This window comes from Vipera ursinii (assembly GCF_947247035.1).
Source record: "Vipera ursinii genome assembly, chromosome: 1".
Lineage (NCBI taxonomy): Eukaryota > Metazoa > Chordata > Lepidosauria > Squamata > Viperidae > Vipera > Vipera ursinii.
Window position 1 is genome coordinate 252,631,031 of NC_139512.1, and position 72,089 is coordinate 252,703,119.

General features: G+C 39.2%; 1 protein-coding gene across 1 annotated transcript; it reads right to left on the bottom strand.

Annotated features, from left to right (window-relative positions):
* Window positions 1-11,286: 11,286 nt before the first annotated feature.
* On the bottom strand, window positions 11,287-49,239 carry SEC63 (SEC63 homolog, protein translocation regulator). Its single transcript, XM_083348220.1, has 21 exons — window positions 48,978-49,239; window positions 39,296-39,395; window positions 38,155-38,269; window positions 35,599-35,711; window positions 34,933-34,994; window positions 33,669-33,727; window positions 32,607-32,657; window positions 31,034-31,142; window positions 29,088-29,182; window positions 28,264-28,396; window positions 27,069-27,161; window positions 25,118-25,272; window positions 22,695-22,842; window positions 20,667-20,749; window positions 18,959-19,018; window positions 18,156-18,326; window positions 16,847-17,002; window positions 16,146-16,247; window positions 13,664-13,762; window positions 12,546-12,650; window positions 11,287-11,685 (listed from the first exon to the last, which is right to left on the bottom strand). The coding sequence occupies exons 1-21, from the start codon at window positions 49,099-49,101 to the stop codon at window positions 11,545-11,547; spliced, it is 2,274 nt and encodes a 757-aa protein (XP_083204346.1). The 5' UTR covers window positions 49,102-49,239; the 3' UTR covers window positions 11,287-11,544.
* Between the last annotated feature and the right edge of the window lie 22,850 nt (window positions 49,240-72,089).

The window sequence follows — 72,089 nt, forward strand, 5'->3', positions numbered from 1 at the left end:
TCTCCGTGGTCATGTGGCTGGCATGACTAGACGCCAAAGGCGCACAGAACACTGTTACCTTCCCACCGTAGTGGTCCCTATTTTTCTACTTGCATTTTTACGTGCTTTCGAACTGCTAGGTTGGCAGAAGCTGGGACGAGTAACAGGCACTCACTCTGTTATGCAGCACTCGGGATTCGACCCGCCAAACTGCTGACCATCTGATTGACAAGCTCAGTGTCCTAACCCACCAAGCCACCGCGTCCCTTACCAGTCAAGACATATGAAGGGACAAATCATTTCCTATGTTGCACACAGGAAAAGCAAATAGTGTTACAAAAAAAAAATAAACATGGAAGGTAAGCTTTTAGTATCTCAGTTACTAAATTTGCCTGATACTCTGAAGTTGGTAGAACTATAGAAATGGTCAAATATTTATATTTGAACAATCAGTTTATAACTCAGAATCTCAACTACCATTTGCAACCTTTCCAGACAGTTTCTGGCAAGCAAAGTCAATGGGGAAACTACCTAGGAAGCTCACAAATTGCAATCACATGATGTCTCACTTAACAACCACAACAAAAAACATCATAAAATAGGCTGCAGTCATGTGATACCTCACTTAATGACTGCACTGCTTAATGACAAATTTTCCCGTCCCAATTGCGGTTGTAATTCAAAGACTACTTGTACAAACAAAGCAGTTGGGCCAATACCCAAGAATGAATGAGAGTGGTAATTTTTGAAAATCTGTTTAGATGAATACATCATTTAATCGTAAGCCTGTTCATGCGTTCATTGGAAAAGAAACTAATCAAAAGGCACAAATTATTAGAAAGTAGATTAATCTCCCAACAAGATAAATGAAAAGAGGATGTAAGAAAAAGAATACAGAAGACACTTTGAAAAAAACAGGAAAAGGGGTTTTGTTACCAAGTGCACTAAAGTCCGTGGAGTTACTTAAATGGGATTTATTTTTTTTAAAAAAGGATGTTTGATGGAGTTATGAAATGAAAGAGATTGGGGAATCAGAAAAGAATTGTAAATAAGAAAACAAATTGCAACAAAAAATGAGATGAATGAAAGATACTGCCTTAAGGTGCATAGAGAGAAAAGATAGTTACCAAGAGTGTAGTAAAAGAGAGGGATTAAAATAGTACAGTACAGTAGGAGGCACAGAAAATATAAAAGAGTTTTGATAGAAAAATTACTAAACAAATGTCTCTATCGGCATGCAAAGTGTTAAAAATAAGTGTTTAATGACTGGGGTGGGGGAAAAATAAACTACTAGATGGAGTGTTTTGGTATTTTGTACAGTATGGAAATAATAGTGATGTATCAAAGAATGGAGCTGAATGATACAAATTTTGCTATACACAAAAAGTGATATATTAATAAGTAAATACTAAATAAATACTATTGGAATGTTGGAAAATTGTAAGGATGCAACATCTTTAATGGGTAAGTGGAGACTGAATCTGTGCCTAATGATTAGAAGAATGTATATATTGTCTCCTAATACAAGGAGAGATGTAATAAGGGTTAATGCAAAAACACAGAGAGATTATTTGTTAAAGATTCCTCAGAAGGTGTTTGGCAGAATTTTGATTGGAAAAATATGAGAGGTGACAATGGAAAAAATTGAAAACTGTATTGAGGCAGGAAGTGCAGATCAATTTTTTATTCTTCAGCAAGAAACATAAATGTGAGAAACTTTATGGCACATCTGTTGATTTAGAGAAAGTGTACATAAAAGTGAAGAGGCTGGACTATAGAACACCTTTTATAAGACTATGAAATTGATGGTTGATTGCTGAATTTTGTAAGAGCAGCATATGATGGAATAAAATACATCTGGTTTGGGAGACCAAAAACGAACAGTTACTTAATTTGTCTTTTTTATCTCCAACAATATCTACGAAAATACAGTGAAAATCCCCTGGCAAGCTGAACATACTGAATTGGAAAGCAACCTAGCAAAAGAAGAAATCTAGAGTCAGATTTAAGAGACTTGATTCGACTTACCAAATGATTAAACACTTGTTTGAATATGGTTAAAAGAATAGATAATTTTGGATATAAAGCTGCTATAGTAAGAGAGATAAGAGACAATAGTAAGTATTTTTTATAATATATGAAATGTAAAAATATTAGGATAATGTATGTGAATGAAAACGTAGGATATTTAAAGGTAATTAACTTTGAGAGAAGCATGATCAAGAAGAATGATTTGAATACTGAGGGAAAACTAAGCTTAAATAAACAGGACACATCGTGACTTAACAAGATGACTTTTACAAATATAATTATATAATATAATAAGCCGACCAGAAAAGATGTTATATGTGGATGCTATAAGACATATAAGTAGTATAGTATCTTTATAATATATGAAATATGAAAATATTGGAATGGTATAAGTAAATGAAAAGTTTGGATATTTAAAGGTAATCAATTCTGAGAAAATTATGACTGATAAGAATGGTCTGAATATTGAGTGGAATTTAAGTATAAATAAGAATGTATAAGTATGTAATTGTGATTTAATAAGATGACTTTTACAAATACAATTGAAATATAAGTCAATCAAAAAAGATGTTATATATTGATCTCTTTGTTACTTGTACAAATACAAAAAAATGTCTATATCCAACTTTGTATGCATTGAAAATATTAAGAGTTATATCTGTCTAATGCTGATAAAGGAGAATATTATTGGAAGAAGGAAAGATCAAGGAAACAAACTATTAATTAATATATTTATTATGGAATTATAGAAATTATTATTGATTGTTTTTTAAATATATGAACCCAGACAACACGCTGTTTACTAAGCACTAAAGATTGTCATTGTAAAAAAAATCAATAAAATATATTTTTTTAAAAAACTACATCTGGCAAAATGGAATACTAACAAATGGTTCAACATTGAACGGGGAGTAAGGTATTTATGAATAAATTTATATAAAATACTGGTGGTGATGCTAGATATGTGTAGGATTAACTGATTGTTTACTAAATTTGTATGCAGCTAAATCTTTCTAGACTTGTGCAGTCTGCAGCAAAGATATAACATAATAAAGAATCCACAATAAAATTAACTTTCAGTTCCAAATAACAAGATAGGCAATTAAAATTTCATAGGAAAATGTAAAGAAATGTAAATTACAACTATATTATACAATGATGAGTTATCATTCCTTCAGGGGCCCTTGGGAAAAAAGAGAGTCACCACATTTTAACATAATTGCAGTTTTGAGATGATATTCCAAAGCAAATCAACATAAAAAACTTTGAAAAATAACAGAATTGGAAGGGACCTTGGAGGTCTTCTAGTCCAACCTCCTGCTCAAGCAGGAAACCCTATACCTGTCAATGCTGCAAACATTGACATGTTTTTGCACTGACAGTATAAAAGACAGCCTGTTTCTTTAATTGCTTCATTTGGGGGGGGGGGAGGACATCTAACCGGATGTTGTGAGAGGAAAAAGCTGCGTACAGAATGGGAAGTGAAACCTCATATGTAAAACTAATTGGATAATGTGATTTATGACATGTAGATAAGGGCGGGGATTGTGTGTGTGTGTTATGATGGGTTTGGGGGGAGGAGATTTCATATTCTGGCATCCCTCCATGAGTGCTGATGTTTCGTTTCATTACTAAGAATTTTTAGATAAATAATATGCCTGCAATTTGTTTGAATTGTCTCATTTATCAGAACCATGACATCATGCCAGAATCTACTTTCTTTCAAACGGGGGTCCTGAACCCCCACCGCCAGAGATAAGCTGGCAAAGATTCAGGGAACAATCCTCAGGATGGAAAGGGAAAGCATGGCTGCTGGTGAAACTTCTGAAGAGAAAATAATAGTTTTCTGTGGGAAGAAAAAACTTCCTAGCTGACGCGCTATCCCGACTGCCACAATACAAAAGTGAACACGAAGAGGTCTACAAGGCAATTATCCCCAGTTCACAACCTGCTGCACAACTCACACCTCGCAGAACCCCTAATCCTGATGACCCGGGAGTGAAGAAGATGAAGCGAGAGCTCATTACCGATCAATGGCTCAAAGATAATCAAACCGCCCTAACATGCAGGGATGGTTTGGCATACATGGGGGGAAAAATGTATCTACCAGAAACCCTCCATCTCAATGCTCTCAGACATAGCCATGATGTAAAACAGGCTGGACACTTCAGATATTTAAAAACTCTACACCTCATCCGCCGGCAATTTTGGTGGCCAGGGCTAAAATGAGATGTGGAAAACTATGTCAAGAGTTGTACCGTATGTGCCACCATGAAAAGAATTCCAGGGAAAACTCCTGGGCTACTGCAGTCGGTAGCAGACCTTTCTCAACCATGGGAAGAAATAGCTATGGACTTTATTGTAGACCTACCCGAAAGTAGAGGAAATACTGTCATCTGGACTGTGATAGACCTGTTTTTGAAGCAGGCTCACTTTATCGCCTGTAAAGGACTCCCATCTGCACAACAACTGACTAAATTGTTCCTGAAACATATCTACCGACTGCATGGTGCCCCTAAGCAAATAATTTCAGATAGAGGAGTGCAGTTCACAGAGAAATTTTGGAGGAATTTCCTTAAATTAATTGGATCATCTCAAGGCTTATCGTTTGCTTTTCATCCAGCTACCAATGGGGCTGCAGAATCCGCTAACAAAATGGTGGAGCAATACCTCAGATGCTATGTTTCCTACCAACAGACAAACTGGATTGACCTCCTCCCCTTCGCCAAGGTGGCCTACAATAATTCTGTTCACAGCAGCACTGGCTACGCGCCTTTCAGAGTAGCCACAGGAAAAGAGTTCAGCCCGATGCCTGACTATCCTCAGGTGCCCTCTGCTTCCCAGACACTTGATCAATGGGTGAGGGGGTGGAAAGAGGTTTGGAGAAACACAAAAATGGCGTTAAAAAAGACTTCTGAGACTTATAAAAAAACAAGCTGATAAAAAGAGGGCTCCCCAAAGAACATTCCAAGTGGGGGAAAAGGTTTATCTGTCAACTAAATATTTACGTCTCAAATTACCCAGCAAGAAATTGGGACCAAAATTTTTGGGGCCTTTCCCCATTGTGAAAATCATCAACCGTGTCACAGTAAAACTGAAACTCCCCAGACTTTTGGGAAAAAATTACCCAGTGTTCCATTGTAGCTTACTGAAAACTTTTCGAGCCTCCACTTTAAGACTTCTCCCTAAGAAAGCACCTGGATCCCTCATAGTAGCAGGTCAGACCCATTATGAAGTGAAACGTATTCTTGACTCTAGAATCTGTAAGGGAAAATTGCAGTACCTAGTACAATGGAAGGCATACCTATTGTCTGAAGCCACTTGGGTGAAATCTAACAATGTGAAAGCTGACAGACTTATCAAAAGGTTTTATGGGAAACACCCCAACAAACCAAAAGCCAGCTCCTAACTTGTGGTTGTTGACATTACAGGATCGGTTCTTTTGTAAGAGGGGCTGGATGTCAATGCTGCAAACATTGACATGCTTTTGCACTGGCAATATAAAAGACAGCCTGTTACTTTAATTGCTTCATTTGGCGGGGGGAAGGATCTAACCGGATGTTGTGAGAAGATTGGAAAAAGCCGCATACAGAATGGGAAGTGAAACCTCATATGTAAAACTAATTGGATAATGTGATTTATGATGTGTAGATAAGGGCGGGGAGTGTGTGTGTGTGTTATGATGGGTTTGGGGGGAGGAGATTTCAGATTCTGGCATCCCTCCATGAGTGCCGATGTTTCGTTTCATTACTAAGACTTTTAGATAAATGTCTGCAATTACGGTAGTTTGAATTGTCTCATTTATCGGAACCATGACAATACCATTTGAGACAAATGGTTGTCCAGTCTCTTCCTAAAATCCTGCACTGTTGGAGCATCTACAACTTCTGGAGGCAAGTCATTCCACTGATTAATTGTTCTAACTGTCAGGAAATTTATCCTAGAACTAGGAGCATCAGCCAAGTTGTCCTTCCCCAAGCAATATCTGAGCAAAGATCCCGCCTAGCCAAACAATCCCAAACAGATTCTGCTTCCAGATCCCAGCCCTGTGTTCCACCATACTTGACCATGGCCTTCTTGTAGGGTTCCAGAACCAATCTCTCCAAAACACTTTTGCACAACTACCATTTACAGGATGAGCTGTATGCTGTAGTTTAGGTTGATGCAAGCTACTTCACCAACCTTATCACTTTTTAGCCCTTCAATCTCCCTCCATGCTAAGAATGTCTTCTAATTGCTGTCACAGTTGGATTCTTGCAACTTGCCACCAACTGATTCTTCACTCTCCTCTTGCAAGCCTGGTACACTAGCCTCCAGCAACAAGCTCTTTGCGGACAACCCATGATTCTCTTTCACCACATTTCAAACTTGCCCTTCTTATCTAACTCCTCTCCGGAAAGAATAATCATAAAATAATCCACACAAAATAACCCATCAAATAAAACAAAAGAACACCAAACTTTTTAACCCCAAAATAACATTTGCTCTCTCATTTAGAGCTCAAATTGGCTAGTATACAGACTGCCATCTTGAAAAACAGCTATAGGTAGGATGGAAGGTTGTTGGCTCACAAGATGAATTATTTGCAAAAAATATTAGATAGGTAATGTGACATCAGAAAGAGCATGGTCTTGATAAATGGTGCATCAAAGACCAAAGAGGTTGTGTTTGATGGGAAATGGAGTGAAGAATTGCAAGATATAGGGAAACAGAATAAATAAATAAGAATTAGTACTAAATGGTCATTAAAGTTGCAAACATTGGAGAATTTTTTTTAAAAAAATGGAAATGCTGTTAGAAAGATAATGGATAGTGACTTTTGCTTTAGTTATTTGCTTGCTTGCTTGCTCTTGCTTGCTTGCCAAAGAAGAAAAAAATGCTGTGTAAAAAGCATGCTTCTTTTCCCTTTTTATTTGGGAGACGGAGTTATGTCAGGAAAATATGAAATTAAGTTCCATTCACTGAAAATAGTTCACTTAAATGTATGCATGGTAAGATATGAAGAATTCAAGAAGAAATGGGGGATGAATGCGTATGGATTGAATTGAATATGCTAAAGAGATTGTCTCTTATACAGCGAACAAATTAGGATTGAATTACAAAGTAAATATAGAAAGGAAGAATGAACAGGTTGAAGGGAAAGAAGATGATGAAAAAATTGTGGTTAGAAGACGATGAGATCTATAAAATGGTGAAATTAAAGAACAAAAAAACATGTTTGAATTAGTGTATAGCTCTGGTGGAGATAATGGTGGTTTGCAAAGCAAAAAGATAGGAAGAGGTTTTTAATATAAATATATTCATATTTCTTTTTCTCTCTCTTGCCTTTCATTTTCTTTACTTGCTATCTAATTCCTTTTTTCTTTTGCATAAAGCTTCTGACCTGAAAGGGAAAAACGTAATAGATTTGCATATATGATGCATATATTTAATTTTCCATTTTTAAACATTATTTTGACTGAAATAATTCAGTTGTGTGTTTTGAATAGACATGTCAAATTCACGACATCATGCGACGTTGCGCAACGTATCAAGACAGTTTTGCCATTGCCGGCAATGGGGTGGGCACTGCTTCCGCATGACGTGTCCATGACGTGACACCCCTGGCCTATATAAAAGAGGCAAGTCATTGTCAGCAATACTTTTGATTATTTTTAAGGTTAATACTAGACATAAGAGGGTTTATATTTAACTATATGGGTCAAGTTTAAAATTATGTATTTGAAACTGCTTTTAGCTGCTTTATTGTTGTGAGAAGACAGAGCGTAAAGATTTTTAAAGAAGCCAAATTTCTTCCCTGATTATAAAACTGGCTTTAGTAGAATCTGGGAAATTTATCTGAAGCAACACAATGATGCATAGTATTTGAATGTCATTCAGGTTTGTTCTTTTAGCAAATTTATATTTTTGTTGTGATTGTATGTATTTGTCTCCCCCTTCTGGAAAGGAATGTGGCATTACAATTAAACATTTAAAAAGATTAGTCGTTAACAACTAGTATGTTGAAAAGTAGCATGTTAACAAGATTAGCCATCCCTATCCCACTCCCTAAATATAGGATGGATCAAGTGAGGGAATCCCTATGAGCAGGGCATCAAGTGTCTTATAATGTATACTGAAGGGCAATGCGTAACAGTGATGTCAGGAGAAAAAATTACAATCACTACATTGCTAATGGAAAAAATGTCAAGAGGAGGAGATCATCCAGAAAAGATCTGAAATATTTATGTCCAATTTAGCCCTTTTTATTTCTTTTTTCTTTCCTATTTCCTGCCTTTCATTTTCTTTACTTACTGTCTAATTCTCTTTTTTTTCTTTTGCATAAAGCTTCTGACCTGAAAGGGAATAGTGTAATGGGTTGGGGTCGCATATATCTCTTAACATCTTTCCAAATTGGAGAAATAGATTTTTTTTAAAAAAATATATCTAGCCATTATTGCTTGGTACAAAATCCCTCCAAAGGGTACGGGAACATGTGGAGAAAGCTAGCAGAGGGTTAGAACTGTCTGTTACTTCCTAGAAAAGGTACGTTCTGTGGCAAAATTGAGGTTTATACTTCACGGTACAATATGGGAAAGGATCTTGAAATAAACAAAACCCTGACATGAAAAATTATTAAGAAGAACCCTGTTAGATCGGATTTTGGAAAAAGTCAATTGAGTCTCCAAGAGACAGTATGAGCTCCATGGTGGCCAGCCAGACACCCACAAGGCAGGGCACCAAGCAAGATGAGTGAGTACAGTTACAGCATGTTTTACAACGATTCTAAGTGTTCTGAGGTTTCCTGGATTTATTATGGCCCTTGACCCTTTTGATTCTCCTTTACTGCACTTGTAGCCTACACAGCTTTTAGAGGGACAATGTTCAACATTGTAGAGAATCTACTATAGTAGATGTGATGTAGTAAAGGTTATATATGTATTTTTTTTTAAAAAAAATCCTATTTAGGGAAATATCCAGGAAAAAAGTGCTTTATTTTAGCTTAAGTAAAGGCACATAAAGAGAAATGCTTCATATTAAGCACATGCTATGCAGAATCCAAATCCTCTTATGTGCCTTTTTTATATACTCTTTAATCTGCCAAGTGCTCCACCCAAAAGACACTTAATGTGGCTATAGTCCTCTCAAATATTTTTGAGAATTTCCTTTTTATGTCAGATGAGGGGAAATAACAGATTAGTGCTTTACTTTTTCACTTTACAAAAACCTTTTTTCTAGCTCTTAATGTCAGAACCTAAATATACCCTTTTTTAATTCTTTATTGAGAAAATATGCTACTAAAAATAATCTTTTCATTCAAAACTCCTGGCTTCAGAGAATCTAGTGAATGTTTGGTAAGAGAGTTCCAGCTGTCTGTTTATCATACCCTTCTTGATACTTTAAAGGAAAAAATAAAGATCAACAAGTCAGGACTCGTTAACGTGGCAAAAGCTGTAAATTCAAGTTGTTCCTGTTACATGTGAGATACAAATCATCTCTTGTCTAAAGTTAAGAAATGTTCCCAGGATTATGATTCATTGCTGCATAGTAACAAAAATAATTTATTTCTACATATATACAGCCTAACATTCTCTCCCTTCCAAATTTCTTAGCAACATTCCACTGTTGCTTAATGAGTTGAATCACAGCAGCACCTATTGCTGATCTTAAAAAACATAACAGTGTTTGTCAAACAAGGCTAATCGTTAAAATTGTGACACCCTTAATAAAAAAATAAACAGGGCTGTAGAGTGGAATTGAAAGAAAAACTTGAAGAAGACCACAGCAAATCATTTCCCTACCGCTTCCAGAAAAAAAACAACCATAAGTATATATATATCTTTGTGGATATCAGGAATCAAATTTGACTTGAGGGAAATTTCATCTTTTGGGCTAATCCGGGCGTTAAGATACGGTAAATAATTTACTGCTCAAACTATATTGGAAAACATTTTGTTGGCAGAACTGTTTTCAAAAGGAAATTATTTTCATATTATAGTTTGATATTATGAATGTGGTGAGCTGAAAAAGCAAAACATTAACTCTGTGTGTGACAAATCTTTCTGTATAATACTTGAATGTTATATAATTATAATGTTGTGGATGGCAACTATTATATTACACTCTAAGCTTTAAACTCCAAACTTAATAAGCCAACAGTTGCTTTTTTTAATAAGACATTTTCACATGCAGGATGTTTTCAAATTTTATTTGCAACTACTGCAATTACAAAGAGAAATATCCATGTAAGTTTGCATTGAAAATGACAATCTTATTTCATAAACAGGGTCACAAATAAAGGAGGAAATTTGGCCTTTGGGTGGTTTCTGTTATATGAAAAATCTTCCTGCATGACCATTTTTTTGGTCAAGGGTTTAACAGTATTTTAGTTTTATAGTTCTTTAACATTTAATTATAAAAAAATCTTTCTACATGATTGACGTCTGAATGTATTTCTACAGTTTCTAACCACATCAATAATTATATTTATTACATGGGAAGAAACAGTAGAATTTATTGCAAGATTTCGCTTCTCCTTCACAGAAAACCTGTGATCTATATTTAATCAAAAACAACTGTTTGGGGAATATAGTCCACGTTAATATCCCTCAGTAGAGAAGAAAAATGAGCTATTGCAATGTAAACTTTTATCAAATTTACTCCAGTTTATTTTGAATTGTTCTGAATAAATACAAAAAACCATATCTTAGTGTGTCAGTGTGTCTGATTTAAAAGGCTTCTGACAAAATAAAGTAGATTGAAAGCCAACAATTATAGATTTGATATTTTTATATTTAGAAAAGGATATTGCCACTGCTTGATATAACATATGGTCCCCAAACTCTTAATATACATACAGGTTTATAAAAAGAAATACTGTATGATTTGCTAGATACTAGGTGCTTAGACATATTTTTAGCCACTGAGAAATATAGACTTGTAACCTGCATGAGAATTAGGGGCAAGAACTCCCCTCCACTAAAGGTAGATTTAAGTCTCAAAAAATAAGCCTATGGGTGTGACAATATGGAATGTTGGGTTAAGGTACCATGTCCAAAGCAAACAAAATAGACTGAAAGCTGTAAGCAATCTTAGCTCAATGTTCTTAACATCACTGCAAAAGGTCTTCCAGATTTTCCCACTGTAGAAACTCAAGCGGATGTTAATTTCAACAGAACATGTAAAACAAATTGCCTAATATGAAATGTTGGTTTAATGATTGCTTTTATTTAATAATAGTATCTGTTACTATACTGGACCAAAAGTTGATCAAACAATGTAGCCCACACTTCTGGACATTTAGAATAAAAAAGCTTTTATTTTTCAGTTGGAATAAATGCATCCTATACTTAAAGGCTGTGAAGAGCCTTAAGCATCTCCCAGGTTATACCAACTGACTTGACAGACCTCCACTGGGAAATTACATGAAGTATTCATAATTGGTAAAAAGAAACTTGAAAAAAAAAATCTTCAGTTCATCTGCCCTGCTTTTATCTTTTCCCAGGTCACATTGGTAGAGATATCCTGTGTCACACAGTTCACTCGCCATACTATTTAGTTATCCTCTTCTTCTTCCTCTTCTTCCTCAAAACTGTCTTCAAAACCTTCACTGTCTTCCTGGTCTTCATCTCCCTCTATTGCTGCATCCCACTGTGGATGGTTTTCTGGCACAGGTTTTGCTTCATGAACTTCCAGCTGCAGAGAGTTCAAGTGATTGAAGAAGGGACGGAGGCAGGAGGGGGGGAAATATAATTTAAATGTTATCATTGGGGGGAAGTTATTAAAAGTTTCTGCCACATAACATTACACATTAATTGAAGAGCACTCTAAGGTTCGGAGTAAACTGCAAAGTATTTTGCAGATATAATAAGTAGTTAAGCAAGTTGTTCCTCTTCTTCTGCAAGATTCCATATTAACCTTTTTTTAAAAAAATCAGGCATAGCTTGTGTATTTACGGGTCAAAATACCCAGACATTTTTTTCTTGCCCCTCAGAAGTGAGTACTTTTTTCTCTTAAGCAGAGCTGCTCAGTGTCACAGGTACCAAAATGTTTAAAACGGCTGTTCTGAGACAAGAAGCCTTAAAAAGATTTAGCTACATGTACTCCTGCCCTTACAGCCACAATGTGGACTAGAATTTCCATTGTTAAGCAAGGCGGTTATTGAGTGAATCACACTTTGTTTTATGACCTTTTTGCCAGGGATATTAAGTGAACCACTGCAGCCATTAAGTAGATCATGCAGCCATTAAGGGGATCTGGCTTCCCCCAGTGACTCTGCTTATTGGAAGACCCTTGGGAAGGCAACCAATGGAGTAATCAGGTGATCACAGGATAGGGGAGAGTCAGAACATCAAAAGTGAGCCGTATGCAGCTTTGGGAAGGTTTATTGTAACTTCAAATTGTTATTAAGCGACTAATCATAAACTGAGGACTACCTATGCAAGCCAACTTCTAGGTGCAAGAGGTACAAGTCAGTTGTATAGTATGCAGCAATATAAGTACTGAACTTGTAGAATCCTCCCCAATCCCCAAACCCATCTGTATGAGAAACCTACCTTTAACGGTTTAATCTGATCCAGGCCCATGTAGGAATCCGATCTTAAATAAAGGGTATATTGATAGTTTCCAGGTTTACCCGGTGCAGGAAATTTTAGTTCTACCTGGAAATATAGGTAATCACTCAGCTCAGGTTATAAAAGCAGAACAATGACACGACTTCAGCATACAACTTTAGAAAGTGCTAGGCTTTAAGGTTGTTCTTTCTAGCGCTGAACTGTTTATATTAGAGAGCTTAACAAATCCACTTTCCGAAATTTAGCAAGAACTGAGGAAAAAATCTTTTTATGGACAAAAAAAAAGTTTGAAAAAATTTATTGACAGCACTGATATCAAATGTGCTACATCTGTATAATTGTTCTCCGCTCACCTGATTCCACCTGACCTGTCAGTATAAAATTACCTCATTTCTCAAGTTTAACTCAGTCTCACTTTAACATTAAAGGTAAAGGTAAAGGTTCCCCCGCACATGCGTGCTAGTCGTTTCCAACTCTAGGGGCCGGTGCTCATCTCCGTTTCAAAGCCAAAGAGCCAGCGTTTGTCCAAGGACATCTCCGTGGTCATGTGGCCGGCATGACTAGACGCCAAAGGCGCACGGAACGCTGTTACCTTCCCACCGTAGTGGTCCCTATTTTTCTACTTGCATTTTTATGTGCTTTCGAACTGCTAGGTTGGCAGAAGCTGGGACGAGTAACAGGCGCTCACTCTGTTACGCGGCACTCGGGATTCGACCCGCCAAACTGCCAACCTTCTGATCGACAAGCTCAGCATCCTAACCCACTGAGCCACCGCGTCCCTTTAACATTACAAAGGTTAGAAGGTCTTCCTTAGGATGAGTCTCTAATTTCTCTGTCGGTACTGGGAAGAAGACAGGTTCCAAGGAAGGATTCCTGCAAGATAGCAGGCTAAGCTGAATGAGGAGCTATGAATCGGGCAGGGTCTAGGAAAAACAGAGGCTGAGACAATAACTGAGATCCAGAGAATGAACAGGAGTGAGATGGGGACGACAGACCACACAACACACAGCTCCACGTTGCCCACTTTCATCAGCGAAAAAGAGCAAAAGAAACCAACCCATCCCAGTTTTTAAGAATCAGAAATAAATGAAATACTTCACCTCTTCTTGGTCTTTTAATGTACACACATGATATGGCATTGATATTAATGTTTGTTCCTTCCTATCTGCTATATATAGCCACCACCACTCCTGTTTTTCCTGTTGAGAGGGAAGAAAGAGACAGTGATCACAATCCTCATCTGATTTTCACCAACAAAACCTGTAACTGATGTTTTAGAGTAAAAACTGTAAGTTGGCTCATTCCAAGAGAAAGTGCCAAATTAGGTTCTGTTAACTTTACTCCATCTCACAGAAAGCAAGCTTTGGCCAAGGAATCAAATATTTCTTCTTAGACAATTTTTAGGAACACTTTGCTACTCTGGCAGTGGCAAGATCAGTAACCTAGCCTAGGCCCGGGATATTTGCAGGACCGTCTGCTGCCGGGGACGACTTCCCATCGCCCGGTGCGCTCACACAGAGAGGGCCTCCTCAGGGTGCCGTCGGCTAGACAATGTCGGCTGGTGACCCCCAGGGTGGAGGGCCTTCTCTGTGGGAGCGCCAGCCCTCTGGAACCAACTCCCCCTTGAGCTTTGGATGGCCCCGGACCTCCAGTCCTTTCGCCGCAACCTCAAAACTTTCCTTTTTCATCAGGCTGACCTGGACTGACGACGGGTTTTTAAAATGTTTTAATTTTTAATTGTTTAGTCAATTTATTTTGGGGCTGTTTATTTAATTTCTCTTAACTTTTGTATTGTTGTTTTTATTGTTGTTAGCCGCCCTGAGTCCTTCGGGAGATAGGGCGGCATATAAGTCCCAAAAATAAATAAATAAATAAACAAACCACCACAGCATGTAAGCATTGGTATCATCCAGTTCAAACCTCTGCCTAGTACAAGACTATTATTATACTGAATACACCTAAATCTATAAAATAGAACATGGAATGGAGGTGAAGATAATTACCAGGCTTAAACCATATTCTGGATCAGAAGACAGTGCCTGACATTCAAACTAAGATGTGACAATGTTAAGAAATGAAAATGTAATGCAATATTTTCTCATAAGAGCCCTAATTGTTTCTATTTTGTCTGAAGCAAAACTCAAGAGGGCACCATCAACTTCCAATAGTCAACAAAGTAGGTTAAATAAAATGATTATTCATAATTTTGCCAAAATGCCTAACATGGTTCCAGGTTTCAGATAAAAGAAAACATGTGGCCCATATGTAGATAGAAACTGCATGACAACAAAATAAAACTTCGAACACCAAAGTATATGCTTGGTCAAGCTGGACCTGGAACTGTCACGTTGGCAATGTTCTTTTTAGAAGAGAAGGGCACTAAATGGGGTCATGCTAGGGAGCCAATATGCATGTGTGACAGGCTGAATACAGATAGTCCTCAACTTATGACAATTGAGTCCAAAATTTCCGTTGCTAAATGAGACATTTGTTAAATGAGTTTTGGCCCTTTTATGACCTTCCTTGCCACAGTTGTTAAGTGAATCATTGCAGTTGTTAAATTAGTAACATGATTATTAAGTAAATATGGCTTCCCCATTGACTTTGCTTGTCAGAAGGTTGCAAAAGGTGATCATACTGACCTCGGGACATGGCAACCATCATAAATATGAGTCAGTTGCCAAGAGTCTGAATTTTGATCATGTCATCATGGGTATGCTGCAATGATTTGTGTGTAAAATGGTCATAAGCCACTTTTTTCAGCGCTGTTGTAACTTCAGATGTCACTAAATAAATTATTGTAAGTCGAGAATTACCTGTACTAGAACAATCTTTACTATTTTAATGACCGTTTAAACAAAAATTCATCTAATGTTTATCTAACTATTGAATGTAAAAGGAAGATACAAGAAATCGGAAATCCAGCCTCATTAATTCACAATGTGAATGGTCTACCAGCCACTCCACACAGCCTATTCACCGTGACTTTATAACTATAAAGAAACCAGGAAGATTCAGAGAATACATCTACAATAGCAAGACCATAGCCTACTTTAGTTTTATGCAATCATTATTTCTTAACAATTAGCTATAAACCTATGTTCACATTTTATAACAAATCCCTCCCTTCATATTTAGATTCTTATGAGCACAGAGGAACAAAAAGAGATGAACTATGTGGATTTTTTTTACATTAGCTAATGATAAGAAACTGGGGCATACTGTTAAAACCTAGTTTAATATTCTGCCAAAAACACAAAACAGAACACTGAAAAAAATAACAAAGAAACATTAAATGATGGCAAACTTGACAGATTAGAGCTGCTTCTTCAATCTTAATAAAACTATACTGGGCATGCTCCCTAGTGAATATGGAAGTGCATAAAAGACTGTAACTGTGCATAAGAACAGCCACAGGTTTTGAATAACTTCCAAGCGCTCAAAATCTACCTTACGTTTCTGAAGACTTATTGAGAAATTAAATGTTTAAGGCCCAAACAAAAACTGTTCTGAAATTTTGCATTCACTTTATAACTTGTCAAAATGTGAATATTTTCATCTCAAGCTTATTTTTTTGCTGACCTCTGGAAAGTAGAGACTGTAAACAGGATGAGTTATTTTTGACTTGGTTTCCAAGAGAGCCCGTTCTTTTCGCTGTATACTCTGTTGTAATTCTTGCCATTCCTAGTAGAAAAAGAAAAGTGCCATTTGTGTCTTCCTTAAGAAAATAACTTATCTGCAGTTTGAGAAGAGTGTGTAAATTAAAATAGAAATGCAATGTATTTGTATCTTAATAATTTTGAAAGGAAAAGAACTACCAATTTTAAATCCATTTTATCAATTTCATTGTCTGAATAAAAACATTTGGATGGTTTACTCTATTTGGACACTGGCACGTTACACAGAAACAGGAAGCTCATATACTTTACAAAGACTTTCCGATTCTATCTTTTACCTAATTTTATTAATTACAAAATAGTATCTTTCCCTTCACCCCACTGAATGGACTGATGAGAGCGTGATGGACTGATGCTTGTGCAGGGAGTTGGACTAGATGACCTCCAACGCTGTTATTCTATGTTCTGTGTGTCTTATCATAGAAAAGGCTTTGGGTTAGATCAGGGGTAGACAACCTTGGCTCTTTTATGACTCGTCGACTTCAACTCCCAGAATTCTGGGAGTTGAAGTCCACGAGTCATAAAAGAGGCAAGGTTGCCTACCCTTGCGTTAGATCAAATGACTATCATGGTATTTCTCCAACAGGTAATAAAAAGAAATCTTACAGCTTCATCATCCTTGCTTTGCTTTTCATCTGCTTCTCTGTCAGAGTCTCGGTCACTGCCATCATCTTTCTCACTTAATGATTCCCGGTTAGTGTCATCTTCTTCAGATTCACTTCCTTTATCAGAAACATCGTAATCATCATCCTTGACAATTTCCTAAATTTAAAAAGGGTAACTTTTTTACATTCCGACGTGTTCACAGCACTACACCTACGCAGGTAGCAAATTGTAGCCAATGCTGACTGAACTTATAAAACTTACACAGGATCAAACCTGATTAGTCCTATGACGCAAAACACAAACAACAAGCGAGAAGGCAGTGTCAAACTAGTTCCATGTTCTTTTCCTAGCAACAATACAGAGGTGTCCATGTAATCATTGAGAGTTGAACTTGAATCAAAGGATCTTTTGCCTTTGACTATTAGATTATTTCCATTCGTGAGTACGTCGCCTTTACTAGCTTCCTCCTTAGCTTACTTTGGATAATCTCCTATAGCAGTGATGGCGAACCTTTTAGAGACCGAGTGCCCAAACTGCAACCGAAAACCCACTTATGTATTGTCGGGTGCCGGGTAGGTGTGGCCCATTGGGTGGGTGTGGTCAATTGGGTGGGCGTCACCCATTGGGTGGGCTGGCTGCAGTGGTAATGGCAGACTGGGTGGGACTAAAAAGTTCAGTCAATTCCAATTTTGCAAGATTTTTTTTTCCTGCAAGAAGTTGAAATTGATTGATTGATTGAACTTTTTTTTTTTTGCACAAGGCATTGGAGACCTAAAGCAAAAAGGTTTTATAAAACCCAAGTGATGACCTAGTACTGTGATGACGGCGCAGCGTGCCTACAGAGAGGGCTCTGCGTGCCACCTGTGACACGCATGCCATAGGTTCGCCACCACAGTCCTATAGTGAAATTTAAGAGATTCTCTCATTTTTTTAAAAAAATAAAAATAAAAAATAAAGGCATGCTACCAAATAAAACAGGAAGGAGGATATGCTACAGCCCTCTGTAGAATGACAAAAAGAACCTCTTCCCTTCATTACTTATCAGGATTACCTAATGCTCAGCTACTATATTCCACAGGCTTCAGTTAAGCAGTATGGAATTTGGTCTATAAGTTCTAAACGGAAGTGTTGGGTCTCACAGAAATCAAATTATTTTGCAGCTTACAATCCCCCACATAATTTCGCTTGGTATAAATCTCCATTTATTTATTTTTTCCCATTAAACTACAAACCCTGGTCAACAGTTTCTCTGAAATTTAAGTACTTCAAGAAGCCCGAAAACAAAATCCCAACCCATTTTGATACATACACTCCCAGCGACCCCGTTCGCTTGTTTTTGTTTCAACTGCTTTGTTTGTAGCACAGGAGCAGGAGCTGGCTTTTTTTTCACAACTTTTTTCTTCTTTGACTTGGAAGCCTTCTTTGTCCCTTTATTCTTCTGCTGCCATCCTTTAGTCTTCCCTTTATTAAGGTCTCCTTGCTGCAAAGTTGGTAACATTTAAAGTGGTTACTTCAATCCTTCAGCCACCCCAGTGCTTTTAAGTATCAGAACAGAAATTGATACAGACTTTTTGTGGAGAAAAAAGCAGCTGACTAGGGCACCGCTAATATCTCTACAGGAAACAGCTGGCTCTACAGCAGAGTATGACACCAACAAAGCCCCACCTGGCTATCATTTCATGTATTTTTAACATATGTCTACAACCGTCTTCTCAACAAAAGCTGCTGAATACTATACTATATATTATAAACCAGGGATCCCCAACCCAGCCGGTGGCCTGTAAGGAAATGGGCTGCACAGCTTGAGGTGAGCAAAACTAAAACCATCCCCCCACCCTGGGTCAGTGGAAAAATTATCTTCCATGAAACTGGTCCCTGGTGCCAAAAGGGTGGGGAACACTGTTATAAACACAGAAATCAGATTAAATTATTATTATTATTTTTTAGCCTTCCAAAAGGTTTTACCCTCCAAGGATTAAAATAATCATAAAGTACTTGGCAACCTTGCAATTTAGCAACAAGGACTCATTCAAAGAGGAAACCGCAATGGTTACTAAATAAACTTCACGGAATTACAACACAACCGTCCACACCTATTTATTTTGAACTTACGCCATCCTCTGCAGGTTGTTCTTCAGCTGAACAGGTTGACTGTTCCTTCTCAAACACTTCCTTGAATAAAGGGAGAAATAAATTTACCTTAGTCTCTTCTGTATCAACATGAAAAACTGATCAATTAAACATTAATAATGAACAGAAAGTGAAACGTTGTTTTGCATTTCTCAAGATGAAGAATCCAGTTATTAATACAGGGCAATTTCAACCAGTCTAATCATTGGTGGAAAGACTTTGGGCTCCTGAGATATTTTTAAATTTAACCGTAAATAACTGTTGAAAGCAAATATGTACATGGAAGAATTAAGGAACAGAAAGTGCACATGGATTAGATTAAGAGTTGGTTTGAAATGCCAGAACTACATTTGCAGTTGTGTAGGGAGAGTCTCAGTCATCCAAGTCATAGTTGTCTCAAGGGTGTTTTTTTGGAAAAGCACTTTTGAAACATACATTTGCAGTTCTTTTTACAAATGTATTTATTAAATTTTTATGCTGCCCATCTCACTTATATGATGATTCTGGGCAGCAAACATTTCTTTCTTCTATTTTTTCTTTCGCCTAATTTAAAATGGAGGGTTTTTCATTATCACTGTTGTAAAAGAACTGCAAAGAAATCAGAGAGGTAGATCTACTGTAGATCACCTAGAGATCTACTTTTTGACCATATTGTAAAGATGAATGAATGTTACATCTCCCAGCTGATAAAGGGCATACCTGCAAACTGTGCTATTAAAAAAATAATAAAAGACAGAAAAATTATTTTGTTTTAAAAAAAATTAAGAAGCATATTACTGTATAGCCTTCTCTTGGTAACTGCATTTCCAAAAAGGCACTAACAGTATCCACTTTCACAAAGTGAAAAGTGAATATGAAATCTTTTGTTCTAATGCCAAGCAAAAAATATTTCAGAGATATGAGTTCTAAGGGAGAGAGAAAAGACTGTATAGCTCTTTTTAATCATGAGAAGTTTCTTTACCTAGCACTGAATTACCTATTTAGCACAAGTCCTTGTGATTTTTCTTGAATGCCAAAATCTCTCCCCATCCCAGATCAGCTTTGATAACAGAAGAGCTGCATTTGTGGCCCTGTTGAACAATGGCAGCTTGATTATCAAAGCCTAGTCCATGGTTCCATAAAAACTGACCCAGACGTACTTAGGCAGATGGGGAAGGGGGAACTTTTAAGAAAAAGCTAAGGAGTAAATTATTAAGTGCTTCCCAAACTATTTGCTGGAAACCTGATTGCAGGATTACTCTATCTGGAAGGAACAAGTTAGCCTCACAAACATAAGCAGATTCTGTTTCACATTTTAGCAGAATCAGATGGTATTTGGGGCCCTAGTTGCCGTCTCTATATGGCATAATATATTTGTCTCTTATAATTATTTATATATTACCAATTCTTATCCATGGAAACAAAGCTTCAGGTTGGGCACAAATCAGATGAGCTGTTTTCTGAGTCATAAAACTGGGATCCAGAACAAATCCTGTAGTCAGTCAGTATGTCTAATTTGAAGCAGAGGGCGTGCTTAGAAGTCTCCCTTCATGTACCACACAAAAAAGCCAAAAGTGGGGATTTTGGCATGAACTGAGGTGTTAAGAGAATTCCACAATCTTGTGCAGTTTGCTTCTTGATGCATTCAGGGATACGATCGGACAGAGCATAAATAAACCCAAGAACAGTGTGTACCAATATGAATACTTACTGCCATTGTCTGTCTTGTCAAGGTGACCAAAACTGTGACTAGCGATCCTACAGTGATGTTATTACTGTCTTCATCATCCAAAACTGAAATAAAGGTTCCCCAATTATATAGCTTTCTTGTGAATAGGTTTTACTCAACTTTTAAATGCATGACTCAAAAAAGCTAATTTTTTGCAGCTTGAGCTCTCATCTGGATTTTATCCAACCAGCTCATTTAATGATAAAACTCAAAGGACCTTAAAGATACATCACGAGCAGCTGCAGATTGAAGGACAAAGGTGCCAGAGTCTATAAGAATGCCAGAGTCTATAAGAATATATAAGAAGAGGTTTTTGATAGCTGCACAAAGACAAATTTGTATATATTCAATTTCTGCTTCAAAAACTCTGCACAGAATCCTCTTTTTAAAAAAGTTAAAAATGCATACTTTTGAATAAAGGTGTGTAAAATGTTCCAAATCTGGACTCTATCAAATTTGAACCATCTCTTTTTTCAGTCTTGAAATAACCTGCTTTGCACTCAAAACAGTTTTGCATTCAAAATGTGGTATTTCATACTTTGAATTCAAGTTATGTGCACTCCTATTTTGGAACTAAAGAACTTTAGACAGCTTGATGTATGATACAAAATAACTAAGGAATCTAAAACTGTATTTTTAGTGCTGTATCTCCCTGGCATCATCTGATGACTGCCAAATATGCAGGACTACTGCACTGTTTATACCTGCCATATAAACTGGCATCAGATAAAGCAACATATCTGAAGGGAAACAGGTTGGGAAAAGCTGTTCTGAATAACAGTCTATGTTACAAATGAAGAATAAAATAAGGCAAAGGTAACCCATCAAATCACATAACTGGAAATTTAGAAAATCAAACTTCTTTAAAAACAATCCTTTAAAAAGTAATATTAATCAAAGGTAAACAGGTTTAATGGATTAAGGAAAAAGCTATTCAGACAAAATGTTCCTTTTTTAAAATTATCAAATTTCCTCACAGGAACTCTTTAACGAGTAAAAGGGACTATCTCCTTACTGCTCAACATCTACAACTTCATATGTACTTAGATTTAAAAATGAATTGAATGACTACTGCCCGTTTAGATCAATCAAATCATTTTAATGGGTACATTAAAAAAAATCAAATAAAATTTGATGTGTTAGTTCTGGAAAACAATGAATCCTTGTTTCCTCCCATTAGGTGAGAAAGATGCAGGATCAAAACAGGAGCATGCATGCATGTGTGCATGCCTATACATACTGTATAAATCCATGCAGTGAATTACTACAAATGCAATGTTATGTATGTTTAATTTATAACCTATCAGACTGGTATTAATCCAGCTAGCCTTAACTGAATATGGGCTACATCAAAATTTGTCATGTTTTATGTGAGAAACACTTAGTAGTAAGCTGTGGTCTTCCATCACAGCTGGGGTATGCACAGTTATTTCATTCTGAACCACTTAGAACAGACATGTCAAACTCACAACATCACGTGACATTGCACAACATACCAGGACAGTTTTGCCATTGCCGGCAATAGGGGGGCAGGCCGGCAGTTTGACACCCAGGATTTAGAATATGAAATTTCACAACATTCTCACTTCAAATATAAAATTATTGTCTTAATATCCTTCGCATTCTGAAATGATTCAAGCTTGAAAGTCATTGGCAAAGAAGTATTTAATACTGAGAATAGCTTTTTCAAGCTTGAAACTTGAAATAGAAGCTTGGAGTAGCCTGTTCAATGGCCAGAGTGGTTTCATATTTGCAAATAGGACATTTTGGGAAATTCCAACCTTGAAACATTTTTCACAGCCCTTGTCCAGACTTATACATGTTAACCTGTCAGCATGGAAGCTTATTATATCCTCTTTATTTGAACCTCAAATCTAAGACAGCCAGTGCAGGAGACCTCAAAATTCCTAAGCAATTAACAGTGTAAATTCACTATTATTATTAAATATATGGCATTAATTTGACAGTAGGAATCTTGGTCAACTCACTAAGACAGCACATACTACCTACCCTGGGGTTTTATATCCATGGTGATATGTGGAAAACTGCCAAGGACAGCCATAACGTCTTCATATTTTTCATCTTCAAGAAAGTGTAGTAAATTGTGACGATCTGAGGCTTTCAAACTCACCAAGTCTTGGATAGATTTAATTTTATACTGTTTTCATTAAACAAAACAAAACATACATTTCTAAGTATTAGATATGAATTATCAAGAACGTGAGCTGTATCAAACTTTGTTTTTACTTTATTACAAAAAGATTGCAAAATATGTTGAATCTCTATATGTCAGGCATGTCAAACTCAAGATGTCACATGACGTCGCACGACATATTGCAACTTTTTTCCCCATTGCTGGCAATGGGGTGGGTGCAGTTTCGGTGTGACGCATCCGGCCCGTGGGCCGGCAGTTTGACATGCCTGCTACGTGTGATTCTCTGGAAATGGAGCAATGTTTAATTAATTAAACATAAAGATTAACTGGATAATCTTTGAGAAAGGAGACAGGAAGGTGGGAAATGCAATATTGCTTCCTTTTTCCTATCCACCCTCCCTAGTCAACTCAATAACTAACCTCAAATTGTCAAATTTCAATCTTCTTTATATTCCACTGCCTCTCTGTCTGTCTCTGTCTCTGTCTCTCTCTCTCTCTCTCTCTCACACACACACAAACACACACACACACACAGAGAGAGAGAGAGAGAGAGAGAGAGAGAGAGAGTTACATACAGTAATTGCATTTCAGGCACTTGGCAACTGGCTTGTATTTATCTGTTGCAACATCCCAGAGGCAGATGACAATTTGTGACATTTTTTGCCATTTCCAGCAGAAAATGGCAAAAGCTTCCCATTGCCCAAATGGTGGATTCATTTAACAACCAAATGGTTCACCAAACCACTTGATTTAACAACCAGAGTGATGGCTCTAATAAAAACAATCATAAAATCAAATCTGGTCACGTGGTACTTCAACTTACAACCGCAACAACTTGCAACTAAAATTCGGGGTTCCATTATGGTCTTAAATTGAGGACTACCTGCAGCTGTTTGCTTTTCAGGGATTTGGAACAACAGCTTTTGTAGACTTTTCTTGTTTTATTACTTTGAAATGTAACACTTTGGGACAAAATTTTGTATGAATTATTTCACTCATTTATTAGATTTTTATCCTGACTTTTCATTTATAAGTAACTCAAGGCAGCAAATATAAATAATATTTCTACTTTCCCCACAACAAAAACCTTGTGAAATGGATTGTGCTGAGCGTGCATGACTGGCCCAAGGTCATCCAGCTGACTTTCATGCACAAGGTGGGACTAGAACTCATACTCTCTTAGTTCCCAGGTCAGTTCCATAAACATTAGGTAAAGGTAAAGGTTCCCCCGCACATGTGTGCTAGTCGTTTCCAACTCTAGGGGGGCGGTGCTCATCTCTGTTTAAAAGCCGAAGAGCCAGCGCTTGTCCGAGGACGTCTCTGTGGTCATGTGGCCAGCATGACTAGACGCCAAAGGCACACGGAACGCTGTGTTGTGGCCCCGACCCCCCGTGCCTGTCCTAACCGAGGAAGAGGACTCTGAGGATGATGGGAAGGGACTGGCAAGGCTTCCCTCTCTGGGGCCCTCCTCTCTGGCAAGGCCTCCGTCTCCATCTGAAGGCCGAGAGGAGCAGCCTGGGACGGAACTCGAGCAGCTGCAGCAAATACAGTCTAGTGAAGATGACTCATGGCTAGACCCTCGAGAAAGACGCAGGGCCAAGCGTCTGCAGCAACGTAGGTTGAGTAGGAGGGCCAGGGAGTAGCTGAGTCATTGAGCCACACCCCATAAAGTACAAAAGGGGGTGTGGCTGCTCTCAGAACTTTGTGACGAACAATAGTTTAAACAACTTCTGGTCACATCTTTGGAACTCTGCTTCTTGTTTGAAACCCTGGTCTGAATTCTTGGCAACGCTTCTGTACATCTGCTTCTGAACTGTTTGTTTGGACGTTATCTCATTTCAGCTGACATTCGAGCCTATTTTGCTGCCAAGGCCTTATCAGAAGGCAATTAACTAAAGCCTGTAGAATTAACTCTTGCTAGTCATGCCTGCTTGTCTGTTTGTTTGTACTCCGGGAGGGCGGAACAGAACACGCTGTTACCTTCCCACCGTAGTGGTCCCTATTTTTCTACTTGCATTTTTACGTGCTTTCGAACTGCTAGGTTGGCAGAAGCTGGGATGAGTAACAGGCGCTCACTCTGTTACGCGGCACTCGGGATTCGACCCGCCATACTGCCGACCTTCTGATCGACAAGCTCAGCGTCCTAACTCACTGAGCCACCGCGTCCCTTCATAAACATTACACCAAACAATTAAGTGTCTCAAAGAACATTTTCCAGAATGTGGTCAGATCAAGTGAGTTCTAAGATGCTACAGATTATCTCAGTGTCTTCTTCTACCTTTTTATGATTAGACACCCTTCTGAGATTATCTTCTTCAATATGCGGGAGTTGAAGGAGTGGAGACTTAAACTGCTGAAGCCCTTGGACAGTCATCTGAGAAAGTTTCATGCAGTTTTCCAAAGAAGCCAATGAAGGAGCACGAAATTCTCTTTCTGAGGGAAAAACATAGGGAAATATTTATACTCAATTGTCAGTATTAATACACAGTACAGGTAATCCTAAAAATTACAATTGGTAATTGGTACCAAAATTTCCATAACTAAGCAATGCGGTCAAAGCAGTGTCACGTGACCACACTGCTTGCAGTTAAGCAAGGATCGTGCATCGTTAAGCCATCACCCCCTTGCAACTTCCTGCCAACCACCAACAGCCAAAGTCAGTGGAGAAGCTGGCAGAAAATTGCAAATCCCAGGCAATTTACAAACAGGTCAGCGGTGTGTGTGCTGCCAAGTAGAATGTAAAAGTGGCCAGGAAGAATGTGTAAGTGGCCGGGGAGGGACAGTGTGAGTGCAGCGGGGCTAGAGGAGGGTGTGTGATTGGCCTAGAGGTGCAGCACAAGTGCGAGGTTCAGGGAGAGTGTGTGTGAGAATGTGTGGGTACTTATATGGTGTTAACTGCTGGGGGCGGCTTACCCAAGCAACTTGTGACTCTGCTTGCAAGGAAGCAGTAGGGAAGATTGCCTGTCACAATCACATGATGCCGCAACTATCATGAAGTGCAAGCCAGTCGCCAAGCACCCACATCAGGATCAAGCGACTGCAGGAGTGCCGGGACTGCCGTAATTTCAAAGACTAGTTGTAACCATCACTCATTCAGCATCACTGTAACATCAAAGGGTTGCTGAACGATTTGTCATTCACTGAGGACTACCTGTTCATTCACCCCGGAACTGTAGTACTAGGTACTTCAGTGAAAATGGAACATGGACTCGGAGGAGGAATAACCTTAAAAATACTATCAGGTCTCTTGTTCTAGTTTAAGGATGCCTTGATGTAATTTGATTTCAGCTATTTAAAGAAAGTTAAAATAAATACAGGTAGTCCTCAACTTGTGACCACAAATGAGCCCAAAATTTTCACTGCTAAGCAAGGGTGAAGTGAAATTAAGTGAATTTTGCCTCGTTTTGCTTTCTTTCTTGCCACCATTGTTAAGTGAACATTGCAGCTGTTAATAATAATAATACGACTGTTAAGTGGATCTGGTGTCTCCGTTGACTTTGCTTGTCAGAAAGATGCATAAAGGTGATCACATGAGCCTGGGGCACTGCAACCATTACAAACACTGGCCAGTTGTCCAGTATCTGAATTCTGATCACGTGACCATATGGAGATGCTGCAAGGCTTGTGTGAAAAAGGGTCATCGGTCACTTTTTCCAGTGTAGCTTTGCTGTAACTTCCAATAGTCACTAAACGAATGGTTGTAAGTTGAGGACTGCCTATACAATGTTACTCCTCCCTCACAGGTTACTTGTTTCCACAGAAAGGCTATAGGGTTTTAAATATTACTAGACAACCCATGACCACTTGGGCCATCCTTTCAGAGATACTTCCTTACCACAATTCTCAATGCCTTCAACAATGTACTGTCTCCAATGGAAGAGCCAGGATACATTCAGAAATGTTATCTGCCTTGGAAATAACCCACGCTGAACTGTATAGCGCAGTCGAACATCAGCACAGGAAATGTTTTATGACATTTTGTATTATGTCATAAAGCGCTTCATAATTTTTGTGTCACACAAATGTTTTATTAAAATTTGCCAAATTTCAAACGCTGTGGGAGGAACGGGTCCTGGATTTTGGACACATTCTGTAAATTAAGCCATTTACATGTACCTTGATTCAAAGCGTTTTGCCCTCCAGTGAAGAGTTTCATCCAGTTTAAACTTACCGGAAAGAGTGTTTCAGTAGTACAGAGATAGCATTCACAAATATATCTTAAGACTTACCTTCACGGCTACGTGCCATGAGTATTAATTGGCAGATTACGTTTACCATTTCTTGAAGCAAGGAAGGGCACTTTTTTAAGACAAACTGTTGATCTACGAAAAAGGAAAACAACTGAACAATTCTTTGCATAAGGTGAATGCTATACATGATTATAGTGTTTCCTTTCCTATTATACAGCTACCAAAAGACCTGTCCAATGCATTAGGTAAGTTCAAAATGGCAACATACAAGCAAGCTTCTCTTCGTGAAAAAAGTCATCCCATCTTCTCTTCCCCTTCACAAACCTAACTCCACACTACCTCAAAATCTGCTCTGAAGGCTTGTCCAATCCTCTAGGGCAGTGGTTCTCAATCTTTTCTTCACCACAAACCTCCACCAAGACTTAACTCAAGATTTAAATCTTAACATTTCTTCAAGTTTTTGTGGACCCCCTGTGATGGCATAGGGGCCCCCCAGGAGTTGCAGACTACAGGTTGAGAACCACTGCTCTAGAGCAGATGGGGGGGAAGAGACTGAGAGACTGCAGAGGAAGAGGGGATTTGTCTACCAGCAGCACCTTCTTCAATGGTTGATGGACACAGTAAGTTTCATCCGATATCTACATACTCAATCGATCAAATCTCAATCTAAATCAAGATACGCATAAACTCTATATTCTTGGGCATGCACAGGCAGACATTTCTTTTGCTTTTGCTGCCATGACTCTTCCCCTAAGCAAGTAATGGGGGGGGGGGGGGGAAATCCAGAAGTCACAATTAAGCATAATTTTCTGTTGCTGAGAGCAACTGAATAGCTATCAAATAACCATTTACTATAGCTTCTTGCTTGCCCATTGCCAATAATTTACAACAGGACCTCACTAATTCATACAAAAGGTGTGAAGGAGAAAGAGGGGAACAGTTTGCAGAAATAACTAGTTCAAGACTAACCTAGCTTAAGAAATATACAGATTTCAGTCGCTTATGGGAAGTTTTTGATAAAACTCAAAATTTTATAATTGATTGAAAATACGTATGTGGTGAAGGTACGCTTTAAGACATGAGTTCCTTTTGTGAGCCTAAAAAAGCAAACAAGTTCTTTGCCATCAAAACAAATACTAGCTCATACAAAACAAGTATAAAACTTGTATTTCAACTGGATAATTTCAAATCCTTGTTCTAGGCCTCTGGTCTCATGGTTTCCAAAAATAAATACCTTGTTCAAGTGTCTCAGGAACGTTCATTCTGGCAAGGTGAGCTAGTAAGAGCACCCTGGCTTTCAAGCTATACGGACAAGTAAGCGGAGGTTCGTTTTTCTTCAAATTAATGCTGCCAATTTCTCTTATAAGCTGGAAATGAAAAAGACAGACAATGCAACTGTAGGATACAGGTAGCCCTCATCCCAGATTATTGGGGGCAATAAACTGACTTTGTAATAATGCCGCTTGGCGGGGGCCGAAAGCCCTAATAAGCAGGCATATACATAGAATGAAGGCTATTGCTAAGCACATTGGTTTGTGCTTAAATTGTAAGCCGCCCTGAGTCTTCGGAGAAGGGCGGGATATAAATGGGATTAAAATAAAAAATAAAAAAATAAAAACTTACAATCATAATGGAGCCTGCCGATTATGGTAATAAGTTGTGAAGGTCATAAAGTGAGTCATCACATGACTGACCCAATTCTTTCTTATTTGGTGGAGTTATTAAGCAAATCACCATGGCTCAGTGAATTTGTGATCATTAAGTGAATTTGCAATAATTAAGTGAAGCCATTGTTCGCTATGGGAGATTTTTTGCCAAAAACCAAAAGTAGGATACTACTAACGGCCATAAAAGTGGGCTAGCTGCCGAGCACCTAAAATACGATCATGTGACTGGGGGAGGTGTGCAACCACTGGAACTTTGGAATCGAGTTGTAAGTACCTTTGGGGGGGCTTTGTCATCACTTCAAATGGTCAAATGGTCACTAAATGACCAGTCATAAGTTGAGAACTATTTGACACCAACACCCAAAGGAAAAAAAAATCACTAATAACAAACCTGGGGTATTTGGATATTGTCTACAGGTCTGCTTGTTGCATCTTTATTATACTGAGGGTCAAATTCAGAAGCCCCTGCCAAAACCATTGTAAGTCCTGCAGGGAAAATAAAATAAATGTAATATAAATATGAGGGTGAAGGTTCGTCCTCCAAGCTTGTGGGTTGAATTCTGAAAGTTTCATTACCAGGCTAAGTAACATCTTCAGCGTAGTATAAATATGTAAAAAGTATTTAGATATATACAAAGACTTTCTCAAACTTTGTCCCAGAAAGATTTTTATTTACCACTTTCTGTTCAGAGATTCATCAACAACAAATAACTAAAAATAATTCAAATACCTTAGGATCACACTTTCACTAAAGAAGCAAGGATTATACATAACTACCGTAGACAACTATTTTCCTGAATGGGGATTCAGAAATCTTACAATGGGTCTTTCTCCATGGTAGCTAAGTACATTGATTTAAGAAACAACATGGATGACAATTAAAAGAAATATCAGCTAACATTTTGTCTGTTACCATTTTTTTTTCATATCAATATATGTTGTCCTCAGATGCAACATTAATACCCCATTATTCTTTAGTAACATAAAGTTCCATGAGTACATTAGAATGCCTATAATAGGTATCTTCTTTACATTTACTTGTGAATAATTTAGACTGTTTATCTTTCTTTAGTTCAAAGGTGTCAAACTGCCAGCCCGCAGGCCGGACGCATCACGCGGAAGCCGCGCCCCCCCCCATTGGCAGCAATGGCCAAACTGTCCCGATACATTGCGCAACATCATGTGACATTGCGAGTTTAACATGCCTGCTTTAGTTGGTACCTTATACTTCATTTTTAAACCTGAAGATTGTTCGAAAGCCAGCTATGATGTTAGCATCTACACAAAATTCTTTCCATCTGATCATGCAGCTACTAAAAACTAAATGCACAGTTCTATCCAGAGAACTGTGTTAGGGAGCAAAAGGTGCTGGCCTTATCCCAGATAAGTGAGAAAGTACTGCAGCAGCAGTTCTTGAATAAGAGCAACTTCGGATTTTAGCATGACTTTTCAAAATGCTTAAAGGAGGGGTGGACAACTTTTTTTAGTTTGTGAGAAGCACTTCCTCCTCCTACTGTGCCTGGAGATTGTAAGGACATGGCTGATGATTTTATGATATTGCTAGAGCCACCATGACAAAGCTAATATTTCTGGATCTTTTGGAGTTGGGGAGAAGAGTGTGTTAAAGAGTGACACGGATTCCTTAAGACTTGCTTAATTTGTATCCTACTTATATCAAGTGCTGGAGGAAGAGGGTATTCATAACTCATTCTCCCATAAAAACGTGACATGCTTTATAGCAGGGGTGTCAAACTCAATTTCATTGAGGGGCGCATCAGCATTGTGGTTGCCCTCAAGGGGCCGGGTGGGTATGGCCAGGGTGGGCGTGGCCTATTGGGTGGGCATGGCTAGAGTACGTATGGCCTACTGGGTGGGCGTGGCCAGCTCTACATCGTTCGCATCAAGGGTGCCTATGGGGGCCTGGGCAGGAGTGGGACAGATCTGAGGGTCTCTGGCAGACAGAGGGTCTTTGGGCCAGGGCCAAGGCAATGGGGGGCAGTTCCCTCACTGTTTCCAGGATGGCTTCGCGGGCCACATGAAACCACTTCGTGGGCCAGATTCAGCCCCCGGGCCTTGTGTTTGACATGTCTGCTTTGTAGAATGTATGTGAGAATCTTCCTAGGATGAGGAAAATTTCGTAATTCCACCTCAAATGTTATACAGCCCATTCATAGACTCAGTAACTTAATCCCACATTCTTCTCAAGAAATCAAGTAGCACACCACAGAAAACCTAGTGCATAAATTTTAAACATTCTACAGAATGCAGGTCTATCTCTAAATAACTACAAAGGAAGCACAAATGTATTTTAGCATTTAGCCGGTTTTAAATGCTTACTTTTCATATCCATGTTCCTGGTTTTATAAACAAAATAGGTATAAATTTGGGTTGTGCGGATGAGAATCTGGTCTCCGCTGTAACGAATGGATCGATACCACCAAGAACCCTAAGTCATTTGAAACAAAAATATTGACATTAATAATTCATAAATGCAGTGAATATACTACTACTCTCTAAAGTCTTAAAACCTCTGTGATTTCAAGACCATAATTCCTATGAAAGCAATGAATTACAGAAACTCCAGCAGTTTAAATCAGAAGTCCCCAACCTTTTGGGCACCAGGGACAGGTTCCACGGAGAAGGGAATTTCCACGGACCACGGTATAGGTTTGCATGCTGCCTGCATCCCGTGGATGGGGCTTCCTGGTTTGCGCAGACTGGTTTCTTGCATGCCATGGACCAGTATTGGTCCACAGACCGGGGGTTGGGGACCCCTGGTTTAGATGACAGCTGACATCAGAATATCGAAAGTTAAAAGATACAAAGTTTTGTATGATGTAGCACAGTGCCAAGGGGCAGGAAAAACAGAAAACAAAATGATTGCAAAGAAGAAAGTGCAACAAGCTTAAAATGTTAACCCTTTGTATTAAAAAGCGTAAAAATGCTGCTCAGCAGAGGACTGAGCACCTATTTTCATGCTTCATCATCTGTGTTCTGTACCAGCCTGCTACCGGCCCTGCAGAAAAGGCAGGGACAACCCCTTTTACAAGAAGGCAAGAGGCTGGAACTAAGCCTGCCAAATTTATGGACACAAAAGCAAACAGAACAAGACACGAACCATGAAACAGGAGCTATTCAAGCGGTTGCCTTCAGCAAACCAGCCCTCCCACGCATTCCCCTTTTATACAGTTCAGGGCGTGGCTTCTGCCTCCTTCCGAGGTGCCCCATTGCCTTACTCTGTCTACTCCTGATTGACTGCCTCCTGTGTCGGGCGTCCTTGAACAGGGCCAGCTGTGGGTCATCTTCATCCACGCTGTGAGGCTCACACAGCTGGGTCTGCGTCGTGACCAGGTGGGAGGGGCCTGGCTGAGGGCTCTCATCAGCAAGCTCTCCAACCCCCTCAGCAACCTCTCCAACACCCTCCTCCTCCTCCTCCTCCTCCTCCTCCTCCTCCTCCTCCTCCTCTGAATCATCCGACCCAACTGCCGAACCCAAAGGCTGACCCTGAATCACAACAATCTGTATGTTTAAGAAGTATCCAAAACACATTTTTTTTCTGCATTTTGGTGTAAGCTATATAGAGCAGCAATACAGAACATTGCCGCGTGAAAGTCAAAATCTCTGAACTCAGAATTCCAATGCTAGTCCTTTTGTTTTAGCCAGCAATAGAACCTAGCTAGCACATGAACAATCTTCTAAAAACTGGAAGCCACAGAGTCTGAACAATCAAGGACATACTTAAAATTAGCTGCCCAGATTTGGCACACTGGTATGTAAATGTAAGTTGCCAGGTTAGAAAATTATCATCATAAAGTTGGGATGGTTGAGTCTGTGAAAGCAAGATTTGGTATCTACGTACTTTGTATTTTGTGAAATGTACTTTTTACCCTTGATTTAAAATAATACTTACTACGACCACTGGAAGAATAACCATAAATGCTAATCCATAAACCAGCAAAACCTAGGAAATGTGAAAAGAAATATCAGAAACATTGGAATAAAATCAGAAATGCTCACATAGGCAGACATCTTTTTGTATAAAATGATAAGTGCTAAAAGAAATTTTTAAGGAACAAAGTAGGTAATGAAGTCATATTTTAAAAGGCTCCTATATTTTCCTTGCTAGATTTTGATAAAACCAGTATTTCTCAAACTTAACAATTTTAACCATTTTAAGATGGACTTCAACTTCCAGAATTTCCCAGCTAGTATGTCTTCTGCCAACCTAGCAGTTCGAAAGCACGTAAAAATGCAAGTAGAAAAATAGGGACCACTACGGTGGGAAGGTAACAGCGTTCTGTGCGCCTTTGGCATCCAGTCATGCCGGCCACATGACCACAGAGACGTCCTCGGACAAGCACTGGCTCTTCGGCTTTGAAACGGAGATGAGCACAGGCCCCTAGAGTTGGAAACGACTAGCACGCATGTGCGGGGGAAACTTTACCTTTTTATGTTTACTGGGGAATTCTGGGAGTTGCAAGTCCACCCATCTTAAAACAGTCAAGGTTGAGAACCACCAGATGAGATTATTCTAAGTAACCTCAGGAAATATGCAACAACATCTCAAACTACATATCGAGGGAGGGGGGAAATTCCCAGCAATTCAGGTATTTTTAAGTTCACTGCAGCAAGGCAATGTGACAAGATTGCCTTTCAATGTGTTTACAGAAATCTGAACCTTGCAGAACAGTGTAAGAAAAATCAAATTATCACTGGAACCTGCTACATTACCTTGCCCCCCAGCAATAAAAGAAAACCTCCAAGACTCACCATAATTAAATCATAGGCAAAGTGCACTTTTTAAAGTGCCATTAAAAGCTGTAGCAAACCTAGACCTGGACCAAGTAGAATAAATGCTAACTTTCAGTTGACTGTCATTTTTCTCTAAAAGACTGTTAAAAAAAACCTCTGTAGACTTATCAACTGTAGTAAGGCTTTCAGCTTAATACAGCCAAACTGGGAGTTGCTTTACCAAAATAGAGTTCTTCTGATCCACAATCCAAGCTGGCAATGCAATTCCAAAGCTTGTAGCTGCAAGAAAATAGGTTACAAAATAGGTTACAAAAAATGGCAATATAGTCAACATACATACAACATACATAACTTTCTTCAGTCATACAAGCTCAGTAAATTATACATCTTTCCAACCAAACCTTTCCCTTATTAAAAAAAAGGAAAAAATTTTTTTAAATAAGCTCTATCTATGGTACATATGTGGATGCAGAACTGACCACAGGAATAATCTTGCTCTTAAGGAGATAAACATTCCTTCACAGATAAACAGGGTTCTTTTAAAATCAAGAGGTATGAAAAGAAGCTGTATTTATTTTTTAAAAGATAGCTAACTACAACCCAAGCTAAGTGTTAGGTGACAAACTGTTCTCTATGTAACAAGACAATCCCACCCATTTTGAGGGGCAAGCTTGTGAGATCACTGTTAAATAAACATCCCTAGGACCTAGAATGATATAAGGACAACTGCAAATATTATGTTCTTGATGAAGATATACAAACTGAATGGATTATGCATACTCAGTTTGGTTTTAGCTCTAAATAACTGAATAGCTTACTATGAAGTAACTTTAGAGCAAGTTCATCACACTGCTGAGAGCAAGTGAGGACAACACAACTGTGCATTAACCTTGACTTTCATGCCTATGTAAACAACCTCCCTTCAACTGACCCATAGGGAGTGGAAGCTCTATAATTATTCCAAGAAAAGCTGTAGTTTGGTTTGGAAATATCAGTAGACATGAATTTACAATAGATAGGACACTGAAATTGAAATATTCCAAATACTTCAGAATGTTCTGTAACAAGAAATTCTGGCCTGGTGAATGTTCAGAATTCAGTCTGATTTGGTATGTAAATAAGAATGACTATTCCCATGTAGCAAGCAAAAATGTAAATTAGACAACATGTCTATGCAGGGTTGTAATCAAACAAGCCAATAATATTAAAGGTTGGTGAAGCTGGGTCTCTGAATAACATGGGATTCACACGTGTGAATCACTATTGGAATGGGGCATGAGTGACACTGAAGTTAGCCCACACAGTACTGGGGCTTATCAAAACTTCTCAATTAAAATTTCATAAATACTTAGCTAGAAAGATAAATGACTTTACTGTACAAACACAGTATACAAAATGAAAACTGTTACTGATAGAATAAATCACAGCGCAAACGGCAGGATGCTATGTAAATTATGACTTGGTACAATAAACTATGGAATTACCCTGTGGTCCATCAGGGCTGCCATATTCTTCCCAATTTTTCCGAGATTCCTCATCAGTTAAACTACAAAATAAGAGGCACAATTTTGTTAGAAAGCTTGTTTCAAGGGAGCACGTTATTCTTGCTCAAAGCAAAGCTTTAAAATTTGCCACATAAAAATTTAAAATCCTCAGGATGATCCATACCAAAACAGCACAGAAGACAGACATGCCAGAGTACGCATACAAGAACAGCATGCAAGAATGTACCCATTACTAACTTCTGTTGAAAACAACCAATTGGGACAAGAAAGGAGAAAGCGCAATATGAAATGGGAGTGAGCCAGCATTATCCCCAGTAATAAAAAGGCTCCTCTGAGGTCTAAATGAGCACTTCTCATGACAAAAGAACAAAATGGTTTATAGTAAACTGATCTTCTCTTCCTCTGAAGCCTTTATATGGCTGAAAATCTACTCTAAAGGTTTAGGAGACCTTAGATGTTTGCTTGTTTTATAAACCAGAATCACAAATCAACTTATATACCTAGAAGAAAACAAAATCAATTCTGTATTGCAACAATTGCTGTAAGTAGACAAAACTGGCTGAAACATATAGAAAATGGTATTAGTGTATATTCATGTTGCTTACAATAACATTCCCTCCTATGAACAGAACTTAAGAAACTTACGCTGCATAAGCCTTCGCAATATTCATAAACATAACTTCATCGCCACCTTTATCTGGATGGTATTTCAGCGATAACAAACGATATTGCTTTTTAATTTCTGACACTGTTGCACCCTATTAAAATAAGATGTTCAAATTAATTATTTGCAATACCTAAAGGATGCAATCACCTTCACTTACCTGAAAGTAATTTCCACTGAAACTCAGTACATAACAATAACAATAACAATAACAAGAATAACAATAATAAGAAGAAGAATAACAAGAAGAAGAATAACAAGAAGAAGAATAACAAGAAGAAGAAGAAGAAGAAGAAGAAGAAGAAGAAGAAGAAGAAGAAGAAGAAGAAGAAGAAGAAGAAGAAGAAGAAGAAGAAGAAGTAGTAGTTGTTGTTGTAAGGGACCTTGGAGGTCATCTAGTCCAACCCCATGCTCAGGCAGGAAATCCTAAACCTTGATTCTGATTATTCAACAACAAACCTCAGAAACATCATACTAATAATATACTACTAAAATTTAGTTTTGACAGCCCACATCCAATTCATCATTACATCCAGACAAGAGCTTGAGAGCTACAACTTATTATAGACAATAGTGGCTGAGAAAACAAGTAAAACAACAGTGATACAATCACTTATTCTATTTCTGGCATTCAGGCAGAACTAAATTTATGTCCACAATAGGGACCAGAAAAAAATCACTGTTACCTGGTATGATTATTAAGTGAGGCACCACACAACCACACTAAATGTTAGAACCTTTTTGCCATGATCACTAACAGAATCATCAATGGTCATTAAGGGAGACACCATCATGCAACTATGACTTGCAACCTCCTTCTGACTTTGTTTGCCGAAAGCCAGCTGGGTAGGTCACAAACAGCAATCACGGGGCCATGGGCTGCTGCAACAGCCAGAAATCCAGGCTGGCTCTTGAGTGGCCAGTTCTCAATCACATGGCCACAGGGCCCCTGCGACAGATGTAATTGCAAAGACCAATCGTAAGCCTTTTTTTTTTCCACTGCCACTGTAACCTGAACAGTCACTAAACCATTGGTTGATCAGTGGCACTACATGCGGTCCTATCATCTAAAGCTCTGACAGTCCTAAAATAGATCTAAAGCAACTGAAATTCTCAGATATGATCCCTCTAATCTGCTGCTGTTGTTAACTCTGCTTTCTTTAAAGTTTATAAAGCAAGTTTTCAATTCCATATGGTAAGCCCTAAGCACTGAGAATTTTTTTTGAAAGCGTGTATAAATGCCACTTTTAAAAAAAATGAAAAATTCTCCAAATGTTTAAAAAAAAGTACTAGATTTGTTCAAAGTCTTCTACTTCTCCGTAAATAAATACAGGAAGACAGTCAAAATTCAATTGCATACAACTGACCTACAGCTTTTTTAAAAAAATGTGTCATTTAAATAAACTATTCAAACTTTCAAAAAGAACATAGACAAATTTGCTTTCCACTATTAGATAATTTTGGCGATCAGCGTATTAAACAACCACTGTAAAACTGTAGCTAGTTCTTTTTTCCTTCTATTTGCAGGCAGGATTTTTTATCTACAACATGGCCCCAACCTTTTGGGCACCAGAGACCGGTTCCATGGAGAGGGGTTTTTCTGTGGACCAGAGGGGGCGTGGCTTCACATGCTGCCTGCATCCATCATGGATGGGGCTTTGCTTCTTTGCGCCACCCGGTTCCTGGTGTGCCGTAGCCCGGTGCTGGTCTATGGACCAGGGGGGTTGGGGATCCCTGATCTAGATCTCTCTAATTACAGAAGAGGATGTGATGAGGCAACCCTAACACTTTTATTTTGTTGTTCTGCTGTTATTTGCTAACTTCCCTTTTTTTCTTCCTATTGTCCCATCTTTTTATCTTGGGAGTGTTCCCCAATTTCCTGTTAACGTGGAAGAAGAATGAAAGGTTCACTTCTTCCTATTACAACTGGAGGCTCAAAAAAGTCCTCACATGAACAGACAGGCACAACTGAATGCCACTTGCAGTTTCGGAGATATGCATCATTGCTTCATAGGATTTTTTTTTTAACAAAAACTTTTAAAATACATTTAATTTCTAAGGCATTTTCTTTAGGCCAGAAAAGCATTTCTATGTTTTAATACAAATGGCATTGTTCAGTAAATATGTTGTTTACTTTGCATGCCGATTTACATCATTTTATGAAATAGTGCCAGATATTCAATGTAGCTTCAAAACAAGATCCTTTGTCAAAAGTTCAAAATGTGACTAACTCAAAACTGAAATACTTAAAAATGTAATATATCATTTGCATCTAATCTTAACTCGCATGGCTTTTCAAATAAAAAAAATAACATTTCTCTGCTGGTTGAATGCTTCCTATCGTCATGAGACAAACACAACTGGCGGAACAGATTTCCCTCGCTCCCTTTTCTATGTGTCCCTAATCTGTCTTTTGAAGAAGATTTTTGGAGTGAAAAATAGATATGTAGACTTAAGAATGTGATATGCCATTGAGGGCCCTGGTGAAATATTTAGTGTCAAATTTAATTTAAATAATGAAAAATGGTGCTACTTACTGGGTCTAATTGTAGGATTTCATATGGATTGTATTCTTGATATTCTCTGTCTGTTTTGGACACTTTGTAAACAAGAAACAAAAGTAGTGCCCATCCAGCAAGCAAGACAGCTTTTCTGTAAAATTGAAAATGAAAGGGAAAGCAATTTTAAATATTTAAATTTCCAGAAAGAAATCCCATGCAACTAAAATGTCCAGCCACATTTAAAGAAGGGTTAACATCACAGGAAACAATAATCAAAATAATCTCTATCCAGCGCTCTAAATCACAGGAATTATGCAAGTATGTCTCCTGGGTTTCTGCCAATATTCTACAGCCCCATCAAGCATTTACAGTGGGCATTCAGCTTAATTGATGAGCCTCAAATAATAAAACCATATAAGTAGTCCTAAACTTACAACGCCAGCTGAGCCCAACATTTCTGTCCCTAAGCAAGGCAGTTGTTAAACATGAGCTGCACCTCGTCTTAGGACCTAATTCGCTACAGTGGAATCATTCAGTTATTAAGAGAATCTGGCTTCCCCCATTGATTTTGTCAGGAGGTTACAAATGGTGATCACATGACCCTGGGATGCCAGATGCCAAGCACCCAAATTTTGAACATGTGACAGTAGTCGCAAGTGTGAAAACCAGCCTTATCACTTTTTCAATTTGGTTGTAACTTTGAATGGTCACTAAATTAACGGTGGTAAGTCAAGGCTATCTCTATACCCAACAATTCTCCATAAAGTTGCTTGGAGGGCTGGCTTTCTGTTGTTGTTGTTGTTGAGTGAAGTTTCCCAGTTCCCACTGAGAAATCCTCAGCCTATAAAGAATTCTAGGGTTTCCACAACACCATTTTTAAAAACACTGCATCACAGACACATCTTTCTTTCCCCTAAGCAGGAAGAAGTGTGAATCCCCAAACACTGCATTTTGGATGCTCAATAGATTCTTTCATTACCTGAAATTCAATCCATGACTTAGGAATCATTTTCAGTTTCTTTACCACTAAAATTTCATTGACATCTCCTGGGAGTTATTGGTAAAATGCTGATCTTATCATTTTTCTAAATATTTTAAAATGTTGAAATAATCTGCTTTTATTAAAATTCTAAAAAAAACCCTCTGTAAAATAGAAATCCTATTAAAGTATACTTACTTTATTGTAGGAATTATATTCTGCTGGGGCTTTAACAATCGCAATCGATACCACAGGCATCTTCCATAAACTTTTCTTAAATTCTTTAAACGAATTTGCTCTGGGGAAGATAATTTTACTATTTAATAAAAATAACATACCTTACATATCAGACTTTCTTCTTCAATCTGTTCAAATCTTAAAGTAAAAAATTTAAAATACTACCAGCACAGGCAAGTATTCCATCTTTTCCCACAACATCATTTACCTTCTACTATACAAATGCACGGAATATGATCCATCTGTTCTCTGAAATAGCTTCCCAAACCTCTTTTTTTACTTTTCAGAAGTCATCAAAGTAAAAATCCTATCTATGTATTAACCAGACACAACCCAACTTAGCTTTCACAAATATTTTAAGAGTTACCAAAAAAGAGAGTATACAGATGTGATGCTGGCTTGGTAGTAGTTAAGGAAAAAACATTGGGTAACATATACCTTCCACTCAATATAGGTAGTCCTCGACTTACAACAGTTCATTTAGTGACCATTCAAAGTTACAACATCACTGAAAAAAGTGACTTACGGCCGTTTTTCACACTTACAACCGTTGCAGTATCCCTGTGGTCACAGGATCAAAATTCAGATGCTTAGCAACTGGTTCATATTTATGATGGTGGCAGTGACCAGGGGTCATGTGATCAGCTTTTGCGACCTTCAGACAAGCAAAGTCAGTGGGGAAGCCAGATTCACTTAACAACCATGTTGCTAACTTAACAAATGCAATGATTAACTAACAGCTGTGGCAAGAAAAGTCGTAAAATGGGGCAAAACTCACTTGACAAATGTTTCACTTAGCAATGTAAATTTTGTGCTCAATTGTGGTAGTAACATGAGGACTACCTGTATTGACTGTGTAGTAACAATTATGAGCCTTGGTGGAGCAGTGGGCTAATGCCTCCTTAAGTAACACCAGCTGCCTGCAATTAGTGCAGGTTCGCATCCCACCAGGCTCAAGGTTGACTCAGCCTTCCATCCTTCCGAGGTAGGTAAAATGAGGACCCAGATTGTTGGGGGCAATTAAGCTGACTTTGTAATAATGCCGCTTGGGGTGTGTGTGAAAGCCCTAACAAGCAGGCATATACATAGAATGAAGGCTACTGCTAAGCTTGTAAGCCGTCCTGAGTCTTCGGAGAAGGGCGGGATATAAATGTAATAAAAATAAAATAAATAAAATAAACTAGCATTGTATGTTAGAATTTAGTGCGTATTAAGGCTGTATCCTTCTGTTCAGATAAGGGAATTATAGTAGACCAGGGGTAGGCAACCTTGGCTCTTTTATGACTCGTGGACTTCAGCTCCCAGAATTCCTGAGCCAGATGCTGGCTCAGGAATTCTGGGAGTTGAAGTCCACGAGTCATAAAAGAGCCAAGGTTGCCTACCCCTGTAGTAGACCTATCTCCATGAATGGAAAAGTGATTTTTAGCAATTCCCCCTCTATATTAGCCTGTACTCCAGGTCCATCAGTTGGAGGAACATTCAGAACACCATGAAAGATGCAAGAAATCTGTGAAAACTAACATTCTACTTTGTTTGTTAGTGAAATATGAGCCAGCAGTGTGCTGCAGCTGCCAAAAAAGCCAACACAGTGCTAGGCTGCATTAACAGAGGGATATAATCAAGATCACATGAAGTATTAATACTTTACAATGCCTTGGCAAGGCCACACTTGGAATACTGCATCCAGTTTTGGTCACCACGATGTAAAAAAAGATGTTGAGACTCTGGAAAGAGTACAGAGAAGAGCAACAAAGATGATTTAGAGGTCTGGAGGCTAAAACATATAAGGAACGGCTGCTGGAATTGGGTATGTCTAGTTTAACGTAGAGAAGGATGAGGGGTGACATGATAGCAGTGTTCCAATATCTCAGGGGCTGCCACAAAGAAGAGGGAGCCAAGCTATTCTCCAAAGTGCCCGAAGGCAGGTCAAGAAGCAACGGATGGAAACTAACCAAGGAGAGAAGCAACCTAGAACTAAGGAGAAACTTCCTGACAGAACAATTAACAAGTGGAACAACCTGCCTCCAGAAGCTGTGAATGCCCCAACACTGGAGGTTTTTAAGTAGAGACTGGACAGCCATTTGTCCGAAATGGTATAGGGTTTCCTGCCTGAGCAGGGGGTTGGACTAGATGACCTCCAAGGTCCCTTCCAACTTTACTGTTATGATTATGAATGTCTTTCTAGATCGAAACTCTAATCAATGTACTACAATGTAACCTGTTCAAAGAAAGGCACTGCAACATTTGATCTATAATTAACAGATCTCCAAAGCTTAACATGTTTTAACAGAAATGTTGCTCGTAAGATGAAGGGTGTGGGGAGAGAGATGGAGAGGAGACTCCCCAGGAACCCTAGCTTCTACCACCATGATGGTTTACACAACACAACGTAATATGGTTTCTACATTCAAATTTACAAGCTACTGCTTATACTTTTTCAAAAATTCAACCCTAACCAGCAAAATACTACATGTAAGTCAAATACTCTGCCAGCTAAATTATACTGCCAACAAGCTATTCTTTTCATAGTAAAAAAAAATACCTAGATTTTATTCAGCCTCCATAAGATTGGTGAAATACATCCGTTATAGAAACTTTAGAGAAATTATATTTCAGGGAGTTTTTAAAACAAAGGGAATAAGAAACAAATGGGAATTTGTTCCCCCAAATATGCAACACAATTTTATTTATTTTTTTTTACTGGGGCCAAACTTTCTTTGTTAAGAATATTTAACAAATTCACACTCTAACATGAAGTAAGAACCTACAAATATTGGGGGGAAAGCAAGTAGTCACCTATTGAAATTTAGACCGTTATTGTGATATTGTGGTACTATTTAATCTTGCATCATCTCAATTTGTAACAATCCCACAGTGTTTGGTGAACCTTATTCATAGATAAGCTTCCTTCTTACAATGCAATTTATATTCCTCTAAGCTCTCAAACTGGTGAAAACTACACTTGACGATCATAATAAAAAAGAAATGGGGAATTCTTATTTTATCCTCAATAGTTTTCCATTTTCTGTTTTCTCATGGGTATAAATAGTTTTGCTAAATTGTTTGAATACAATTCCATTAATAGTAAAACTGTTTTTTAAAATGAATCTTTATACTTACAATTGTTTCTAACAAAAAAAAATTCTTAAAGTGTTTCTTAACACAATCTTCTGAAATGTGATAAAGGCTTATAGAGCACAAACAAAAGTAAGACAGAATGCGGAAAGGGAGAAAAGAGAGCATTTCAACATAGAAAAATACCAAAGCAGCTGACTAGAATAAGTGTGGCTTGGTTTGATATTGTATACGTAATAGAATTACTTCTATGTTTAAAAATAAAGTCATAGAATGGTGCTTTTAGGTTCCAACTCAGCTGTATTAATTCCACCATTATATAGGTGCCACTTTAATCTTAGTGGTCATCAGACTCACAACGAAAAGTGTAGCAAAGTTAAATAAGGTGTACTGTAAAATGCATAAGAAAAAGGAGGTCATAAATCACATTTCATGAATGTGGAATTTGTATTAGAAATGCTCCTTTGCACAAATTTGTATTTTGATTACTTAATACTGTTAGTTGGTTCTTGAGCATGATTTTAAAGAAAAGGGTCTCAGTAAGGGTAACTGAAAAAAGTATAGATACAGCCTAACATAAACTTGGTTATGAAACATATTAAACTAGTATGCAATTAACTGATTTGGTGAGTGCCCATGTTGCCAATCCCCGCTATGAAAAATGAAATGTGGAGCAAGAGAACATTTTATCTCTCTCTTTGCCCACAGGATCCTAGATTGTAATGCAAACGAAAGAGCCCCCTTTATGGTGTTGCTTCCACACACTGCATTTTAATTGCCTAAAAACATTTACAATAGTAGCCACATTTACAAAACACTAGGGTTATTATATGAATGAATTGTAACTGCATGCACTATGCTTTTCTCTCATCCTCCAATACAGCCTGAAGATCAGAAGCTTGCTTTTACTTATAACTGCAAAACTGTACCCAAATTTAAATTTGGTTAGCCTCAATCATGCTTTGCTGAAACAGACATATTTAAAAACATAATTTATGAAGGTAGGTTGTTATTGTAAGACATTAAGATAACTGGTTACCTATTGTTCATCAGGTTACAAAGAACCAGAAACAAGTGAACCATACAACACAACCAATGTATAAATTAGATTACTGAGTAACTCCTTTAATACATCCTTCTTTAAAATGCATAGCGTAAGTCTTTCAAATGCTAAAAAGTTGGCACTGTAGTCTGAATTGTTTTTCTCATTCAGTTAGAGTACTGTCAATTTATCTTCAGTGTAGTAATTTTCTGACGTAGATATCTCTTTTTTCTCCACACCTGATTTCACAGATATTACAATACCTCTTAGCAGGTAGCTGAGTTTAGCCAGTATCTAAATAGCTAAACAGAGTCTGCCCTAGAAGTCCTGTTGCCAGAACTGTTCCCTAGATTGGGAAGTAAAATACACACCCACACAATAGAGGAATACAATGGCATATTGTATTCCTTGTTACCAAGAAGTCTACAGAAATGCAATCTTGATTTCTGATCAAATCATCAGAAAACTGAAACACAAAGGAAATTTTACTTTACAGTTAAATACTGTATACTATTTATTTCAAAGGCTGAACTTCAAAAATTAAAGAACCGCATGCCAAATAGATTCCATATAATACACTAATTTGGTTTGTGTAAATTAATCTTTTCTGGCTTACTAAGCAAACAAAATTTTGAAAACTCTGGTCATTTTACCAGTAAAACAGAGAGACTTTTGTCTTAACTAATACAACCATTTAAACTGGAAGGCAGAACATGGACTACTTCAGCTGTAACAAACTCTGATTCAGTATTAATAAACGTCCCTGGATTTTATGAGTGCACATTTCTTCTTTCATATGTGAGATAAAATGTTCATGTGGAGAGAAGCAGATTACGGTAATTCAAATTCAAGGAATTACCAGTATCACTTATTGTAAAGATTAAGAATAAGAAGCTACTATATTTCTAATGTGTTTTAAACAACTATATTTAATTTTTGCCAGACTATTCCAAGTATGGACATGAGGACATAGCCTACTTTAGGTAATGATCAGATGGTTATTTCTGAATTAGATTAATAAAAGGATTGTTTAAATACTGAATTGTAAATATGAAATATGTAGCATCTGCATTTGCAATATAAATCTCCATCTAAATTCAATCTCAGCTGTCTGACCACGTTTTCAAAGAATATGCAAAATACACAGAAATACAAATTCTGATTTGAAGGTTGACCATTAATAGTTAGATATAACAACAATGCATCATCTGTTTAATCTGGGACATTCTTGCCACTACCATTATCCATCCTAATACAAAGATAGAGTCAGCTTTCAACAAGATGATAGGCATGATTATTCTTGAAAGGAGCTATTTGGATATGTACATAGATCTAACTTTGCAGTAGTAAACTAAGCATAGTTTTGCACAGATTGTTCTATTTTACCATCTATACTTATTGCAGACAGATCTAATTATGACCATGTATGTCTTAATTGTATTTAAGTTAGTCTGTATTTAAGTCATTCTGTCCAGTGCTAACTGAAAGAATGTTTGAAGCGTGCAACTCTACTGCTTCCCCATTTGCACTAACTCCTTTTTTCCACTTTTATTCAATGGTGCCCAGTTCTCAGAAACTGCCTGGACAAAGTTTCTGTAGTTTTGTTGGTAAGGTTTTCCAGAAGTGGTTTGTCATTGCCTCCTTCCTAGGGCTGAAAGAAAATGGTCCAAAGTTACCCACCGTGCTTTCTCTCTACGACAGGACTAGAATTCAGTCTCCCGGTTTCTAATCTGATGTCTTGACCACTACACCAAACTTGTTCCACACTGAGTCTACTATATTTCTAAAACTTTGAAGGTGCTCATTTATCTATCTATATACTACTAAAATTTTCATTCCCAGAATCTTTAGCAGGGCGAAATGGTGCATCATAGGGCAACAATTTTTAAACCAAGATATCTCAAATGGGCTAACTTATAGAATGCATCCCAAATTCAGGACCCAATGACTCTAGCACAACTAAAACTAGGCAAATTTTATAAATCATTTTAGCTGCCTGCAATTAGTGCAGGTTCGTGTCCCACCAGGCTCAAGGTTGACTCAGCCTTCCATCCTTCTAAGGTAGGTAAAATGAGGACCCAGATTGTTGGGGGCAATAAGCTGACTTTGTAATAATGCCGCTTGGGGGGGGGGCGAAAGCCCTAATAAGCAGGCATATACATAGAATGAAGGCTATTGCTAAGCACATTGGTTTGTGCTTTAGATTGTAAGCCGCCCTGAGTCTTCGGACAAGGGTGGGATATAAATGGGATTAAAAATTAAAAAATAAAAATAAAAATAAAAAATAATACAAAATGCCATAAAACATTTCCTGTGCTGACATTTGTGTGTGCTATGCAGTTCAACATGGGCTATTTTCAAGGTGGATATGCCTCTGAATGTATCCCAACTTTTCCAGTGAAGGCAATACATTAGAAATTGTGTCACTGTTGAAGGCACAGAAGAAGCTCGTGAGCAAATATCCCTGAAAGAATGAGCCAATGGGTCATGGGTTACCTAGTTGTCTTTAAAAGATTCAGGAGCTTAGGGCCAGGTTTGTTAGCTAACCTGTAAACATTGTATATGCTTATCTTTTGCTAGTTGATTTGTTATGTTCAGCTCATTATAGAATTGTTCAAAAATTACATAGTAACCAACTTTTCTAATAATCTCATAGCAAATTAAGGGATGGGATCTACCTGCAAAAATAAGAATAAGGTATCAAAATAGAAGTGGCGTATGTATTCAAAAAAGCAAATCCTGTTCAGACCCAAGATTAACATTTTTAAGGTAAGCAGAAACAAATGAGGCCTCTTAAAAATCAGATCACTTTTGTTAAACCCAGAAATAATTTTATAAAAAAAAATATCTTGCAATGTCGTCAACAGCTATACCATTTAAAACACTGTAAAAACAAATAAACAGTACTGAGAGCTGTACTAATAGCATCAAATGCAGTGTTAAAAGATAAGAGATTATAATTCAGACAAAATTTGGGAATGTTTATTTTTTAATATTCTTGGTGCCAATATTAAAAAGATGGACCGGACAAAATGTTTTAAATGTATAACTACTACATATTACTGCAGTGCAATAATCACCCCAAACTTTATTCAAGAAAAACTTGTTTTACCAACATATTAGGGAAAGAGGTTTCTACAAAATAATTTTTATATATTGGGAAATAAAAGAGTTTTACAAAATCATCCTATATGTGATCTGTAAATACTAAATTCTTTATTCCCAAATACCCATTCTACTTTTTATATTGAGACAGAAATGTCAAACATGAAATATCTGATAGTTACTAAAACCACTTAAAACCAAGAATTTACAGAATTATCTCGCAACAAGAGGTATAAATAACTGCACATTATAAACACGGACAACTGCTTCTGTTGCTTTTCATTATGACGGAAAGTAAGGAAAAAATATATAGAAAGAATGCATCTCATTTACAATATCACCCAAAAACAAATTATATGATCAATTGAACATGGGACAAGATATGTCCCACTTTCTTGAGACTGCATTACATTAAATGCTTTTATGTACAAAAGCTATACTGGAAGAAAGCTTGATGTTAAAATGATATTCTATAAAAATCATTGGAAAAACATTGTCTAGATTACTATGACTACAACCTTATGCTTTTAAGGCATGGTTATTTAATTAATATTTTTGGTCTTCAACTCTGTTAATACTTAAAATCAATAACAGGAACTTTTTCCTTTCAACATAAAATCTGGTAATTCCCCTTCAAATCAAAAGTATATACAGTGTTTCCTGGACAAAGTTTCTAATCTTGACACTGATGTCTGCTTTCCATTCTCAATACCGAGCCTTTAACCCTAGTCAGAATTACTGGTTGGGAAAAGCTGGCATACACCTGTTCAATGCACACACATTCATGTTCTTTTATGTTTCATATTCTTTTGTATTCATATGCACTTTTATTTTCTGTAACAAGTAGTAATGTATGGCCTTCCAGATGTCAAACTCATTGCAAGGTACCAAGCTAGAGAAATTTTTTATATTTCTGAATCAAAACCATAAACCAAGATAGTAGCTCCAACCCAGAGTGAAACCCAGCAGGATGATAAAATATGACCCATGGAAGGCCTTGTATTCAGGTATGAAAAATCAAGTGCATAGGTAGGGACGCTTGATGGTGGCAATTTATGTGAAAATGGTCTAAGGGGAACTACCAGCAGAAAATGAGCAATTTGATTATGTCCAGTTTATGGCATTCGACACTAGTCAGACAGCACTTGGATTACAGTGTTCCTTTCTTAGCAGGATAAAGCTGAAGAAAATTTAGAAGAGAGCTATCAAGGTATTTAAAGATCTGGAAATTAAGCTCTCCCAAGGAACTAGACATGCTGAGTTGGCAAAAGAGATTAAAGGGAATCATGATAATCAACTACTAATACCTAAAAGGAGGTCATGTGCAAATGGGATGATCCTGTTCTGCGTTGTGATGTAAAACACAGCAAGGGCCAATGCACAAATGAAGATTCTGGGTAAATGTCAGAAAGAACTACAAAATAGCAAAAAATGTCTCCGCTTCTATGGAGGGGTTCAAATGGAGGCTAACAATCACCTGTTGGGATTTCTGCAGAGAGCAAGAGGAGGTACAGGTAGCCCTCAACTTACAACCACAACTGAGCCCAAAACTTATGTTGCTAAGTGAGAAATTTGTTAAGTTTTGCCCCATTTTACGACTTTCCTTGCCACATCTGTTAAGTGAATCACTGCAGTTGTCACATTAATAAAACAATTGTTAAGTGAATCCTGTTTCCCCATTAAACCTTGCTTGTCAGAAGATCGCAAAAGGGGATGGCGTGACTGCGGGACACTGCAACCGTCCTAAACGTGAGTCAAGTTATCAAGCATAAATCACGTGACCGTGGGGATGCCGCAACAGTCCTAAGCGTGGAAAACGGTCGCAAGCCCCTTTTTTCAGCGGCGTTATAACTTTAAACATTCACCAAACGAACTGTTGTAAGGCGAGGACTACCTGCACAAGCCTCTTCACATTGTGTGATTCCTCTCAGGTGTAGCCTGATGGCTCCTGCTCTCTCCCCTCCCCTCAAGAGCAGGGGGTTGGACTAGATGACCTCCAAGGTCCCTTCCAACTTGATGATGATGATGATGATGATGATGATGTTACTTAGCATGAGAACCAGAGGCTGAATTAAGTAGGGCTCCAGGAAGAACTCACCCAACTTGCCTCCACGGCCCAAAGAGCAGGAGGGAGACCTGCAAGCTTCTTACTCCCAAGCCAAGCCCCAACTCCTCCACCCTTGAGCTTTCCCACCTGCTCGGACCGAGCAGGAGAACCGACACCAGGGGAAGCGAAGGCCCGGAACGCTCGGTAGGGAAGAGGGAGGCGGGTAAGGGGGACTCCCTCCCCCGCCTCCCCTTCCCGAGGCCCGGCTAGAGGAGAGCGAAGAAGGGGGAGGCAAGTCGAGGCCCCGGGCCTGCCTGCCTGCCTGCCCGAAGGGAAACGCCGGGAAGAGCAAGGCGGCGGGGCGGGGCACTCACCGACGTGCTGGTCGCGCGGCCACAGGTAGTAGGTGGCGGGGATAACGATGAGGGCTACGAAGCTGGTGAGGAAGTAGAAGAAGGTGTTGCCGCTGTCATCGTACTGGAACTGCTGGCCGGCCATGGCTGCCCGCACGCCCCGCCCCCCCGCTCGGCTTGCGTGCTCGCTCCTTCCAGCAGCCCCAGCGGCGGTTCTCTGCGAGGATCCCGCGAGAACGAGGAGGGGGGAAAGGGAGGAGGAGCGGGAAGAGCAGCGCCCTCCCCGCTGGCTCGCCCGCCCGCCGCTCTCGGCGCCAGTTCACGCTTTGGGCCCCCCCCCCCTCGCCTCCGGCAACGCTGACACTCCTCGCAAGGAAGGCGACGTGTCACTGCGCAAGCGCCATCGCAACTATTGTGACGTCGCAGTGGCAAGGGGCGCTTCCGGGTCCTGGGCCGGCCCCGAGTAGGATTGGCTAAGCCAGGGGTCTTCAAACTTGGCCCTTTTATGACTTGTGGACTTCAACTCCCAGAATTCCTCAGCCAGCTTGACTGGCTGAGGAATTCTGGGAGTTGAAGTCCACAAGTCATAAAAGGACCAAGTTTGAAGACCCCTGGGCTAAGCCGACGGTTCTCTCTCCGCCGGACTGGCTGGCGAGCGTCTGGCGGGGTAGTTCGAAAGAACGCCGAAGCAGGTGTGACTTCGGTCAAGTGACGTCATAATCGTGGGTGGAGAAGGAGTGGGTTTAAAAATGTTAAGTTTCCTTTATAGGTGGCATTTAGATCCTAGAAAATTAGCAAGTATGTATCCGAACTACCAGCCTAAATGTTGGAGGTGTGGTGGTGAAGATGCAACGAACTTTCACATATGGTGGACCTGTAAAAAGGTTAAAGCATTTTGGATTAAAATCTGGTGGAATATGCAGAAGATATTTAAGAAAAGGATAAAGTTTTGTCCGAAATTGTTTTTACTGGGCATTATTACTGATACTACTGTTGTGGACACTAAGTTGATGATGAATTTAATTACGGCAGCAAGACTTTTAGTAGGGCAATACTGGAAGAAGGAAGAACTGCCGACTATAGAAGAATGGACTTTAAAAGTTTCTAGCCTGGCGGAAATGGCAAAGATCTCAGCGTGTTTGAAAGACCATTCGCAACAGAGATATATTGCGGAGTGGAAAAAATGGACTGATTGCATCCAGAATAAATATGGGACTAAAAAGTTTCATTTAGCATTTGAATAAGTATTGATGTGATATTTATATTGCTTGTAGTCATTTTATAAGAGTTAAAGTGCGATTGATTTAATAGCTTATTGTTTGCTTATGGTAGATTATGATTTTTTTTACTTTTATACCTTGTATTTAGCTCTGGGAAGTCGGGGAGGGGGGAAGGGGAGGGAGGGAGGTGTTGGGGTGGGTTGGGAAGAGGGGAGGGGGTTGTGAGGGGTTTTGTTTTGTTAAAGATAAAATGTACTGAAAAACTTTTCAATTAAAAAAAAGTTGTTTCCTTCCAAAATCCCAAATGAAGGAAACCTGCAGCTTCCTTAGCAAGAGGTGGTTTGCCTATTTCCGAGATATTTTTTTTCCCCCAGTCGAGCTCTATAAAACTATAATTCTTTGGAAATTTCTAGGTACTTTTACAACTTGCGAGGGTGAAAATGTTCTGTGATTGGATCAATTCCAGATATGTTTTAATAACACATTTGTATCTTATGATTTATGTTGACTGTTTTTATTTAGTATCTTATGACTATCACTGAGTGTTGTTTCTTATGATTGATGATGATTGTATGTATGATTATGATCATGATTTATCACTTGTTGCTTATATGTACACTTAGAGATTATACTCCAGAGACATATTCCTTGTGTGTCCAATCACACTTGGCCAATAAAGAATTCTATTTGCTGCAATCAGTTGTTTAGGTTTGCACAGTGTCATTAAGAAACTACAGAGACTGGTTTCCCACAGTAGTACTTATGAGCTGACCCCATTTTATTAGTCCACATCAATCACATCACATCAGTCCCACAGACTACTGTATGATTTCCTTTTACAGTATATACACATTAAGCTATAAACATGGTTTGCTGGTTTACAAACAATTCTGGCTAGATTGTACAGTATAACATATTAAGCCACAAAAAAATCCTGTTTTAACATAATGTAATCTGAAAAATCTCCATTTCATTGTCTCCATTTTGTCCCTTTGATTCCAAAGAGTGCTTGTGAAGAATCTAGGAGAGAAAGGGAGCTGCTGAGGAAACCAGGATGGATATACAATGTTTCTAGGCCTGCTGACAGACTGGGAATTGTGAATCTGTTTCTAAACTATTACAGTTCCAAATTATTTGGGAGTGGATTATATTCTGTAATTTCCCAGTATCTGTGGGGTAGATGTAAAATATTAATTATGCTGGCAATCTATTGAGTTCAATAATTTCACTCTTTTAATGGTACAGGGCTTTTATGTATCTAATCATAGTGCAAACATGTCCTGGCAATTTTTTTATTGCACTGTATCCCCATAATAGTTCCTTTATTTCAGACATGTCAAACACAAGGCCCGGGGGCCAGATCCGGCCCGCAAAGTGGTTTCATGCGGCCCGCGAAGCCATCCTAGAAACAGTGAGGGAACGCCCCCACTGCCTTGGCCCTGGCCCAGAGACCCTCCTCCTGCCAGAGACCCCCAGATCTGTCCCACTCCTGCCCAGGCCCCCATAGGCACCCTTGATGCGAACGATGTAGAGCTGGCCACGCCCACCCAGTAGGCCATATGCACTCTAGCCACGCCCACCCAGTAGGCCACGCCCACCCTGGCCACACCCACCCGGCCTCCTGAGGGCAACCTCCATGCTGAAGCGGCCCTCAATGAAATTGAGTTTGACACCCCTGCTTTATTTTGATCCCAGCTCATGTGTGAGATAGGCTTAACTTATTCTTTAAAATCAATCTGGTTTTAAAATAACCTGCAGAAACGTCAAGGCAACTAAAATCTGATGCACTTCATTTCACAATTCTGGGAGTGTCAGTCAGGTGACAAGTAGGGAAGGGAGTCAGCCTAGCTGCACTACTGGACACCTCAACTTAGTTTTGGCATGCCCCTTTCCTGTAGCTCTGCCACCATCCTTTTTCCCCTCCAGGAGAAAACAGCTGAATCATGTTTGTACCAGCAATTCCCCACAACCTGTCCCAACAGCTGATCAGCTACTGAGAGAGTAACAATGTAAATATAGAAACCCAGCTGTCTTAAAATCTAGGCTTTGAAAAAAAAACATTTCTCACACTTTTCAAGGCACTTTCTCTGTCCTGCTCACCAGCTATTTGCAACCTTGTTTTGACTGCAGTTAAGGATTCTTCAAAGCTTCAAGATTGTTTCCAATCAATACCATAACTACAACTTGTACAAAGTTAGAGTGAACACAATTTTGTATTTGTTTGCAAAAATTGTAAGGTCCTGATCTTGCTTTCCCACACTTAGCACCTTTAGTTTGTACTACTTAATGAATTGTACTAAAACTGTGGTTTGATGAAGCATGGTTTACTGAATAAGCCACCACTGGAAGGATTTCTACAACATGCTATGTCCCAACCAAAAAAACTACAACATTGTTTAACACAAGGACTGAATCCATTTCTGTATGAAGGAGTGGAAGTGAAGAAGGAGAGTGCAATTTGCTTAGTCTTTGTCATTGAGAAGGAAGACTGCATTATTTGTCACTAACACACTATCCCCAGGAGGTTAACAGAGGATCTGGAAATTCATTGGCTCTTTTTCCATAACCACCTTAATTAAATAAATGAAAAGCTTAGTATGTTGTGGAAGGATCCAAAAATGGGCAATTGACCTAGTCAACTAACTTCTAAAGACATTAAATTTAAGCCATGTCGTGGATAAACTTAACTTTAATTCTATCTGGTCAGTTGTAGGACGGGAAAAACTGAACCCAGTCTGCTTTACCTAGCTAATCTTTCCAAAACAAAGAGCTAGAATAAACAATTGAAAAGCAATTCTCTTTGTTATCAAACTCATTACAAGGCCTGGCAGCACAAAACATAGTCCCAAAGTTTGACTGTAGTGGCCAAATGATATCTACATTTGCCTGAAAAACCTGAAGACCCATGAAGCTTTGACAGTCTTCTCTCAGAGCAAGGGGTCATGAAATGTCATGCAACTCCTGGAAGGGTAGAACTCTATTCCCTAAGGCAGGGGTAGACAACCTTTGCTCTTTTATGACTTGTGGACTTCAACTCCCAGAATTCCTGAGTCAGCATGGCTGGTTTAGGAATTCTGGGTATTGACGTCCACAAGTCGTAAAATAGCCAAGGTTGCCTACCCCTGCTTAAGGCATATCTTCTGACCAGTATAATTGCATTGCCAGCACTATTTCAGTAAGAAATTGGATTGTTAAGGATATCCTAGGACCAGAACCATTAGGAAGATCTATCCTTGGGATCATATCTACTTCTCTATTCTGGGGGCGGTGGAGGAGACATCTTCACAGTCTTTGCTGTCTCTCTTTTCCTCCCTTCAGAACAGCATAGCGAACATAGGGTTTTTCGTTACCTCTCCATTTTGGTAACCCTCCTCTGAACTTAACTCCTGTCTAATAATGTTCTTTTCAGATACTATTCCCAGCACTAGATATTATTTGAAGTGGGATCTGATCAATGTGGACTATTATTTTCTGTGATCTGGACTTTAGATTCCTGTTAATGCATCCTAAGCTAGTATTTGCTTTTAATGGTTGCATTGCACTATTAGCTTGTGTTTAACTTGTAATTGCTGCAACACCTGAATCTGTTTCATTAGTGTCAAGTCAGGTTTTCCAGATCCTCTGTTTGTCTCTTCCACCCCCCACCCCCACCCCTTTTTTTTGTTCTTTCCAGATGTAGGAGTTTAGGTCTCTTTCTATTCAATTTCACCTTATGTGTTTCAGTCCATTGTTTAAGACTGTCTGGATCTTTTCCAGTGAGCATTGTCAGATTGATATCAATCCCAGTGCACTTTGAAGGCACATGAATCTAGAGTTGTCAATGCATTGATAATTACGGTAAAATGTTTGTCAAGGGAAGCATGACTGCAGGAGAAATCTGTTGTTATGGCGTGGTTAGAAAGAATAGAGCCAAATTAGATGGAGTCTCTCATTCTTTCTTTGATACTGCTGATTTTCTTGTGTCTCCTCTAATATTTGCTTTTTCTCCACATATTGCAGGTGGTTTGAGAAGGGACTATACTGCTTATAATGCTAGGATATAAATTCCCAATGAGTGCAGTGGAAAGAGGGCAACCTTTTAGGGACCACAGAGTTCATTAACTAAAGCAGAAGTATTTGACTACTTGCCCTGCGTCAGTCTTGCTTCTGTATTTCAAATTTTCAGAAACTGTTAGTGATCAGCAGATGGCAGCCTAACTACACTCTTAATGCCATTGCTATTGTTAGCAAGGCCAAAGAAGTTTCCCTTCTCTAAATCAGCAATGAATGCCTTAAATCAGGGGTGTCAAACTCAATTTCATTGAGGGCCGCATCAGAATTATGGTTGCCCTGGGGGGGCTGGGTGTAGCCAGGGGGCGTGGCCTGCTGGGTGGGCGTGGCTGGAGTGCATATGGCCTACTGGGTGGGCATGGCCAGCTCTACATCATTTGTGTCAAGGGTGCCTATGGGGGCCTGGACAGGAGTGGGACAGATCTGAGGGTCTCTGGCAGAAGTAGATGGGACCAGGGAAGTGCCAAGGCATGGTCCACCGGAGGAGCCTCACTGTTTCTCTCAGGCCATGGGGGGGCTGGACGGTGGCGCAGAGGTCAAATGCCTAGCCCAGCCCTCAAGCACCCACGGCACTAAGCCCAGCCCCACTTCCCCAAGGGGGTGCCCAGCTGCATTTACCTCCTCTTCAAGGCTGCTGCTGCTGTGCTTGCTCTCCTTAGCCAGGTTGCTCATGATGGGTACGAGGGCAAAATCAAGAGGGAGGTCCATTCCCTCTCCATGTGAGGAGACCTGGCTTTGTATCCAAAGCTTCCTTAGCAATAGGGAGACCCCCCAGGATAGGCCAGGAGGAGGGGGCAAGGGGATGGTGAAAGGGCAGCAGGGCAGGACTAAGGTAGGACTTCCCTCAGACCTTCCCTCTCCTTCCTTCCTTCCAAAGAATAGAGTGGTGGGAAAATATTTGAGATGAGGGAAGGAGAAAAACAGGCAAGAAACACAGCTGGGGAAGTGTCACCCTTCGTGAGGAATGAAGAAATGCACCATTGCTTAGAAATGGCCAGCACATGGCCCTCGCCTACTTCACATATACAGCTTGGTGGGCTCTATGGGAGGGGATGCCAAGCGCAGTGTGAGAGTCGATGTTACCTGCGCAATGCTGCCCAGCCCCTAGCCTGCCCAGTTTTGGCAGGTAGCGGGGTGCTCTCCTCACAGTGCCAAGAGGCTGAGCCGGGTGGCATGAATCTGAAGAGAAGCACAATGCTGCCCAACCCCTAGCCTACCCGAAGTAGGCAGGGCCATGTTCTGGCCACTTCCAGGCAATGGTGCATTTCTTCATTCCTCACAAAGGGTGATACCTCCCCAGCATGCGCCGAGGGGGCAGTGCCAACACAGCATGGGCCGGTCCCTCGCTTTTTCCAGATGGCCGTGTGGAGCTAAGACTGAATGTATTTCAGCATAGATGACCACCATGAAATTGTACATTGGCTCCTGGCCAGCCTGGGTTGGGGCCAAGACAGCGGGGGCCGTTCCCTTACTGTTTCCAGGATGGCTTCGCGGGCCACATGAAACCACTTCACGGGCCACATCCAGCCCCCGGGCCTTGTGTTTGACTTGTCTGCCTTAAATGCTTATATTTCTCCAAAAAGAAATATTAGTGTTGTTCTTTTATTTTATGCCGGAGTCTTTATGCAAATAGATCATCGTATCAGTACACTCAGAATTGCCAAACTGGTTTCTATGATACACACACTTCATTCTCCTGTCTTTCTTTCATATTTTCCTTTGACTTTTTTGCCATTTGTGTCCAAATAGGATCATGACTGAATTTGTACAACATATTACGGTAAATAAAACACCTTTGGGGGTTTGTTTGTGAACTGTAGGAAACCAAACCAGCTCTTTTGCTATACTAAGACTTTAACATTTCTTAGTATAGCATTTCTTAGTGCAACATTGTGGTTACAAAGGAATTGATGCTTGAAAAGCATTTTGAGACGTACTAATAGCTCTTTTACAGATTTCTTTTTCCTTCTGTAAATTGTTATGCTGCATCAGTAAAACAACATGGAAAATATAAGAAAGCACCAATCAGAGTGATTAACAGCACTGGGGAATTAGCTCTGCCTTGTATATGGATTTTTATGGGGTTGCTATGTCTGCTTTATGGTAAAAAAAGGGGGGGGCTATAGGCTAGACTGGAAAATGAAAGACTGGAAAATGAAGACACATCCAAGAAGAAAGCAAGGACAACCCACTTCCATGTTATTGTCAAAAAATTACATAGATGAGTCTGTTAATTCATGAAGAACTTACTCCTTATTTAAACACTTGAGTCCTTTCATTCCTAGTCTTTGCTCCACAGACTGGCTAAGACTGGAGTGCCAGAATTCCCAACTGGGAAAACTCCTGCCAGACTGAAGATTCTGAAGGCTGTCATTTTAAACTTTTGAGTTATGAGATTGAGGAAAGTTGTACTAGTAGACACTTGGCATGTCCTTTTTGCCAGGAAATGGCTAGCTGCAGTCATGGGAGAGTTTTGAATTGTTCAGAAAATAACATATTAAAATCTTCTGAAATGTGCTAAACTAAAGGATAAATGTGGTAAAGGGATACCTTACCGACTACAGTCAGTGAGATATTCTATTTTAAAATAATGAAAATAAACGTACTACTACAAGCAAAATATCTGGGGGGGAGAAGAAAAGTATACACATATGTTTATTTTTTTAGGAGTGCTTATGATTTTTATATAATTTAAATAATTCTGAATATTTATTGATTGAGGTTTTGTCAAATTTTATACAGTAATCAACAGACAACATAACTATCAAATATGAGGCATATTTCTGAGAGAAAATACCAGTGGATTTGTTAAGAAGAAAAGATCACATTTCTCTTCCATCTAAAGATTAAATACCTCACGTTAGTGGCATGCATATGGCATGCATGCACACACACTGTGTCTTGATATGCTGCAAGTATGTATGATCTGCACAACAGCATGTTGTGATAGTGGCAAATATCATATTGACATACAAGATAGTCTCCAATCAGAGATCCTGACTTACATACATGGGCAATTCAGAAATAAACCTCTGTTTGGTTATCAATGACAGACACTCGCAGTTACAGAACTTTTATTATACAAGGTTTGAAATTCCTTAGTAGTTGCTCAGAGCCAAATTTGGGCTATGGGGGGGTCTTGATCAAAAATATCCCAACAGAACTGATTCAAAAGTTCTTGGGTGCATCTAGCGGTGTGCGGGCGAGCATTATCATGAACCAACCCATACCAGAAGTGATGCCATAGAAAATCCTGCCAAATGTGAAGATGCCAAAGGACTACTGCTAGTGAAGTTCATGGAGTGAGATTTGACTATCAATTCAATCAAATGAGCCATCCGTAACAAGCATTGGGGCATGCTGACTTCCGGTATGGTGTTGGTTCACAATAATGCTTGCCTGCACACCGCTAGACTCACCCAAGAACTTTTGAAGCAGTTCCATTGGGATGTTTTTGATCACCCCTCCCCCCATAGCCCAGATTTGGTGCCAAGCAACTACTACTAAGGAATTTCAAACCTTGTAAGATGTTATGAGAAGTGCCTCAATTTGAATGGCAATTATATTAAAAGTAATGTAATGTTGTAGTTTTCTAAGGTGTATAATAAAAGTTCTGAGTTTCTGTCACTGATAACCAAATGGAGGTTTATTTCTGAATTGCCCTCAGAATAGCATGAGTACACTAGGAGTAAAACTGGGTTTTAGTTATGTTTATGGCATATTGGTCCAATGTGTTAGTAGTCCTTACTTGCATAGCCCTGACAGCAAATGCAGCATCTGGCACAAGCAGGGCTAAGAAATAATTAGGGAACAGATTGGAGATATAAAATTACAAAACAAGTTAAGCCATAGGAAAAAGGTGTCACAATCATTAAGAGAAATACAGAGATTTTGCTCACACCTGTAAAACGTTTGTACTCAGTTACATGCTCCAGTTATAGATGGGCCTTTTCCAGGGCTTGCTTTAAAGCTCTCCCTTCAGGCATCTTGGAAGGCAGCTTCTAAAACATCTCAGTATTGCAAAGGCACTACTTATGTGGACCAAGTATCATTGAACCCATGGAATATGTATTTTTCTAGATTGGGCCTTTTCCAATTTTAAAAAATCTTCCAAATTGTACTGGAAAAAAAATAATGTAAAATACCTTACAGCTGATGAAATCCTAAAGTTGCCTAAGCTGCAGCACAATTTTGCAACTTTGCAACATAGATGTGCCATAAGTCGTTTATAATCATAGGTCAGAATGGCTATCTGCAGAGTTAACCTTGTTTATGTATGGAAATAATTGAACCTTTTATTAGGTATTTCTTGTATTAGATTTTATACTGGATTTCTAGTCAATGACTTCAGCAAAGTTTTGATTTGATCTGACATGGGCACAAAGTAGGCCACACCTTTTCTATCTTAGTAAGCAAAACATTTAGTACTTACATAGTAAATAGTAAAACATTGTGAAAGTCCCCATCAACCAAAGCTGTGCTGGGCAATAGAGGCTAGTATTTACAATATCTTCTGGTAAAAACCATAGCATATACCAAATTGTGATTTGGAATGTAAAGAAATAAATGTTGATAAGCATGATTTAATGATTTTTTTTTAAAAAAAAGGTGCATTATGTACCTGTCAAACAAAAAAATGGACTTAAGTATAATAGATCTGAATAAAGATGGCCTGATCTTATGCAGTGGCCTTGATCAATACATGCAGGAAAATGAAGGTGTAGGATTAATTATGAATGAAACACTGAGTTCTATCTCAGAAAGCATGAAATGTATCTTAGCAGCATATAGTAATACAGGGATTTGACTGTGTGCCAGCTCTTTGGGATGTAATATATTATTTGACAGTCTGAACAATACAATTAAACTAGAAGTTAAATAATGAGGCAAGGCTAACTTCCATTGCAATAAGGATAGGATCAGTAAGAGTTCAACTAGCATTACATTTAATCTGCGTGAAGTATTCTTGTGTAGTAGCATGAGGTGTCAGAATAAGTAAATGTTAACAAAGGTTGTTATGTCTTTTAAGATTGAAGGTGTTGTACAACAATTCGCATCTTCAAAATAAGTTTTAAATGTGAAACAATCTGAAAGAAAACTAGAACATTGTGGGAAGGGATACAAGCATTAGAAAGTAGGTTAATCTCCTAACAGAATGAATGGAAGGCTGACATAAGAAAAGAGGGTGTGGAAGAGGTTTTGAACAGGTTGAAAAGAGTACAGTACGGTAATGCTATAGACTAGGTGCTTTTTCACAAGGCAACTGGACTTTCTTATTTTTCTTTGAAGATGTTTCACTTCTCATCCAAGAAGTTTCTTCAGCTCTGACCACCATCCAGTCAGAGCTGAAGAAGCTTCTTGGATGAGAAGCGAAATGTCTTCAAAAAAAACCCCCCAAGAAAGTCCAGTTGCCTTGTGAAAAAACACCTTTGGGATAACTATGACCTTGGATGACTGAGAATTTCCATAGTGGTTCTCAACTTTTTCTTCACCACAGAGCCTCTTTAAATATCCTTTGTGGCCATGGACTATGGTCAGCCCCCCCACCCACCCCAAGATTTAACTCAAGATTTAAATCATAACATAATTAAACTGACTCCTAAAAGGAAACCTAATTATAGGATTCCTCTAATGAATAAAATGCTTTGTTTCTGGGTGAAACATATGCTTTGGATATATTGTTAGAGGGGGGTGAAATCCCCCACGAAGGAAACATGTGCTGCTGAAGAAAAGAGCTTGTTATTATACCTGTGAGGGGTCAAAGTCTGTGGGCCTCTAGCTTATGGTATTATGGCAGATTACAAGAACATTCTGTTGTATTCGTCAGAATGTTTCCAGACATCAAGAGCAGGAAGCTGTGCACTAACAAATTAGCCTTGCTTTGACTTTTCCCCCTTTAGGTCTTGTGATAGGTCAGCTGTTGATGGCATCCTCCTGCCCATTCACAAGATCGCATAGCAGAAGCTTTCAGGGAGCAGCTGAGGGCTTTGAGATGAAGAGCCATCTTGCTCAGCTGAAGAGTCTCTTTTGTGACAGAGCATGCTTTTCCTAGACCGAAACCACAGGCGGCTATCACTGGCACTAAGAAAAAGGGAAGGAGCAAAATAATCATGCCAGATGACTTTCTCTGAGAAACAAAATATTCCAGCAAGAGAAAGATGAGAATGAAACACAACAATAAAATCAGATGTTATAGAAGAAGAGGAGGAGGGGGAATTAGAACATGACACCTCCCGTTGTGTAATGAATGGCATGTGCTAGATCAGTTGTTTGGCATTAACTGAGAGTCACTGTGAAGCTTGGCTTACACATCACATTAAGCCATAATATGTTTGATTCTAGTTTAGGTTAGAAGTACCCATTCACTGAGATCTGTAAACCATGCTTAGACATATTTATGGCTTAATCTGGTAAACTGTGGTTAAAAAAAATCCTGGGACTAACATAATGTCTAAACCCACATAATTAAGTCAAAATGCTTGTGTGGCTGTCGCTGCTTCTCCTCCTCCTCCTCCTCCTCCTCCTCCTCCTCCTCCTCCTCCTCCTCCTCCTCCTCTCCCAAAGACATACATTTAAAATAATTGTACTGTATAGTTGGCCATCAGAACAACCCATAGATGGCAGCAGAGAGTGAGTTTTCTGCATCCCTTTGCTTACCATCCATTTTATTTTTTTGTAACCCAATTCTGGTAGTGTCATTATTCTCTTGCTATCTCAGATTGACACAGAACTTGCAATGCCCAAATCATCTCCATGTTCCATGTGAAAAATAACTTGCCCTGCCCATCTTGCTCCTTTCCACATGCTAACTGAAATCTGGAATGTGTGGGAAAAGAGAAAAGCGCTTGCTCTTTCAGATATTCTCTACAGATTTGAAAGAGTTCAGATAGATCAAATAATGAAAGAAATGGCTTCTCCGAGTATCTACAGGTGGCCCTCAACTTATGATTGGTCCTTAGTGACTGCTTACGGTTGCAACAGAACCCCCTAAAGCTACTTACGACCTGGTTTCAAAGTTACGCCCGCTGCAGCACCCCTGAAGTCATTTGCCCTTACAACTGACTGCAGGGATGCTATCGCACCACCAAACCACTTATCTCTCCTACAACCCATCCCACCAGCTCCCCAGAAGTCTTAGGCCTACTTCCCACCCCACCAGATCCTGCACTCTTCTCCCCAGCTCCCCAACCCCCCCCCCCCATTGTGCACTTACCTTTTAAAGATCTCTGAAGAGCTCCAGAGATTGCATTAGGGAAGAAAGACTGCCATTCTGCCCTTTGGCATCCCTGGGCCACATGGCTGCATCCCAGAAGCAGGCGTCATTTTCAGAGGCTTTGCCACTACAATGGTCTCTTTATGAGTTCTTCTGGATCCACTGATTCTCTCATATCCATATTCTTAATTTTTACAAAACTGCTCACTGTAACATTGTACTTGGAAGCAATATGAGTTTATGGCAAGGAAATGGATGATTCTTGGAACAGAACAATTATAAATGTTATTACAGTTTGTGTTTTGTGACTTACTGTGTTTTATTCAGGTTCTTCTGCAGATGAAGAGAAAGAAGCATTCAAAGAAATGAGTAATTCTGGGCAGATTGAAAATCATCAGTTTGCTCAAGAAGAGTTGAGTTTAAATTCAAGGCAATTCAGACACCAGACAACTTGGAGCCATAGAATAGAATAAATCTGAATGTCTTTGTGTCAGCCATGTTTTGTTTGTGACCACCACTTCCCCAAACTCCATATGTGTGTATTATGTATGCAGGAGGAAATCTATGTGTCAGGGAACAGCCATATACAATGAACCCTTTGAGAATAAACTGTATTGATGGGATAAAAGTGGGAAGAATAGATAACCCCTCATCCCAAGGGTACTTTTTCACAAGGCAACTTGACTTTCTTGTTTTTCTTTGAAGACATTTTGCTTCTCATCCAAGAAGGTTCTTCAGCTCTGACTGGATGGTGGGGATATATATTCCTTGAAAACAGCTGGTCATTTGCATTCTTTTAGAGAGTCATTGAGACCACCTGGAGGTTTATGTCATCAGGATCACCTGAGTAGTACAAACGCATTGCATAATGTAGGAAAACAAGCCAATCAGGACAAGATTCTACATTTAAAAGACAAAGGCCACTTTTTCGAAGACAGCAAAGTCCACATTTTGGATTCTGGTTTGAAAGAGGGTTCAAAGAGGCAATCTATATCAAAATTGAACAGCATTCTCTCAACAGAGGGGGAGGAATACAATATCATCTATCTTCAGTCTACAACAAGGTCCTTTCAGCAGTTCCAGGAAGGCTGCACACCCATTTGCACTACTCAGATGATCTTGATGACACAGATAAACCTCCAGGTGGCCTCAACGACTCACCGCCCTGAGTCCTTCGGGAGAAGGGCGGTATACAAATAAAATTAATAATAATAATAATAATAATAATAATAATAATAATAATAATAATAATAATAATAATAATAATAAAAGACTGCAAATGACCAGCTGTCTGCAAGGAGTATAAATCCTTCCATTCCCCACCATCCAGTCAGAGCTGAAGAAGTTTCTTGGATGAGAAGCTAAAATGTCTTCAAAGGAAAACAAGAAAGTCCCGTTGCCTCATGAAAAAGCACCTTTGGGATATTTATGACCTGGATGACTGAGAATCTCCATAGACATAATCCCTCATCCTTTCCAGAGAAAATCTTTTCCCCTCTGAAAATATGCCTGCTGATGATTGCTTTGTAAAGATGGTCTATTTTTTGAAGGTATAAACACAGATAATTTTGTGAGGATGAAATCTATAGGTAAGATTCCACTTTCTCTGATTCAAATCTTTTCCTAGTTGGGGGTGCAGCTTAGTTTGCAATCCAGTTTCTCCTCCAGAGCTATTTCTAAATTAGCACTGTATTTACTGTGTTGATATAAACCTCTCCTTACATTTGAAAAACTAATTAAGATCTAAGGGTCAGTTCATTGATGGCAATATTGTAGCACCTGCTCATGATAATGGCACCATTTGGTCCTATGACGCCTCTTATTCCCAGTTCATGACTTTTATATGTTTCTGAGAAAAGGCATTGAAAAAAAGCCATTGATATGATTCCTTTAGAAGATGAGAGCAAAAGGTTCTCTGTATATTTAATCTCTTCCATACTTTGCATTGCATGGAATAAAGCGTTTTTAAAAATAACTCTGCAGGTGTTCAAACATAATGCTTTGAGAAACAAGTAATTGTTATGTACCACCATATACATTTATTTCCCCTGTAGTACTCCAGTGTTTTGCCTGAGTTTCTCATAATCTCTTATATATTTCTGTTATGAAGTTACATGGCTATAGAACAGGGATGTCCAACCTTAGCAACTTTAAAACCTGTGGACCTCAACTCCCAGAATTACCTAGCTGGTTGGGGAAGTCTGGGAGTTGAAGTCCACAGGCCAGGGTTGGACACTCCTGCTATAAATCCATGACCCTGTCATCAGGAAGCTAGAAGACAAGAACTTCCTGGGGCCCCACTAGATTCAGGTATGCTCTTGATACTGCCCAAGGTCTTGTTAGTTTTGAGCTGTAAAACCTATAAAAGCCTAACTATACTGCACAAAAAAGAGTTAGAAGCTAAACGTTGTTTCTTAAAGTTTAAAAGTGGTAGGGAGCATATTTCAGACAGTGTGACATTTACAGAGTAAAATGTCCCAAAAACTGTATGGTAATATCTTTGCAGCTCAGCCTTCACACGTGTCCAGTGCAAAGGGAGGTTGATTCTGAAGACTTGCTCTAAACTGGCAGGAGTGGTTCTGCTCCAGTAGCTGTAAAAGCAAAAGACTCCACCAGCAACTACACAAACTCAAAAGTAGTTCACCTGTCTAAAAAGCCAATACAAGGTGGGTGGGTGGGTGGGTGACAGGACCCAGCAAGGCTCAAGAGAAATGATATATTTTTCTGTCTGATTCCTTGAATATCAGGGCCTCGTTCAGTGGCATGATGAGTGACAATAATACAGGTAATCCCCGAGTTGCAAGTGTTCCCTTAGCGAACGTTCAAAGTTATGCGATAAGCGCCCCCTAGTGCTTACGAGCAAATCCCAAAAATACGAATATTGCAGTCGTTCACCGTTACGAGCAACTACAGTGGCACTGCCACATTCACCCTGGTTATTCCCTCTTTCCCCACCCCCATCCCGGGTCTCCCTAGGCATTAGGCCTTCAATACTCACCCTGCGAAGATTGAGATCCTTTGCTTTCTTAGCTACTCCAGGCCTTCAGTGTGTTCACAGAGAATGGAGGCCTAAAGTAACGCAAGATCACATGAGATCAGTGGCGCAAGATCTCACGCTACTGATCTCGCGTGATCTCATGCTACTTTAGGCCTCTGTTTTCTGCAACTGAGAATTGAAGTGAAGACGGGGGATGCTTCCGCGGCCCTCTGGAGGCTCAATCTGGGTGTCGGAAGCCTTTTCCAGGCTGCTGCCACCCAGAAGTGAGGTCGGGAGATGCTTCCACAGCCCTCCGGAGGCCCATTTCCATGCGGCAGCAGGAACCACAGCAGAGTGGAGACTGATATTTTCAAGGTGAGTCCAGCACAGCATGAAGAGAGAGGGAAGCATGAGGTATCTTAGTGGGTTGGGGAGGCCTGGGGAGGGGCTGTTCCATCACTAGGCTCTCCATGGCCTGCCCCACTCTGAGATACCTCATGTTCACTTAACGAGCCACGTGTGTTTTAACGAGCAGGGAGTGATCTCGTTCAAGGTACGAGTTTCACTCCCACAAGTTTTCGAGTTACAAATGGAATGGGCAGGCTCGAGAGCTACCTGTATTGGAAACTAGCTATAAACTTTGAAAAGATGGGTTGTGTTGACGTTTTCTGAAGCCCAAAGTTGAAAACAGTATTAAAGTCAGGCAAAGCCATTGCTTTTGCATTATTTTTAAAGCACTAACAGAAACAGAGGCAGAATGCATACGCTTCCAATTTAAAAAATATATGTAAGCATAGTTAATTGTTCAGTAAAGTCTGTTAAAAATGTTTGCAGTAACACACATCTATGAATACTGGTGAATCAGAATCACTGATTTACCCAATATGCAAGCACTGGTATGAAAAGGTGTAAAAAGGCCTTTTTGCCTCTTATTATTTCATACACGCTTTAGTTGAAGTCATGAATGGTGCGGTCCCTTATCACCTCCTTTAAGTCTCATCTAAAGCTCAGTTTTCACAAGAAGAATATCATAACCTATTTGCAAATGTAATTCTATTTGCTGAGCTTAAAGAAAGACTTCAAAGGTTGAAAAGTGTATTTGCACCATAAATATGTCTTTTTTGTGGAACAGAATTTCTTTCCAAGTAATGTCAATATTTTAAAAAGACCATTTTCTGGTGGGTAGTCCTGAAGCCCAGAAGGACAGAAATACCTGGTGCCCAACCTCCTAAACGTTTTCAGGACAGAACAGTTTTCTGGAATTGCTTGGGTAGGACTATTTTCAAGCTAACGCTTGCATTTCCTCTTCCCGTTTTTTATATTTTGCTATATATGAATAAAGAGAATTTTTTTGTGTGTAAAAACATTTTTTCCAGTTACTTATATATGAGAAGTTCCTCAATTACTCAGCAATGTTTCCTATGTGCGATTTTGAAAAGTGTATCTATTATTACTTAAAAAGTGTATCTATTATTACTTAAATATGTAATATTAAAACTATAGGGAAACCTCTCAGTATTTTGCACATTAAGAAGGTTAAGAGTTAAGAGGATAAGCAGATTTGACATCAGTGAAAGAATACCCAGCTCAAAACAATACAGAGGGGGCTTAAATATCATGACAGCTAACTTGAGCTCCAGAATTGAGAAAGGAATGTTGGTCAAGTGAAGATAGAATGGGAAGGTTTGCTTGTATCTCTAAAATTTGTAAAACCTCAGCAAAATACAGATTTATCTTCTGAGTATCCACATCCAAACGATAAAAAGTTGTACAAAATCCAAAACAAAACAATGAGGAAGCTGTCTGCCGTTTCCTGCCCCATTATTTATCTCTCCCGTTCTACTCTGGCTTGCAGTTACTCTCTAAAGCTGTGCTTTTCAAACTTAGAAACCTTAAACTCCCAGAAGGTTGCCTGGGGAATTCTGGGAATTGAAATCCTCACATTTTAAAGTTGCCAAGGTTGAGAAATACTGCTCTAAAACGTACAAAAGATCTTAGCTGTCACCTGCTCTCTGATCTTTTTCAGATGCCATGGATTTTTCTCCTGAGCTGAAAAGGTACCACAAAAATATCAACCATTTTTAAGTCCTACCCCAGGCTCGAGGAAGCTATCAGTAAAATATCATCTGCTAACATAATACACTTCCTACAGCGACCGATTCCCAAAAGAACACTCCAGCAAGCATTGGCGGGCGTGACTGTCTAAATTTCTCACAAGGCCCCAAAATTCTACTTTACACCTGTAGCATAGCCTTTGATTGGGATTGACAGAACTTTAACTTATTTTTGGAAAGTGCTTTCTTGTCCAATTCTGTCAGCCCTTCGAGGTAGTCCAGACAAGAAGCAGAAACCATAAGCCCAAACCACATTACCTTTATTCTAGTGTAAGATTACAAGACATACAAGATTCTGTTAACGTAACTTTGCAGTCAAATAGAATTGACTGATATGGTTGTATTTCCTCTCTGGTCTACCTCATAAGGCTGACATCACTCTTGCAAATCTGAAAGTCTGTCTCTACCACCTCCCCTCCATCTCTTTTGTAGCCCAAAGACTAGGGAGGGTCTTCTCTGAGCCTCTTGCCCAGCCCATATTCCTGCTGCAGAATAAATTGCCTTTTGTCTGATGTTCCCTTGGTTGCTTCTCTTTGCCCTGTTTCCCAAGGCCATTGCCATTTGCCATTACATCTAGCCTTCAGTATGCTCTGATTCAAACTTCAAGTTGACAGACATTGACCACCTAAGCCATAGTTTGTTGCCTAAGCCTTAACTGGGTGGGTGCCTGGTATAGGGAGTCCTTGACCTATGACAATTGAGGCCCAAATTTCCATTGTTAAAACAAGGCAGTTGTTAAGTGAGTTTTTGCCCCATTTTCTGATCTGTTTTGCCACAGTTGTTAACCGAATCACTGCAGAAATTAATTGAATCATGCAGTCATTAAGTGAATCTGGCTTCCCCCATTGTTTGTCAGAAGTTAGCTGGGAAGATCACTAATGATGATTACATGCCCATATACAACTGTCATAAACATGGGCTGTTTGCCAAGTGCCGAATATTGCTCACATGACTCTGGGGAATGCTGCAACCGCCTTGAGTGTGGAAACTGGTCATAAGTCACTGCAGTGCCATTGTGACTTCGAACAGTCACTAAAGAAATGGCTGTAAATCAAGAACTACCTGTATAATGCCACAAGTTCCATAATAGTCAAGAAATCACATTATAACTTAGCAATGATACATGAACCCAACTCAGTCTGAATACAACAACATGTTTTCAGCATTTAAAAATGAAGATTTGTACAGGAATATGGAGAAATAAATGCAGATACTACCACATAATGATGAAGTGACTTGTTTATAGAGATCCTGAAAACAGCAATAACAAACTTACCTGGGTTAAACCTGGTTAGCTACAGATGGTTCCATGGCAACAAACAAAGTTAAATACTAAGAGTCAACTGTTTCATTTCAAAGAAGTACCTTTAAGCAGTTAATAAAATTGTCACACTTATGTGCAATGATCTCCTAAACATTTCTCAAAAAAAACCCATAATACTCCATGTGAAGAGCATAAGTGGTGCAAAATAGAAATGGTACTTTTTATCTTTCCTCTCTTTTTTATAAGGAATGGGATTGGAAAGAGGAAATAGATCAGAACACTTGATTAAGTAGATCATGAGAGGCAGACATACAATTAAGTCTCTCTTCTGAAGCCTATGGTTATACATTAGGCATCAAACATGAAGGACAAACTGCTCTCACATACAATGTGTCAATTCATTGAAAACAATATTTAAAGCATAATGTATTTTTTAAGAAAAAGAAAAGAAAAAAAGACCCATCCTTTACACTATCCATTTCCTTCATTATTTAGAGACTATCAGAGCCCTAGATGAAGAAAGGATGCCAGTTATAAACTTTATTGAACAAGAATTGTTGCATTATTTCCCTGTATCTCTTGGATAAAATGGCTCAATAAAAATCAGAATCTTCTAAAAATTAACAGGGAATGCTGAGATCAAACTGTAACTTGGATCAATTTTTCCTTTATTTCTTCTCAAAATTATTACTACATTATTCTTAATAAATGGACAAGGATAAACCGTTTGTGTGCACTGGGCTGCACAACAGCTACAAGCATACTTCACTACTGGCAATGCTGGCTTGACCTTCTGGGATCTGTGATTCAGCCACATTTAGAGACCACTGATTTAAACAATACAGAAACTTAATTTAAGAAACCTGCTATGTCAAATATAGATTCAACTTTTATCCGCTCTTCCTAAACAGTTTAGCGCAGTTTGTATTAAAACTTCAATTTGATGTTTTAATGTAAAGAGATTTTAATCTAAAAAAACTCATTAAAACTATTTAAATGAGTAAAAATTAATACCAGCCAAACTATTCTTGGAAGGTTTCTAAAAAGTCTACAGATATGATTCTATTTAAAAACTTTCGAGTTATGAATTTTTATCACCAAGAAATTCTGCCTGCAATGCCAACATAGAAGATCCCAGAAGTCGGGAGACTTGCCCCCTTTCCCACTTTCTCCTGACTTTCGCTTGCATACTGTTCACTGTTTAGTTGTTTAGTGCCTGGGTGTGGTGTGTACTGTAGCAACTGTGAATATCTGGAATTCAGCACTAGAGTGATTTTCATGTTTGTTTGGACTTATGAACAAAACAAACTTACGAGCAGCATCTCGGAATACAACCTGTTCATAAGTAGAGGAATGTCTGTAATCCCTGAATGTCTGTAATCCCTGAAAATGGTTAGGACTGCACTCTGCAAGGATGAAGCAGTGCACAAGCAATTTAATCAGGAAGAGTATTTTCTGAGTCGTTGATATTATTTTGACTAGGCTATGATTTTGGTTTTGTAATTCTGGACTCCCTTATTTTCTCCCATTTCCCTGCAGTTTACAGATTTTTGGTCTCCTAATGACCACGAGAACAATGTCCAAGGTCACATATTATGACTACTGTACAATGGTTTGACTTAAGGGGTGGCGGGGGGCGGGGTTCCTTGGTTCTCTCTGAGCTTGCTTGTTTTCTTGCTGTTCTGTACCAGCCTGCTACCGGCCCTGCAGCAAAAGCAGGGACAACCCCTTTACAAACGGCAAGAGGCTGGAATAAAGCCTGCCAAATTTATTCACATAAAACAGAGCAAGACAAGACACCAACCATGAAACAGGAGCTATGAAACAGGAACTATCCAAGCAGTTGCCTTCAGCAAACCAGCCCTCCCACACATTCCCCTTAAATACAGTTCCTCTCTGCCTCCTTCCGAGGTGCCCCATTGCCTTCCTCTGTTTACTCCTGATTGACTGCCTCCTGCGTCGGGCGTCCTTGAACAGGGCCAGCTGTGGGTCATCTTCATCCACGCTGTCAGGCTCACACAGCTGGGTCTCCGTCGTGACCAGGTGGGAGGGGCCTGGCTGAGGGCTCTGCGGAGCCTCAAAGCCATCATCAGCAAGCTCTTCAACACCCCCCTCCTCCTCCTGAGTCGTCCGACCCAACTGCCGAACCCACAGGCTGACCCTGAATCACAACACTTGCAGACGTTAAGTCACATGTATTGTGAAGCAGTGTAGTCATAGTTTCTTTGGCTAATTCTGGATCTATAGAAGTGAACAGGGCTGACATCAAATGAGACCATGATTTGACTTAGCCCAGCATGAAATATGAGCCCATTTGTGATGTGTATTATGTTAACTACTCCACTAGTTGTTAGATAAGCACTATGATACTTTTTAATTTAGAGGAGTCCAGGAAGTTTCTAGATTTTTCTCAGCCAATATTTGCATCTCTCCTCAAAGCATTTTGATATACTGTAAAGTCAGTCCAACTATAAAGAGGGCTGATCCAAAGCTGCACAGAATGGAATCACATGAGTTACTCCATTGGTCTAATCATGTGAGGGAAGAGAATTTAGATCACTTTATTTCCACCACGTGGTTCTCCATGCTCCCAAAAACATTTTTGATTGGATAACTCTCCAGAACTGTGTATGAGGAGGGTTACTGAGACAGGGATGAAGAGGAAATAAGAAAAATCACTGTCACCTTTCTCTAGATAGAAGGAAAGTTCCAGTGGATGTTGATTTTCTCCACTACTGGAAAGAGCATTTCCCAGCAGATATATTTGTATAAGGTCATTTTGTATGTAAAATAACCATTTAGTAATTACACCAGCGTATTATCTACGCCAGGGGTGTCAAACTCAATTTCATTGAGGGCCGCATCAGCATTGCGGTTGCCCTCAGGGGGCCGGATGGGTATGGCCAGGGTGGGTGTGGCCTACTGGGTGGGTGTGTCTAAAGTGCGTATGGCCTACTGGGTGGGCATGGCCAGCTCTACATCGTTCGCATCAAGGGTGCCTATGGGGGCCTGGGCAGGGGTGGGACAGGATGGCTTTGCGGGCCACATGAAACCACTTCGCGGGCCGCATCCGGCCCCCGGGCCTTGTGTTTGACATGTCTGATCTACGCCAATGAACTATTTTATCATGCATATCTCAGAGGTCGAAATGTATTAACAGAGAAGAGGAACAGTCTCCTTGTGTCAATGGTACAATGGCAAGCATGCTTTACACGTGCACAATACAAGAAAATTTACAACAGTGCAACTAGTACATATCAAATGCATTCATACTTCACAATTAAACTGAACGTAATTGTATAATATATGAACTAGCTTCACAGAAATATGTGGGGAGATTACCGTGCTTCATGGCCAATGGAACTGAAATCAACTTGAGAAAAATGAATAGAAACTGGTTTGGTTTGACCCAACACATCTTATCAGTCTTTCCTAACCTTTCGTCCTGCAACTCACATGATGCCCAGCAAGAATACTCATGTTGGCTGATGGTGCTGTACAAAACAGAACAAGGAAGGCTCCTTGGCGTTTTGTACAAAACAGTACAAAACACCAAGGAGCCTTGGTGGAGCAGTGGGCTAATGCCTCCTTAAGTAACACCAGCTGCCTGCAATTAGTGCAGGTTCGAGTCCCACCAGGCTCAAGGTTGACTCAGTCTTCCATCCTTCCGAGGTAGGTAAAATGAGGACCCAGATTGTTGGGGGCAATTAAGCTGACTTTGTAATAATGCCGCTTGGGGTGTGTGTGAAAGCCCTAATAAGCAGGCATATACATAGAATGAAGGCTACTGCTAAGCTTGTAAGCCGCCCTGAGTCTTGGGAGAAGGGTGGGATATAAAATGGAATTAAAATAAAATAAATAAAATAAATCTTGTTTTTCTGTACCGAATGGCATTCTGTATATAATGTATATGATGTTTTTGTGTATATAATGAGACACTTTGGCACTGTTCATACAGGAAATGAAATGTTGCGTTATATAGGTTGAAGTTCTGACACCCAATATTTGGACTGTATCATTTGTCACAGATAAAAATCTACTGATGTATGTTCTTTTTCAACAGCCATCTTCTCAGTAAAATAAATACAGTTGATCTACAATTCAAAGTAATTGTAAAGAAGATATCTTTATTAGACTTTTTTTGGCTACTTATTGGAGAAGTTTTACGTGTACATTAAGTTTAAAATTAAAACCAAAGACAAGGGAAAATACATTAACAAGACATATTTATATCATGTGCAATTTAAACAATATGAAAAATATATTATTGTATCATAAAACAGCTATCTTCAAGT

Bases quoted from the DNA above. Each gene is read 5' to 3' on its own strand.
- SEC63 (XM_083348220.1), bottom strand. From the start codon at position 49,101: ATGGCCGGCCAGCAGTTCCAGTACGATGACAGCGGCAACACCTTCTTC. The intron at 38,270-39,295 runs GTAAGTATACTT...TCAATTTTACAG, and splicing joins AATATAATTCCTACAATAAA to AAAAGCTGTCTTGCTTGCTG. The intron at 18,327-18,958 runs GTAAGTTCAAAA...CCAACTTTGCAG, and splicing joins AACAACCTGCAGAGGATGGC to CAAGGAGACCTTAATAAAGG.